We start from the raw sequence: 72089 nt of genomic DNA, 5'->3' as shown, positions 1-72089 counted from the left end.
CCCAGGAAATGTGCTTTATGAAAGATTTAACAAAGCTCATTTAGCTGTCATTGTGTTTTCAGGCAAACACAGAACAGAACTGAAGGGAAGAAAGCTTGATGCTGTTTAGCAAAGGATAACTGACAACCTTTGTCACTTAATTGCTTCCATTTTGAGCAAAGAACCATTTGCAAGCATAGCCTGGAGCCAGCCTGCTCTCTTCCTTTCCCCCCCCCCCCCCAAGAGCTACAGCAGCAGAGCCCCCATCTCCTTTCTTAGAGATCCATTTCCAGCACAGCTGGAAGCTCAGCTGCAGCATCAGGAACACACACAGAGCTCTGACCCTGTGCTGCAAACAATGCTGTACCTTGGAGCACAATATACATATTCAGGAGTCAAATATCCACGTATCAGAGGCTGGATAAAGGCAGTTATTCATCTGAAATGACATTTATTTCCAAAAACTCTGGGCATTTCTCCTAAAGTGCCTGTACAGCAATTGAAGTTTTCCATGGTAAAGCTGTGACCCTCAACACCCACCAAGGTATTTCCATTAAAATGTGGGAAATGCCAGGTCAATTGTCTCACAGAAACCCAATGGGGAGGTGACTCTTCTGCATCCTGCCTGGGTGCACTAACCAGGACACTATGAGCTTAGGGAAAAATGAAAAGAGAAAGGAAACATGAGTCTCTCCTGAACTTGTTCTTCTGCTTTATATAAATAATAGTATATTGTTTATACAATTTATATTTCTATAGATATAAATATATATTTATGTTCTTCTGCTTTATATAAATAACAGTCTATTCAGGGGGCAACCAGGAAAGGTCTCCCTGAACCATTGCACCCGCAGGCTCACTGCCCTCAGCTGGGCTGGGTCTGGGCACCAGCAGACAAACATGCTATCCAAATAGAACAAAACAGAACATAACAAGATCTCAGATCTCTGCCAACTGCATCCCTCAGGTGCTAGGCTGCCATGGCAGGGAATCATCCAGCCCTGGAAGCAGTATGCCAGCAGAGCATGTGAACAGGTAGCGAGGTGCAGAATGCGAAGCAAATGTACCCCAGAAGACTTTGATGGCCGGTGTCAGTGTTTTCTAGTTTCCTTTTAGGTCAGCAACTTCAAAACCAGTTTTCTTGCAAGAAAGGTACAACCATTGTTATTTTTTCCTGATGGCAATTCCCAAGTTGCTGGAGCTTTCCCTTTGCACTTTATTCCCTCTTGGGCTGGTTTCTAAGGGCACCTTCACTAGCGCAATTCTTTGCATTGATTTAACTGCAGGCTGTTCCCATAAAGCAGATCCATGGCTTGAGAAACCTTGACCCACCTGCCCATGTCTCTTTCTGCAGACTGACTGCAGCCTCTCTATCTCCAAAACCCAGTCCTAGTTTCCTTGGCAGAGCAGACATGACTGTTTGAAGACTGGAGCTACCTGGTCTCTCGTGTTTTAAAGGCTCCAACAGATTTACGATATTGCGATAAATTCAGCTTTGAATCTTGCCAGCAGTTGCCTGAATAACTCAGGACTGCAACGGTCCCTATAGACAAAGGTCAGAGCAGCTGAAGCTAGACCTTGTATTTATGTTAACTGTCCCGTTCTACTGCAATGACTGCAGCATCAAGTTCAATGACATTCATAGGTTTTATACCCTGATTCAAGTACACAGCAGGAATAAAATCCCCATTTTGGCTGACAGTGGGATAAAACTGCACTGCAACCAGCACTAGGGACAGGCCTACGGCTCCCCCGTGCTCCATCATCATCTTTGGAAAGAGCAAACCATTTTGTCCTCTAACTTGTGATGACAAATCCTTAGTGCCAACAGCAGAGCAGGGCACATTCCCACCAACAGCCATTTAACCAAATATTTGCCAAAAAGGCAGGCCACAGTGCATTCTGTATTTCTATTTAGAAATACACTTACTCTCTGCCAAAGGGTCATTTCAAACTATGCTGTGCAAATACAGCTGTATTTGAAACTACCAGACACAGGAATTTGCAAGGTATTTTTGGAAGCAATCTGGTGCACTGAAAGACAAGACATCTTGCCTCTTTTATTGCTACAGATCACATTACCTGATTGCTCCTGGTGAACCTGCTGTTATGGTTCCCATACTGGCTTTGGAGTGTCTCAGCAATCTTGCATTCAGCACAATTAGGAAATAGACATTTCTTCACTACAGTGTGATGATACAGAACTCTGTTCTTTTCCTCTAAATAAAAGGAATAATTTGACTACCACAATGCCCTACACAAAATTGATGTGATGGTGGAGTTGATGAATCAGTCCTAGGAGGCTGGTAGGGACCGCTGTAATTAGAACATCACTTCTGTCCTTCTATTTTCACCCAGATCTTCACTCCTTAATATGAAGTATCATAGTTCCAGGTATCAGCCTGATGACACAAAGACACAGCACTGATGCTCAGCAAGTCAGGAAAATTGAGAGTTAAAACCTTTTTGCCCTTTACAACAGAAAAGGCCTATTGACATTGATGGTTACGAACTCACATTAGCACTTTCCCTCCCTGATCAGATTCCACTGGCTGATTAAGGGTTGTGGCTGCTGCCCTGCCAGGCACAGGCACCACAGGGCTGCCACTGTGATGGGGCACAGCAGCAGCCCCAGCCAGGCATCCCTGCCTGCAAGGATGCTCCCATGGTGGAGCTTGAACCACAAAGGCCTGAATAAAAGACCTTATCACTCTCTACAACTACCTGGAAGAAGACTGTAGCAAGGTGGGTGCCAGTCTCTTCTCCCCAGTAACAAGTGACAGGACAAGAAGAAATGGCCTCAAGCTATGCCAGGGGAGGTTTAAAATGGATATTAGGAAAAAATTCATCACTGAAAGGTTGTCAAGCATTAGAACAGGCTGCTCAAGGAAGTGGTGGAGTCATCATCTGTAGAAGTATTTAAAAGACAGGGAGATATGGCACTTACGGACATGGCTTGGTGATGAACTTGGCAATGTTAAGGGTTGAGTTAAGGGTTGGACTTGATGATTTTAAAGTCTTTTCCAACCTAAACAATTCTAGCCTGGAGAAGAGAAGGCTGCGTGAAAACCTCATAGCAGCCTTCCAGTATCTGAAGGGAGCCTACAAGGGTGCTGGGGATGGACTCTTCATCAGGGACTGTAGTGACAGGACAAGGGGTAACGGGTTCAAACTTAAACAGGGGAAGTTTAGACTGGATATAAGGAAGAAATTCTTTACTGAGAGGGTGGTGAGGCACTGGAATGGGTTGCCCAGGGAAGCTGTGAATGCTCCATCCTTGGCGGTGTTCCAAGGCCAGGTTGGATGAGGCCTTGGGTGACATGGTTTAGTGTGAGGTGTCCCTGCCCATGGCAGGGGGGTTGGAACTAGATGATCTTAAGGTCCCTTCCAACCCTAACTATTCTATGATTCTAAGAGGAAACTTGCCCTACAAATTCAATGCAGATCCTCTTCCCTTAAAATGCAGCAACTTCTATAGATCCATGAAGGAACATATGTTAGCAGTCCTGGACCTGTCAGGAGTCTTCGATGGGGGACAGCCAGCACTGATCTCCATCAGACACTGAGGAACACACTGCAGCCTCACAACCGGCTCATGTTTAAGGCCAGGTTGGACAGAGCCTTGGGTGGCATAGTTTAGCATGAGGTGTCCCTGCCCACGGCAATGGGGTTGGAACGGGATGATCTTAAGGTCCTTTACAACCCTGACTATTCTATGATTCTATGTTCAGTTCTGCTGGTGAAGAACATAAACTTGATCAGTTTGGGATTTGATTCAATGCTTATGTTAGCATGACTTTATTTTTATTTACTTTCACTTTTCAAATTTAAATGCAGGCAAAATCTCTCCCGATTCAATATATGTAGATTAAACCAGCAAAAAGTTCAGCAAAAAAGACTGTTTCATTTGCATTTCTACAACAGGTGAACTATTTGTCAAAAACGTGTCATTCTGTTAGAATCAACTCTTAGAATCATAGACTAGTTAGGGTTGGAAAGGACCTTAAGATCATCTAGTTCCAACCCCCTTGCCCATGGGCAGGGCACCTTGCACTGAACCATGTCACCCAGATGTTCATGTAAAGCTGTTCTTCAGCTTTAACTGGCTTGTCTGCATCAGGAAGGAAATGGGGTGGCACTTCAGCCTGACTTATTTAAAAACATTGTGATGATTCTTTCAGGGATGACCATAAACCATCACGTAACCTGTAAATAAGTACTTGGCTGTTAGTGAGCTTTTTTCCTTTCTTATATAAAATTGTCTCAACAGTTCTCTTTAACTTTGTTTTATGCCTTGTGTTGATAAAGGTTAACTACATTTCTCTAGGAAAAAAAAAAAAAAAAAACATTTACCTGTATTCTTTGGAGTGATAAAAACAAATCAGAGCTTGGTGCAGGCATGAATCTTGCTGCCATCCCACTCCTTGCCCAGGACTGCAGAGCCACGTGCAAATGTTTTAATCAAGTGAGAGTGAATTCTCTAGATAAATCTGAGCAGCACAACACGGGCAACTCATTTCCTGTGGCTGTCTGCAGCTCGCCCCACGGCAGAGCTAACAAACGCAGAGCCCTCGTGCACACCTGTGAGAGGTACACAGCACAGCAGAGGATTCAGCCATCAAATCCCTCCTCCATAGCTGGCTATGCAGCTATAAACTCCTCCAGTTTTTTGGAGTTGGAGATGATGGGCAGATGAAATTCTGCCTGCTTTAGAATAACTTAAATATGATCAAAAGAAGACCTTCAAGTGATTTTTGTTTCCAAAGAAGGTCTCGCAGCACCCTGAGATGAAGCATCTGACAATCCAAGGTACTGTATTTCTCTTACAAAACCTTTTCAGCTGTAATTCCCACAGCAAGGAACTATGAAGGGAGGAAGAACAATTCAAACACAGACTAGAGAACACACATACGTAATGCTGCCTAATCCACAGCTTATGTGGGGACACTAAAAGGGCATCTAGCAAGAGGCCACACACATCTTGGCCAACAAAACATTTGGGTTTTTTGCTCCAAAACCCATCAGAGAAGTTGGTTTCTCCTTGGCTTTCCTCAAGGCAGGCAGCAGCCCGGGCTCACTGTGGGTTATGCTGTGGTTTATAGCACATGCAGGCTGGAACTGAGCTGAAAGCAAGAGCCAGGGAACAGCGCACAGCATGCCCCTGGGAAGGATGCAAACCACTATTATTTCCTAGAGGAGCACTCTCAGTACAAGGCAAATGGAAGAACAGCCCCATCCTCACTGGAAGCCCCGCCAGCTGCCATCTCCATCCCCTGGCAGACACCCTTCATCCTCACACCTCCCTTCAGGTTGCGCATGGAATTCAGAAAGCTGTGTGCTTTGGCACATGCCTCTATGGCCACAACAACATTGGACCTGAAATATCTTACATGAGACACCCAGCCATGTGTAGGGATGTTTTAATCATGATTTCCCAGGGCTCACATCCTGGAATCACTGCCACAGAATCACAGAATAGTCAGGGCTGGAAAGGACCTTAAGATCATCAAGTTCCAACCCCCTGCCATGGGCAGGGGCACCTCACACTAAACCTATCGCGCAAGGCTCTGTCCAGCCTGGCCTTGAACACTGCCAGGGATGGAGCATTCACAGCTTCACCACAGGAGCATTCCCTGGCAACCCATTCCAGTGCCTCACCACCCTCTCAGTAAAGAATTTCTTCCTTATTTCCAATCTAAACTTCCCCTGTTGAAGTTTGAACCCGTTACCCCTTGTCCTGTCACTACAGTCCCTGATGAGGAGTCCCTCCCCAGCATCCTTATAGGCCCCATAGCTCAGTCCATGCTGTGAGTTGGGCTTAACAGAGCTGCCACCTCGGCTTGTGTTTCTCACATCATTGCTCAAGCCATGATGCAGTTCAGAAAATGTCCATGCAGAAAATGACCTAATTTCAGCCCTCAGTGGAACCAAACAGAATAGTGTAACTATTGCAAACAGACCTTCAACAGCAGCTCAAGTTCCCAAATACATTTCTAGCTTTTCAGCACGAATACCTGCTTCAACCACATAAGAAAGCTGATGACACGATTTGCAATTGCAACTCAATACATTTCTAAAAGTTTAAAAGTTTTGTGTCTAACTTAAAAACAATATTTGGATTCTTTCAATTGTTCAGAATATAACAACCCCTTCATTATTCTTAAAGTTTTCAGCTTGGGTAGTTGCCTTCTTGGAAAAAGCGTCACGCTCAAGTGATCTGTAAAACCAAGAACAGCTCTTCCAGAGTCTAATTCAGTGACTTTTCAACCTCTTCAGAAATTCCAGCACCCTCTACAGCTCTGGAATACTTTGTACAGAACTATGGCACCAGCATCAGAGCCAAAGGCAGTAGGCAGAGTTTAAACCCCATGGGGAAGACAGTCACTTAAATATCGCTGTCTTTGCAGGCAAACACTAAACCCTTCAATCCTTTCTGCATCACATTCTCAGAAGTGCAACACTATCCAGAAGCTGCTGACACAGATAGTACAAGTTAACATTCCTGTAAGTAAATGAACATACAAGTCATACTAAATCCCTCTGTCTACAACAGTCTGAAAGGTTTTATAGCTATCAAATGTTATAGTATGACTGTGTATCACATATTTAGTTTGGGCTTTTATTCCCATTAGTCTGCCATCAGAGTACTCTGATGAAAGTATCAGCTTGAGTCCAGGGCAGCCAGTTCACAAAATCACACCGAAAGTTAAACACCTACAGTGAAAAACCAAGCAAATATTAAACATGACAGCAAAATGCCATGGAGCTCAGCTGCAGGAACTATGGTAAACTTCCAAATTACAATGACAAAATATTGTTCATGCGTCTGGTATCCTCAGTCCTATATCCAGATGAGTGTTTCAGATCCACTTTGTTCTTTGAGAACCCCAACTGCTGTTCAGCCTGAAGAAGCTCAGTTTTGGTACCTTTCTTGCTGCCTTCCTGAGCGCTTTCAGCCAAATCTATTCAAAACCTCAGAGACTGTCTCCCTGACCTGCCATTTTAAGAAGATCAAACACACATCTTTGAAGCTTTTCACTTGTTTCTTCCTTCATTCTCACCAAAACACAGACATCTCAACTCTGCCATTCAGGAACTTCAGTGGTCTGCCCTTCCTTACCACAGTGTAGATGAGGTTAAATTTGCCACCTGATCCTCATCAAGTTTACAGCAGGAAAACAAACATGAACATGAACCAGTTGCACAGAGAGAGTAACAAGATCCTATCCCCCGTCCTTCTCTCAGAGGTTCCTGGCTCTGCTTCAAAAGCCCAAACTTGGCCAACCTGCAACCAAAATTAACCTAAGAGATACTGTCATATATGGCAATGCTCATGGAATCAACAAGCTCATTACAACTGATGAATGTCATTTGTCTTACCAGTATTTGCCAAAGGCTTAGTCCTATTATTGAGCTTTATAAACAGCTATATGATATTCTCCAAGTAACATTTTAATCAAGTCTATTTGCTGAAGCATCTTTACCCAGTAAGGAGAGCTCTGCCTGTTTAATTACATTAGTGCTCACTAGCAAAGCACATCCACTTCAATACTACTTCTAATTTAAAAAAACCCAAATTGAATCCACTGCTTTTTCCTGATGCTGCCTGCGACTCGAAGTCAAGACAATAACAAGAGAAGTGCTGACACCTACAGGGCAAGATACTTGTTTAGAAACCTCAATCTGGTAAATCTCACTACCTCACTCACACTGTACAGTCGAGTCAAAACAAGTGTATGATTTCAGAGTATGACAGCTACTGCATCTGATTTGATTTAAAAAATTATTGCAGTAATCCTTCACACTCATTTTCAAAACGCATTTTGTTTTTCTACATGGGGTGCAAATACAACCCAGCCCAATTCACGTTGATTGTAAAGTTCAGAGAGCTGGAAAAACAAGCCATGAGAGTACTTGCCAGTCCTATTTCTATTCCTTGCTCACATCCCTGGCACCTCTAACCTCTTTCCCTTTTATTTTTTTTTTTGATAGGAATGGCCCCTAAGGATTTGCAACTAAGAGTTGTGTTTCCATTTCCCTATTTTGTATGAGAAAGCTCTACGACGTAATAGGTCAGACAGACACTTGCCTCCTTCTCCCAGCACTTTTCTACGCTATTATTCCTTTCCCTTTATCATCATTAGCTTCATTTCTGTTCCTCAGGTGAACATACACCTATCGTAATGGCTCTAGCCCCACTCTTCTTGTTGCCATAAAGTTCTTTTGTCACTGGTTCGTTTGCTTCCCTGCAGCGGGAACCGCACAAACACCATATTCATAAAGCTGGTCTAATGCTGGTAGTTTGGTAGCAATGAACTGGTTTTACAAAAGCGTGTACTGGCTGAATGTTCTACTATACCAGTGTTCTCCAACCTCACAATCTGAGTTTTGTTAAGCATTTGACCTCGCCCTACTTAAACACAAGTGTATAGAACCACTTCATGTATTTTATATAACCAGAAACAGAGTAATTGAGGTTGAAAAGGACCTCCGGTGGTCTGTAATCCAACCTCTTGCTCAGAGCAAGATCAGCCATGAGATCAAATTGCTCAGGGCTTTATCCAGTCTGGTTTTTAAAACCCCAATGGATGGAGGCTGCAGAGGTTCTCCCACAGTTCTGCTTGGACTTCGAACAATAGTTTCCTTTGAGTGGCTGGGAGTGTGGAGGGGAAAGCAAAGGGCGGAGAGCAGGAGCCTAGAGATACAGGACATAGATTTATAATGTAAAAAGGGAACAATTAAACAAATTAGATCACCATTAATTTGCAGGAATCCAACATCAGTATTCATTAAAGCTGTCATAAACTAATGCCTCCATCACCCTATTTGCATAGTGATACTGTCGATTCACTTGAGTGAAGCTGTGCCGAATCACCTAACAAAACACACAAGGATATAAGGAGTTACCAGTCGCACATGCTTTGGGCCTCCAGAAAGCAGCAATTCAAGTTTTTCACCACCTGAGCACATCGTGCAACGTCATTCAACTCCATGTGCAAGATGGAACTCTGAGCCAAGTACCTCATCACAACCCTGGATGTACTTTATGTTTCTGAGCTCAGCTCAATTCCTAAAGTCCCAGCTCATCAGAAGGCCCATTTCCAGAAAGCATCTTGTACCAAGTAGTCTCTAAGCAAGTGAACTTGACTATCAAAGCCACCGAAAGCCCTCTTCAAGAAGCATTAAAACAAACTTGACTTTGCTCCAGGAGATGAGAGGGAATATTAGCTTTAAGTGCTCAACAATAAAATCAGATACATTTCCTCAGTGGTCCAAAAGGAGCCTTGTATTCCATCACAATGACGAAGCTAGAGGCATTAACATAAGTTACAGCACATATTCTCAAGAAATCTAGAGAACTGCAAGCTAGAACAAAGGAAGGTTTAAACACAAGTGGTAAGTGATTAGGTTTCTTTCACCATCTAGGTCTGGATTTCTTTTTTACACTGTAATCAAGACACTCAAACTCTCCACAGTTATTTTGTCACGATGACTCCTCAGCCTGGATTGCTTTAAAGAAACCAACAAATAACAATTTTGGTCTCATTTCTTCAAAGTTCCTAGTCAAAAATATCTTTAGTCAAAGAAAATAGGTAAGAAACCATACATGCAAGTACCTTTAAATATCCAGTAACACCACAGGTTTAGATTGTGGCTGAAGGAGATACAGCATACACCATCCTCTTGGACTCTCCTCCTCAGAGGTTAAAGCATAAGAGATTTCCATTGATAAGACTGCATTTCTGCAGAATTGCACGTACCCAGGAAAGATCCTTTGATGACATTAAGTAGTCTTGAGCACTACAGTGACAGAGTGGCATTTTAAAGCTGTGCCCAAGAAGAAAAGTGCTGCTTGTGAAGGATTCTGCACATGGTTTAACCTACACCACAGTTTATTTGTAAACATTTGTTACATGTGCCAATAATTTAATTGAACACAGACTTTGTACAGTTCAATGTATAATATTAACAATATCACACTGGAAGAGCACAACTGTGTTCAGTTAGATGTACTTTAAAACCATCATACAAATACAAACCATCTGGAACACTGAACAAGGAAGCAAAGAAAGATTTGAGAACAATGAAAGAAAAAAGAACTGTGAAGTAAGGTCATGATCAAAAAACCTGAAAACAAACATAACACTTTCTAGTTGGCTTCTGAACATCTTTAGGTATATCCATCTAGACTGAACACTACTTCGGTTATGCCAGAGCACAAAGCCAACATCTCTTATGCAAGTTAAAAACCTCACTGAAGACAAACTTCAAACAGCTTTACAGTATGCAATGCATGTGATTTTCATGACCGCCAATAAAACTACCTGAAGAAAAGAAATTGATTTAATTTGTCTTTATTTGCAATACAATATAAAATAGATTCTTTTGGTATGAAGATCTTTGAGATCTTATTTTTTACACCATATTTAAAACAAAAGTCACATACTTTGAGTAAAGCCTCTGGACCATCCTAAGCACTGGCGCTGTAGTTGAGTTTCAGGTATTTTATGGACTTCTTTGGTTGCAATCTGTTCAGTAAACTTCAGATATACAGACTTGAACAAGATCCTAAACTAGTGTTGACACTTAAATTAGAGTGGCTTCAGTTCTAAGAAACTGTAAGATATCTGGAATTCTCACCAGTAACTGTAAAATGATGGGTATTTAACAACTCTGAAAAGCAAGTTATTTTTATTTAGAAACTTGACTTTAGACAACCTAATAACAAAGGGTATCCTTCACTTCATAACACTGAAGAATATGCAGTGAGAATGAGAAATTTTCATCTATTTTCAAACTTCCATACAAGTTGCACTGTCATCACTTTACATACCAGTACAGACAGTGTGTAGCAAAATTTGATACTATACAGCAAACTAGCTCATCTACTGCAGCTCACTGTAGCATTTAAAGTAACATCTACAGTACTTAAAGTTAAGACATCACCTACTGCTTAGTTCCTCTACTGTGCTTAGATATTAATCTCCACATAACAATTCTCATAGTAAATGTTTCCTCTGGCATTTCTAGCAGATTGACATCCAATTCCTCTTTAAATTTCTCTTGAAGGAAATAAGGCAGCTTAGAAAAAATGCCATGGAGAATACGCACATCCAGTACAAAAATCACTGTAGTGTAAATGATCGACTTTATATAGATAATCTAGCTTCATAATATATGCAGAATACCAAGTTCAGCTGCTGCTGGTAAAATACAAAAACAAACAGATGTAAGAAAGCAGCAGTGAGCAAACTGAAGTACTACAGATCCAGTTTCTTAAAGCCCAAGTCCTACACTTACGCCTTAGGAATGTATATAAAGCATAGGTAAAAAGGAATAATGGGATTTTCACAGTTGTAACCAAAGTCACTGCATTATCCTATGGTGGTATGTTTGTCCTTTGCAAACTTCTGTCATGTTTTTTCTTACAGTCACGCAGAAAAACATATAAATCAATACGTTGCCATTTTTCTCCTTGCTGTTGTCCACCATCATCTATGCCACAGATTCGTGGTCCATCACATATTGTAGGCGTGTGATGACACGATGGTTAAGTCTCATTTTTAATGATGACTACTTAAAACAAGGCAGTTCCAGTAAAGAAGAGTTGGCAGAGTTCTTTAGACAGCTGGGTTAAGAGTCTTAACACTTTACATCTCTTCTCTTTGTGTGCTAAATGGGACAGATTCTTTTTAAGCAGGCAAAACGTTTTTAATGCCTAATATAAACAAAGTGAAATCATGCTACATAAAATCACCCCATACACACAGAGCCAGAATGTGATTTTAAATGAAACAGCTCACTGTTAATGTTTGGCAGCAGCAGCAGCTCATGGTTCAAGGAAAACAGATTCAGAGAAGTCTCTCCCTACACATTCTCTGCTGTCATCTTCCTTTACTAATGACTAGAGTGAAAAATAAAGAGCTCTGTTCTTACGAACATTAATCAACAGAACAGATCTAGTTATCTACCTTAACTTACAACATCAGGAGTTTTCCCACAGCAATCATCACCAGCTTCAAATAACAATAAGGGACTAACCCTCAGTGTGATCAAATCTCAGTCACTCCTGGTTTTATACAAAGAACAAGATGAATCCCTAATCATGAAGTACCCCATGAGCACAGCCAGCCACTTCAGCCCTTCCATAATACTGTACCTCCATCAAATTCTGCCAGAGGCAAAAGCACACCACTCATCTTCAAAGTGGCCTTAAATCATCAGCAGGCCTTTGATTCTGCACTAAGCCTCCAGCAAGCATCAAATCTCTTTGCATTGTACTGATTTGCCAAGGCCCCAGTGTTAAGCTGAACTACAGAATTCAACAATTCTTAATGCCCCATATCACCATGATATTTTGTTTTAAACAGTTGGTATCACTGAGCTTTCAGAGGAAGAGCTGAATCTCTTACCTTTATACAGAAAGATATTCAGTAATACAGTACAAAACTAAACAGGATTTATGTCTGAGTAACGAACATAGAAAACTACTATTGCAATTTTGTGGTGACAGCATAGAAATTTAACAATCATCAGAAAGCCTAGAAAGGGCATGTTTAGTTATAAAAGAAAGATTGTCTCAAGATAAAAATAGTGCTGACAGCTAAAAAGCTCTCTGTTGCAGCAAGATATGCAGTAATGAGTAACAAGTTCTAGACAGTTTAAGCACGTCCCCAATACTGCAACACAACACATTTTTGTAACACTACTTTTACATGGGTTATGCTGCAGCAGCAGTACACTTCTTAGTGGTTGGCACTAGGAATTAATCATAATAGAAGAAAGGCATTTAGTGATCAATGCATGAGAATCCCTACTTGACCTGTTCCTTAGGCGTGGTTGAAAAAAACTGAGGAAGGGGACCATCCGTTCCATTCGGATAATACGCCTTCTTTGAACACGAGATTCTTGGCAGGAAGTGGAACACCCATATCTGCAGAAATAGGCTGCAAAAGAGAACTTGAAGAACCAGCGTCATGGAGCTGATCCAGTGCTGAAATACCTTCCTAAAAGCAAAAGGAAGGAAAAAAAAAAACAAACCAGTGTCTCAAAAGCAAGACAAACGATGAAGGATTTAACAGGTGGAATATAACAGGCTGATCTAATCCACAAATACACTTACTGTTTCTGAAGTGTGTTACTTTAATCCAATAAATACCAAATCATTATGGAAGTAAAAAGAGAATAAACAAAGGGAAGCATGAAATAAGCATACAGCTGCTTCACCTGCATCTTGTGCATACATTATTTGGCTTCCAAGAAACCTTCAGGGAAGCCTGAAGCTTAAAAGTGCAGGAAAGACCTAGCAAAACGAATGCAAAGATAAAATCTTCAGGACAACTATCGTACTGCTGTTTATCCCATACTGTGCTAAGAGGCATACATGTATTTGGAGGCACTGACTTGACCATATTTACAGTAGTTTTATTTCCCACAAGTTTGGTTTTCTCCCTTTAAAAATCACTTCAGCACCTTTTACTTCTTCCTATGACCATCAGCAATAAAAGTGTACCTCAGAGAAAAGATCTGAGAGATTAGAAAGGGAGCCACTTGAGACTGCTAGATGGTTTCAAGGCTTCAAACCTATTGGAAATCTCCAACATTCTCATAAGAAGGCAGTTTCAGGATGACCCCATCCATAATACTACCTGGTTAAGTAACTTGCAAGTTCCTTTCCTCACTGTAAAGACAGTTTCAGAGAAAAGTACTATACGACATAAGCAGGTAAGCAGATTCCATGCTACATGGGGACATGCTTTGCTAACTTAAACTTCCATGCAGAATTATAGCAGGCTGCAGACCTGGCATTTCTACTTACTTGCTACACAAAATCACTATTCCCTGGCTCTTAGAAATGTCTTCTCAGAATATGCAACTTTTCATATTTATACTTATTCAACACCAAGCTCTAGAAGATCTTACAGTAAGTGCAAAAAGTAACTTAAATGAAATACACATTAATGGATATTACTTTTTCCTACAGGAACAGCACTGACTTGAGATGCACATAAAAATCTCAAAAGATCAGAATATCCATGGTTTGCAGTAAGTCTCCCTAACATATCTAAGAAGCAACCAAGTAACCAGTATAGCAGGCTGTGTTACAACAGGAAGAGAGAAGAACAATTGTGTTGCGCAAGTCCCATAAAAAGCAATGGAAGTAATTACAGATAAGAAGCAACCACAGGAGAGACAAGGATTAAATAAGGCTAGAAAGAGGATAGGGAAGTACTCACTTCTCACTACCAGTAGCATTTGACATTGATAGTACTGTTACACAAGTACCATTTAAAGAAAAAGTGAAACCAAACCATGCATGTTTCCATACACCCAAGAATGGCAAGTAGGAGGGCAAAAAGGGATCACAGACTATATAGAATGATTTACATCTGGATTATTGTTCCTTACCTGGAATGAATGAACAAAATTAAGGACCTGCAGAGATAGTTTTCTACTGGAATGTAGGAGTTTCTGAAGGCTGTCAAAAACAAAAGAGAAGAGGTTATGTCTGAGGTGCACAAATTTTTATTAGTACCACTACAGTAACTTGCTGACAAGTAACTCTAGTAGTACCTAATATTACGTGACAAAGCTAAAAGCTTCACACAGAAAGCTTGATAATATTGTCATCACTGAAGAGGTGCTTAACTTATCTGCTCTTGAGTCTAGTCAACTAAATGCTATTTTCCTTACCATTTGCACCACACTAAAGTAAAACTATTGCAATTGAAAAATGCTATTTTACATAAGACATTAATATATTAGAATTTATCATGTCTCATGCTTATCTAGGAAACGATGGTAACATGGCATGAGCAACAGATTAGTGACACACTTAAAAAGCAGGTCAATTACTATATTAAAACCCTTAAACTATGTTTTCAAGCAACCTTATTTTTGTTCCCTAGAACTATGCCCCAGTGAAAGGAAAGAAAAACAACAACCCAAACAACAAATAAACCACAAAATCCCATTGTTGAAAGAGTAATCTTTCCTAAAGAAAAGCTACTGTAAAAAGCAGAAGATAGCACGACCATAAGCCATGACTAAACTGGGCATATAGGATACCAATAGTAAAGAAAATTTCCACAAGAGCTAAACGCATTTTACATCAAAGCATTACCAGTAAGCTTCCCTCTCACCCCCACCCCTGACAGTTAGGATGAATAAAGAAAGCTGGTGCTAGGAAGGGGAAATGAGCAGGAAGGCACCCAAATTTACTTTCATTTCCTGATCTTGGCTCAGTTCTGCTATTACAGTCATTGAGCTGTAGGTGCTATTTTTTTGCACAACCTCTGGACATAACACAGACAACCTGTTAAACCAATAGCTGATAAATCACAGCTCACCTTTCCTTTCTACATAATCCATGAGTGGCAATTTTTCTGCAGACCTTCTGATTCAACTCAGAGCTGAAAAGTGGAATGCCAAAGCATAATTCCAGAGGAACCCATTCCAGTTCTGTTGTGGGTACTACAGGAAGTAAACCAAAAGACAACCAAATTTGAAGAAAAGACAAAGGAAGAATATTGACCCCAGAATCAGTTAGATCAGAATCCACTGGATGGGGTTCATTCTTTTTAAGACAGTACATTTACAACTGCTCAAAGATTTAGGGAAAATTAATTTAAGGAGGAAGCATGGCAGTTGTCCCAGACAATAATCAAAAAAACATGTGTTCAGATCCTTAAAACCTATATATCTCAATGGACTGAAAATGTTTAGTACAAACCATCTGCCATCTTATTACCTTCAAGGCTTTGCCTGACTGCAGAATCCATTGAGGTTTCTTCTATTACCATCTCAAACGATTCTGTACTCCCATTTACATCAGATCCTGATGCTAGGTCAGCCTCTCCTACAGGTGAAGTAATTCTTACATTAACATGCAGATGAACAAGTTTAGTTACCAATGGATGTAAGGAATATGACACAAGCTTTGCCTAAAGACCAGATAGCTATAAAACTGGAGGAGGCAATATGGAGAAACATATGGCCTGACTCATTTTAGGACTTAGTCATTAGGCATCCCAAACACATTCATGAAAGATTAAGTTCTTGCCTGTAACAATGACACAACTTTGAAATTATTCTTTTTTTCTTCTTTTGACTGTTCTAGTCCAATGATTTCTTTAGTCAGTATCTGCTATTTCTTAGCTAGTCACAAAGAATAATAAACTTACTGCCAATAGATTTGCACTCAAAATGATTTCCTGTGTTGGATAGTATTTCGTAGAGTTCCAAATCAAGGAATTTAATCCTTTGCTAAAGTGACTGTAAGCAAAATTAAGGGAACACAATCAAAAAGTTTGCTGATGACACCAAGCTGCGTGGTTCAATTGATATGCTGAAGGGAAGGGATGCCATCCAGAGGGACCCCGACACGCCTGTGAGGTGGGCTGATGCCAACCTTATGAAGTTTAACCATGCCAAGTGCAAGGTCCTACACCTGGGTCAGAGCAACCCCAGGCACAGCTACAGGTTAAGCAGAGAAGAGATTCAGAGCAGCCCTGCAGAGAAGGACTTGGGGGTGTTGATCAATGAGAAAATGAACATGAATCGGCTTCAGTGTGCGCTCGCAGCCCAGAAAGCCAACCGTATCCTGGGCTGCATCAAAAGAAGCATGACCAGCAGGTCAAAGGAGGTGATCCTGCCCCTCTACTCTGCTCTCGTGAGACCTCACTTGGAGTATTGTGTGCAGTTCTGGTGTCCTCAACATAAAAAGGACATGGAACTGTTGGAACAAGTCCAGAGGAGGGCCACGAGGATGATCAGGGGACTGGAGCACCTCCCATATGAAGACAGGCTGAGAAAGTTGGGTCTGTTCAGCCTGGAGAAGAGAAGGCTGCGTGGAGACCTCATAGCAGCCTTCCAGTATCTGAAGGGGGCCTACAAGGATGCTGGGGATGGACTCTTCATCAGGGACTGTAGTGACAGGACAAGGGGTAACGGGTTCAAACTTAAACAGGGGACGTTTAGACTGGATATAAGGAAGAAATTCTTTACTGTAAGGGTGGTGAGGTACTGGAATGGGTTGCCCAGGGAGGTTGTGAATGCTCCATCCTTGGCGGTGTTCAAGGCCAGGTTGGATGAGGCCTTGGGTGAGATGGTTTAGTGTGAGGTGTCCCTGCCCACGGCAGGGGGGTTTGGAACTGGATGATCTTAAGGTCCTTTCCAACCCTAACTATTCTATGATTCTATGAAAAATGACCGTTATTGGTTTACCAACCTCTTCCATCAGAAGCATCGCTCAGCTTCCTGTTAGCATGCCGACTTGAAGGATTCAGCATAGTGACATAGCCACAAAAGTGCTGCAAGTCTACTTTGTTTCTCAGTATTTTTAAAGCCGTATGAATGCCCATGTTCACACGAGAGAAGTCTAGTAGAAAACAACACATATTCCAGCTTACTTTATGAGAAGCCTCCTCCATAACCATATAGTTCATCTCTAGGCCAGACTAAGTTTCTTATGTGGATTTTTCTCCCTTGTAGCATTCCATCTTAGCGATCACATTGGTAGGTCTGAGATAACAGATAATAACTGTCTTCCCACACCAAACACAAGCTAGTATTTTACAGTACAGTAAAAGAGCAAAGGAGAACAAAAAAATGCAAACAGAAGACTATCTCGCTCTCTCGCACACAGTCACATACGGACAGCAGAGATGGCAAGCTTCAGCTAGGAATCAGATTGCCATAAAATACTGGTACTGAAAGAGCTGGACAATTCAATACAAGATACATGTTCCACGTATCTGAAATTCCGAAGAATCACAATACAGTGTTAGAGGTTAACAAGGAGCTTCAACATTGAGTTGTTCATGCTAGAACTTAGATTCTGCTTTCGAGATTTTTCACTTAGCATCAAGTTGCAAGAAAACAGACATCCCAGGGAAAGTGAATATAAAAGTAACTCATTTTGAACCTAATAAAAACTAAATTAGGAAGTTAGCTTTATTCCTAGTTGGCCCAGGTTCTAGCTTAAATAACTTTAGATTTCACATCTGGAAATGCATACTTTTATGATAGCTCTCAGTTGGGAAGGCTATGGCCTCAACTATGCAAATCTTGTGTCCTACTCATCAACAGTATTTCAGAGTACATTAATTCCTGCCTTTCAAAAATCATTCGAGCTCGGCAGACTTTGGAGAAATAGATTTTGCTAGCTAAGCTCTTCCCAGGGAAAAAACCCTCCATAATAGTTCCTAGTGCTACTCATCAAGATTGATTGTTCAGTTTTGGTCTCATCAGTCTTTACAGTTAAAGAGATACTAAAATCTCCCATATATTCTATTATTTATTCAGTTAGTAAATATGCTAGTTAATAAGCAAGTATGCCCAAAGAAAGATTCAGAGGTGCTTGTGGGAGTTACTTCTTTACATCTGTGCTAGGAAAGAAGACAGGCCAGAAAACACATCCTAATTAGGACAGGTAAGATACAAACGAAGAGACTGTATGTCTAAGCTCAGAACAGACTTGTTAACAATTTAAATAGTCTTTCAATTTTCTTATCTAACTTGACTTGCAAGAAAATCTGTATTAAAATAAAAAATCTGTATTAAAAGGATTACTGCAACCTTACAGCACAAGGTAATGTGCAAGAAAGTTAAATATGGTGGCATGGGGATCACATTAAAGACAGTCAATTACCTGCCTGCTGCTCAGCTTCATCAAATGGGAAAGGTATGTGCATTGTTTCTCCCATTCCATGTATGCCATGCCCCTGAACATCAAGAAATTAAATTAGAAGCAAAACAAATATTCATCAGCTTAGTTTAGTCCTACTTATGCTCCTTTTAAAGGACTAACAGAGAACTTGAAGCAAATGAACAGATAGAGATATTACACATTAAAGTTCTGAGCAGTTTATACATTTCAGTTAGCTGAAATATGTAATTAAATAAAATACACAGGAGTAAACACAATGAAGTTAAACTTCAGTAAAGAGGAGCAATTTCTTCTCTCCAGTTACAAGTGGGCCTTTGAGAATGTGTAATTTTATGTTTCTTACAATATTAAACATCTATTTATTTGTATGATTAATTCTGAGACTTCAGCTGAATAGAAGAAACAGAAGACAAAGCTATTTTACTTCTTCCAAACAGACAAACCCTATCTATGAGGCATATTTTATTCATACTTTACCGTAAGAGCTAAATATTAAGCACTCTGAAGCGTTTCTTGAATAAACAGTTCATACTCCCAGTTACCTTACACCACTGCTGTCTAAAAAGCTTGTGAGCTCTTCACTTTTATTCCAGCTTCCTATATTCCCACTCTTATAAATCCACACCTCACTTTTAGCTAGCAAAACTCAATTCTATTTGCCTGTAATACAGTAATGCACACATAATACGCATTCAGCTCAAACCCCATGTCTTCACCACCACTGAATCATAGCAGCACTGGCTACAGAAGTTAAACCTATTTTTCAGCTCTTGGCAAAAGTGTAGCTCTCCTACGTTGTCCTACATCTCCTACACCATATAACAGGTTAACTGAAAAAATTATGCATGTTTTCTTCACTTATACAGAGCACACTGTACCTGAATTAGAACAGCAGAATGTGTTAAAGCATCATTCAACATTGTGAGCACGTTTGAAGTAGGAACTACTCCTGGGTCATGACCCCAAGATGTTATTAGTAAGCGATCATAAGCCTAGAAGAGAGAAATTAAGAGTACTTACAGTAGTAATGGACTATCCAAGCACATAAAGTAAAATACTAAGAAGTTAGGCATTATCCTATGTAATCAGTTACTACAAGTAAGTACAACTCCACAGTGTAATACTTTGTACCAAGGATCACTCGTGTGCATATTCCTGGTAAGGACAGAAGTTTGCCAACCTCAAAGTTAAGATGCTATTTTGAACAGGAGACGTCTCCCGCCCATTCCTGTAGAGCTGTATGGCCGTTATGGCAGCCTCCTAGCAGATAAGAGATGAGAATCATCCCACAAATTTAAAAGCAAAATATAGACTAGATAAAGTAACAGTATCTACAAAGAACAATGATGTATCAATCCCCACTTGGCGGTGTTCAAGGCCAGGTTGGATGAGGCCTTGGGTGGCATGGTTTAGTGTGGGGTGTCCCTGCCCATGGCAGGGGGGTTGGAACTAGATGATCTCAAGGTCCTTTCCAACCCTAACTATTCTATGATTCTATGACAGTTCCTTAAGAGGACACTGCAAAACAGCAACAGGAGAGAAGCACTCACATATGCACACAGAGGAAAATAGCCCCAGTAAGTCTGTGATAGTGCAGAATGTGAGATTATCTAGTAAAAGAAAATCTCAGCTATCAGCACACAGATTCAAGCAGTACTGAAGTTTTCCAAGGCTACCACACTAAATGATTTTTATGAGTAAAACTGCACCCTCCATATATTTACTGGTAGTTTAAGCTAATGACAGACTAAAGTTTGAATCAAGCTCATCGTCAATGGTCTTACTGCTTAGAAGCCTTGATTCACGTAATCCTATTTTATTTTAAAGTGAATCTTAGAATTAGAGGTATCTACAAAATGTTTGAAATTGGAAAGGGAATGGCCACATGAAAGGTCTGAGGAATAGAAAATATATCTACAGATCCTAGAGCCAGAGATGACTGCTGAAGGTCTCCATACCATTTTAATGTATTTAGCTCCTCAAGTCTTTACTTAGAATCATGAGGTGAAAACTGTGGAGGCCTCTCTGCAACTATATATTTGAACAACATTATTTTACCAATTCCAGACCAAACCCAAACACTGCCCAGTGTCTCCAGCCTTTCAAATCAAAGTCAATAGATACAATGATTTCTGGTTCAGGCAAGTTTGCAAGTTGCCCTAGCCACTTCCACCTAGGTTTAACTAGCATACACAATACCCAGCAGTACTTCTTTGTGGCAAATTTGTCCTTATTAGCATCTCAGAGAGAGAACAGGACAAGGTAGCATCTGGAGTCTTTCAGGCATGAGGCAATCACCTGCATTGATTAAATTCACAGTGACTGCAGTACCACATTTTACACTAAAATTGAAATGGGTGGCATCAAATACACTGGAGTCACATTTTGATAAAGGAGCATTCCTTTTTCAAAACCTAGAAAGAAAACAAAATACTACATAGAACTTGCCTCTAGAAAAGGTACATCACCTACAATGAATTGTACCTCTGACTTCATTTGTTATCCCTAAATAGGGTACAGCCTATCTTTGAAGTGTCAGGAAAAGGGAGGAAGAATAAATCCACACATACACTACCTGAAAGATGTCTGGAAGCTTTCGAAGACGTGTTCCTTTAGAGAGCAACAGAGAGGGTGGCCCTTGTCCAGTTATGTGGTAAATATACAGCTTGAACCAAACTGAACTAACTTCCGGTATTGCAGGTCCAATATGCTAAAGAGATTGTTCAAGAAATTAGAACTCAATATTGCAACTGTTATATGCACAGATATAATTTCAGAATCAAAAGGTTTAAATAAATATAAATCTAGCTTGTCAACAGAGGAGTTCAAATGCATTAACTCTGCTATTGATGATATTCTAGGTGGTTAGCTCAGTACTGCAAGACTCTACAAAAAGGTGCAAGTAAGCTATTTCGATGAATATAAATTCAAGAACAAAATACCTGTCCTTAACAATTTATCAAATAAAGTCAATAAATTACATTTAATTTACTAAATAATCCAATTTTCCCCCAACTAAACACTTTTTTTTAGTGAACTGCAATACTATTCTACTTGCCAATGACTGTGTCACTTTAAAAGGTGTATCTGTTAGATATATCCAAAACAAAGCTATGAAGACAGTGAATTTCCAGACACTGGGGGGGGGAAACCCCAGTATTTTTTCACCTGAGGTGTACAGCTGCTGATAGGTCGAATTTCATTGGTGAGTGGTGCCATGGAAACCAGCAGAGTATAGTTTTTGTTGAGAACCCTGCTGCAAGTAGCTGGATCCAAGCCGAGCAAACTCTCACATCGTAAGAGGTCCAAGGGAAAACCTATATGAAAATGTAAAGATTCTTAAATCATCACTTAAAGTGGAGCATACAACCCAAACAGTGATTTCAGATTTTCCATTCTCCTCTAAGCCATGAAAACAATATTTTCTACAAGTAAGTTTTAAATGATTGGAATGAATTTTAATAAATCTGTACATCAGTTTAGCAACTTAAGTCATACAGGATTGTCTGGCACAGAATTACAGTTTGCTTCTCAGGAATGAACTGATGCCAGGAAATAAGCACAGAGATACTGAGGAAGCAGGGTAAGATCTGAAAAAGAAAAGAAATCAATGCTCATTAGAAGACTACCTCCTCTTTCATGACTTGAAAAATGTTTCTGTGACAGAACAACCCTGAATAAACAATGACTCCTTTATATGGCCTTCAGAAGCACATGATTTGAAACCAATCTCTTCCCCAAGTTCAGCTTCTCTTGCCATCATTATGCTTTAATCTGTTGCATTAGACCTTAAGTCCAAGCTTTGCCAACCACATCTGTCATTCAACAGGCAAACCCAAGAATAAAAGTTCAAAGAATTATGAAAAAGTGATGTTTTGGCTCTAAAATAGTCTTAAACTTGTAGGATACAGATTGCTTTCTGAAATAGCAGCTTAATCAGAAAGCTGAGTCCACAGCAGATAAGCAAACAAACTTAAAAGGATTTCCTCAGGCGTTCACTGTACCGTTATTGGGCTGATCAGGCTGTACAGCTTGTGCCACTAGGTCTTTATTATGCCTCAAAAACAGGATTGTGTTTCTCAGCGTTAGTGCATGATCGAAGTACCGCTGTGCTTCCCCTTCACCTGTGCTTTGAACCTAAACAAGAAATGAAAACAAATGCGTAAAAACGGCAGGTTGTTTCCACAAGCATCAATTACACAAAAGGGAAGACTAACAAATGATAACTGTAAAGCTTTGTAATTGAGTATGAGAGTTATTTATTCGTAATAAATTTGTAATTACAAATAAATAATTATTTATTTGTAATAATTATTTATAAATTTGTATAATTATTTGTAATAATTATTTATTTGTAATAAATCTGTAATTGTATTACAATTTATTTGTAATAAATTTGTAATAAATTGAGTACAATTTATTTGTAATCATACAAATAAATACTTCTTCAACTCTGAAGCTTAAATGCAAAGGTGATCTACAGCAACTATTAAATGAAAAATGAGTCTTGACCATGGTAGTCAAAAAGTACAAAAAGACAGTATCTATAGATCAGAACTACAACTCAAGAGTTTAGGTAAAAGGATTTAAATGTCCAGTCATCCTGACTGGTATAAAATGATACAGCAATTAACAGCATCCCTCCTACATAATTCTCTAGTTGTCCTTCTGGAACTATCTTTAAAAGGTAGATAGCTTAAACATTCCAGGACATAATGGCCAAATTTTCCTACAGAAATGATGTGCAGGCTTTCGGAAATATTAACACCTTACTAGAAAAAAAAAAGTGATTTCCACTGAGCAAACCCTAATGCAGGTGTGTATAGATACAATGAACAAATGTAGATCGTGAACTCAACTTTGCCTATCAGACTCACCATATTTATGCACATGCATGAAGTGTCCCTGTATAGCCACTAGAGGTATAAATGCTGTGAATCAGAAACACTTCAACTGAATCACTTAGGCTTAATATGATAAGGTGCTTGTTTTTACCATTGTATTGCTAAATAAGCAGGTTTAAACAATGAAGACACTGGGGTTTTGAGGGCCCTTTAACACCTCAACTGCTGAAAAAGCATTTGGTCAAACATGCAACAGATTACCTTTTCCAGCTCCACCAAGAAGCTGTCAAGACTCTCATCTGACAGTTTCCCAACTTCAAACATCGTGACTGCATGACTTTTCAAGTTCTGGAACAACAAAACTGTCTCATTTCTTTGAGAATGGAATGTGCAAGTAAAAGTTTTATTAAGCAAAAAACATTTCTTAACAACAAAAAACACAGAAGGTTTTTTTAAGTAATTACAGCTGTATTACATTGAAGTAAAAGTATTTTAGAGCTTTATATATTTACTCTTGGCATAAAACATTGAAGAACTTTGACATACTGGTGAAAGATTTCCCATCATTAAAAAGGCAGTGAGAGTAGAATCAAACAGGAAGGCAATACGCTTTGTGTGTCCACTAGACAGATTCAGGCTGCTCACGCTGGCTGTTTCAGCTAATAGAGAACAAAAAGAAAATATATGATCACATTTGTTCTACTTTAAATACAATCATCAAGTTTAATTAACTTAAAGAAACAAGGGGGAAAAGTTATTGCCATACTGAGTAGAACACAGAATTTGCTTATCACTGCTAAGCTACTGATTTACTTAGTTCAGAAGTTGGTATCTTTGCATCAATTGATATCCATAATACAGATCAGCCTCATCGTCACAAAAAAAAAAAACACCTATCTGGCTTAAGGATTTTAAACATGTAGTAGACACCACCGCCCCCACTGTATATTCCATATGAAAAAAGGATCTATACGATCTATTTTACTTATTTCTAGAACACTTTACCGCCTATGGCACTCTAAATCTCAAAATAATTGATTCTAATGTATTAAAATTTACTGGTAGTGCTAACCTGGATCATCTTGACTGTTGGTATCTGTATCTGTGGCTGATGACCCAGCTTCCTGTATAGGACTTCTGTTTTCCCCACTGTCCCATGAAAGCAGCATCTTTTGAGGGTCCAAAGTACTCCTATTAATGTGAATTAAAATCCACATCTATCGGTCACTGTAGCACCAGAGAAGTATCTCTGCCTTCTGTGCTAGTCGTCCATGCATAGGCATACCTCATCCATGCCTTTCAATACTTTTAAGCCCTAAATCAGTCAAGCTCGATGTCCCTCAGAGCCCTGCTTTAGCTTCAGCAGAAAAGTTTATTTGGGGGTTTGAAAATACCAGATTTTGAAAAAGAGAGATTTAAAAAAAAAAAATCAAAACACTATAGGTGAAGAAAAATCCAATGGGAAAAAAAAATAAAAATTAATTCACTTTGATCTCATGGTCTGAATTAGCATTAAAGAAAACCCAGGCACAGATGTAATTTTAAATGGCTTAATAGGTATAAAACTAGAAGTGCCTGACAATTCTTAATTAATGCAGCTTGGCACTTCAACTTGGAGAACCCTTTGTTGATTGGTATTAACATCACTTTCCCAGGATTTGATATAGATAAACATATGTATGAGTGTCAGTGACAGAACTGCAATGGAACTTGACAGCAAGCAAGCAAACTTCAGGTACATATTCACTGACAGCAGCGCCAAGAGACACCATCTCTGTAGTAATAGCTGCTATTTCTGGCCCCAGGAGTTTAAAGCAAACATACACTTGTCTGCTTGAAACGTAAGCAACTAGGCATTAAAAAAATCAAAAAGCCAGCACTAAGTGACAGCCACAAAAATAGCCCATTGAATATGTAGGATAAATTATTATCCCTTATCATCAGATTAATAAAAAGAGGATCAAGCATTCTTGCAATTGTACACTTACTTCAGTCTGTTTACTGAAGGAACATTCTTCCATGATGGATGAAGATTATCCAGATTTATTACTTGGCCTTTCTTATGAGCAAACCCCAACCGACAATACATGGAGACAGCATTCTGCAGAAACACATGTACACATAATCAGCAACTGCTGGATGAAACCAGGTTGCACAACACTGAACTTTCCATATTGAGTTCAACAGATGCATTATACACACATACCTTTACTAAAGATAAGTCAATCTCCAACACATTTGCAAGCTAAAAAGGAAATAAAATAGAAAGATGAATTAACAATAGAGTATTAACAATGCATGGCAATTCACCACTTGGGGGAGCTTTGGCATCTGTTTGTTGGTCTTCCTTATTTTTAAACTCAGCCTATACTGGTAGGAGCAATTTTGTCTTCATTGAAAGCCGTGAAAAAAGGGAAGAAAAGGCAGTCCTGGGGTAATGGTCCAACTTGATGATCTTAAAGGTATTTTCCAGTCTAGTTGATTCTATGATGCTATTCCATTGATTCTATGATTGTGCCACTTGAAAGCATGCAAAAGAAATATGAGGTTATCTTCCACTGTATGATTTCTGGTTGAACTATGTACACCAGAGGACAGTTAAAGAAGAAAAAACTGGGATATATTCAATGGGTATTTTTCAGGTATTCATCAAGTTTTGAGAAAAGTACTTATATGATTTTAGTATGGGAAATGTTTTCAGAAGTACTTATGCAAAAGTTACATTCCTACTTTAAGCCATCACCCTGCATGTTTTCAGTGCCAAAGAAAAAAATTATTTATCTCCTTTAGTGCACACTATTAAAACAGATTCTGTTCCAGTTCTAGGCTATATAAAATACTCTACATTGGTGACCACTGTATGAGTTCATTCCAGCTAATGAATTGATTCATTGAATTGAAGGTATCACTTCAAGCCTGAAGCACTGTTACATTCAAAATAAAAGAAACAGGTAGGATCTTAAGCCTAGCAACACCTCTAGATAAAAATCACTTGACATTGATCCATCTGTCTCTATTTTCAGCAATATGCTTTGAGCCCTTCCAAATACTCCTTATCTCCCCAACACAGGGTTTTACTTACCTCTGCCACATTAGTGTGTTCATCTATTGAAACAAATATCTTGTACAGGAGCGTTTCAAAGTAGTCACCTTGTACTCTGTTCATCACAAAACCTTCAAGTGGTGGCACTAAAAAGAATTACTTGCAAAATTACGATCTGGTAACTTTCCTTATTAAACTGAAACCACATGAAACCAGAAAATAAGTTTACACTTACTTGGTTTTCATAGTACTCACAATTTTGAGGATTTACCAGTCAGAAAGAATAAAAGCCTGAAGATAGTATACATGGTGTTTAAAGTTCTCCCAATCCCTCAGTAATAATTTCAACACGTTTTCCTGAATAGCCACTCTACCTCACATCATAGTCTTGCAGTCTCCAGCTCATCCACTATAGATCATTTCCAGCCATCCAGCCCATGAAATGATTTTGTAATGTGAATGGAGATTAAATCATGGCTCTGATTGAAGCTGGACACAAAATAACTCACCTTTACCACACACTCCTGAGCTGAGACTCCCAAAGCTATTATCTAAGCAGTAAGTCTCTTGTATTTAGAGGACTTTCACTTAACTGATCCCCACTACAGCAATGACAGGTGCTTCTGCATGACCAGGTTCTAAATGATTTATGCCTTTGCAGATTATACTGAATTCAGAAGCCCTTGAGACCTAGCATAGCATAATGAGTTGTTTAAAGGGCAGCCACATGCTGTGCTAGCTTAAGCTCCTACATAGTCCCCAGACACAGCACATGACAATAACTGAGGTCACAAGACCACGAAGGATGGAACTGATACCTGCAGAAACGTTGCAACTGTCCAGAAAATAGGAGTCAAAACCCCACGTCCTTTTGATAAAACAACTATTTTTTCTATGCCATTTTTCCTTTTCATTACAGACACATAGGAGGATACTTCATTCTTCTCTTTAAAAGAATCTCATCTTACCTAAACATGTGTACCAAATAACCTAAGAATTCAAGTTGAAACAAATCCTACATATAATAAAAGCAATGTTTTAATAGGGTTGAAAACATTTAGTCAGGAAAAAATTTCATAGTTCTAATGTTTTGTTTAAGCAAACATCCACACATAAGAGAACTACAGGATAACTGACACGAAACCAAGAAAACATTGGTATAATACCATTAAATATTTACTTACCTGCTATACAGCTGTCATCAGATATTGGTACATCAAGGTAAATAAATCCTTTGTTATACAAACCTTTATAAAAAAAAAAAAAAAAGGCACAACATTTTAGAAAACAACATTTTCCAGAGTACCAATGATACAAAGGAGACTTTCCCATCAGCCAATTCACAATTTGAAGTAACTTTTCCTAATTTCCTCCAGAGTGGACTATTACTTTGCAAGGCATGGATCAAGAAACCACATCTAATATTAATCAGGTGTCACCCTAAACCACGGTTCTTTATTTGCAGTCCTATGCAGTAGACTTGGAGCTCTACAAGTACTTCAGGTCAGCACAGTAGAAACACAAAGCAGCAAAACACTTGACAAAGATGAATGCAGCACTAAATTTTCATCACCACCACTATACTGGCAAGTGGGGGTTTTTTATCCTCAATTAGTTTTGTCAGCTGAGGATGCTGGCTACGTTTTGGTTCTTCTCTAACTTAGGCTGGAACTCGCACACTTCGTTGCATGGACACAAACTAAATCACATCAGTACTGATGGTCCTCACATGTGCTTCCCCCATATTTTCACCAGGCAGCTTGTTTATGTTACTCCAAAATCAGTTCTGGTGCACTTCAGCACAAGGCATCAGCAAAGCTGCAGCAGATACAGATGAACTTTGCATAGAAAAAGGACAATAATATGGCAGATTTTAAGATTACACTTTCCCCATGAGATTGATTTGAGCACAAAGGACCACAATCGAGTTCTGCTGTGTAGGTAAGCCAGTGAGAAGCTTTTAAGAAAGCACAAAACATTTCAGCATGGTTTTCTTTAGAGCCTAAGGTCTGTAAAAGCTTTAATAATAAACCAGAAAGCTAAATTACACAGTATAAAAAAAGCCGAACTTCTCATCAGTGGTTTATTTGGCATTACCCCAGATCACTCCATCTATGACATGTTCATTACAGCAGGCAGGAAGTGCACCAAGAACCCTCAGGTGAAATGCCACTAAATACCTGAAGTAGAATTGTCAGGATTATTAATATACACACACAGCTCACCCCAGCTATAGCATGTGTGTATATACCTATAATTTATCTAGTAAAATTACTACCCCCAATCAAATCTTAAATAAAATACCTGCATTAAACCTACACTAACTTGGATTCTGATACAGCTGCTGCTCAGCACAGGCAGCGACATATACTCAGCTATGCAAACTGAGGTGTATCAACAAACCAGCTGTAATGGATCAGGATGACACTACAAGCCATCAGCATGCTGAGGGTGCTTTTCACTGCCTCTCCTTCAGGTTCAGCTCTTATAGCTCATACATCCTTACTCACTATACACAAAACGTATTGACGGCATCATAGTTGGCACTAAGCAGTCCTCTTTTCCCATCAAATCTCAACCTACTGGCAGTCCTTTACATTAATCTTCTATACATTGCTTTTCTATCCAAGAATTAGGGTAGACAGGTATGTTAGATCCTTCTAAACCTACTAAATCCAAGCTGCAACCCTCTCCACAAGTAACACCAGGTCATGTAGAGAGAACACACTTCATGATCTTTCAGGATCTGAATTTTCTGAAGCCCTATACTATTTCAGATGCACCCCAGAGCTAGAATTTCACATACCTTCTCTTTTGTTTGGGGTTTTTGTTTTGTTTTGTTCTACTTCAGTTAACAGTGAGTGGAATTCTCCCTCAATTTCTTCCGCAAACTTCAGTGCATAGGTTTGATTGCTTATAGTTAAGCCAAGCATTTACCAACAGACTTCTCAAGAAGTTTGTCAGTGAATTTATACCCCCTTGCCTAAAGATTTGTAGGTATCTAATACCTGTTACACTGAAATGAGCAGACATATGCAAATCATTCTTCAGTAGCAGCTGCAGTCCACTGAGAAACAAGACAGTCTCTCAGATTTAAACCCCATTTTTATGGTGTTCAAACAGTACAAAAGTCACAAAAACTCTCCTTAGAAAAGGAAGAAGTGAAGTTTTACCACCCAGGATTACCAACTCTGACATTTTTAATTTAGTTTCTCTTGTCCTCATCTACATCCTTCTCCCCCACAGTCTTTACTGACAGTTTCTAATGAAAGAATTTGTTGAATCAAACAATAACAGAGCAACAGCTGCTAATGGCTCACTGTTAAATCATTCACAAGATCTAGACTGCAATACACATAAGCTTTTATTTTCCTCTACCTCCTGTTATGCTTCAGCTGTCTACACCTCCTTTTATTCCTACTTTTCAGACACTTCTCTCAGAATTTACTGAGCAAGCAAGATCTCCAAACAGAAAAGGGATGTTCATTAAAAACTTACTGTGAACTACATTGAAGTCTAATGCACCAGCAAGCTGAGGACCTGAATCAATTATCTTATCAATAGCAGACTTCTCTGACGTAGTACAAATCTAAGTAAAAGAAATCATGTTAGTCTTTGGTAGAAATGAGTCTATGCAACTTAATTAATACAGCTCATAAAAACCCTCAAACATGTCAGCCTCAGATCAGTCATAAGTAATATAAGAATATAGCAAGTAACCCATATTGTTAATAAAAATATTTGCACTGAAAAATTCACTGCGGTTCCTGTTAAAGTCTTCACTTATTTTACTCTTGTCCCCATACACAATTATGCATGTTCAAGGACCTGTATTTAATTGAACAGGTATTTGGCAAGTGAAGTCCACAGTATAATAGGTTTGCTCTTTAAAACTTCCAAACTGAGTCTTCAGTCACACAACTGGAACCATTCTAGGAAAAGGTCCATTACACTATCTAAGTAATGTGCTTCAGGTTAACTACTCTGGGTTGGCCAGATGTCAGAATGCAAGTAGCCACTGGCTAAGATATTCCAAATAATAGCCAAAAAATACTTCCATCATTGCTTTAAATGTTCCAATCTAAACAAAAGACTTGCAGAAAAGGAATTAAATCCAGATCAAATGACTAGCTAACCATAAAAAGCAGCTGTGAGAATGGAAGTCAAGTGAGGATGAAACATTAAGTCAGCTCACAAGTTTTTCATGTGCAAACAATGAAAAGAGACACAAGAAGCAGAAACAATGAAAACATATGAAGTGCACTAACTCAGATTCTAATTATACGAGATTCAGTCAAAACTGAGCTATTGGGGCTTAAATATTAATTTAAGAAAACACATTTTGTTGCTTGTTCCCTACAAAGCACATTATCACATATATTAGTTACTGCAGATTGGTTGACACAAAACCACCTCAGCACTGTACACAGCGCAGAAAGTACAAAGGAGGGAAAGGCAGAATACGTCAACAAAGAAAACATCACAATTTCCATGAGCTCTAATCTCTGTTTCCATAAAAGAGTTGTTATAACCTGCAATGTAATCTTTGTGTATTCTACACATAAGAAAGCCCCTGTTTTCAGGGGCTATCAGTATTGAATCGAAATCAGAGATGCTATCCATACTGAAATACCTTGATGTCATCCTCAGTGATGTAGCCGGACTGCACAACCCACCACGCTTCTATAGTGATCTCCACAGGTTTCACAGGTAACAGATCATGAGCAGTTTTCCTTCTGAAAAATTTCTGCAGTGGTACAGTCCATTTGAGATAGTAATAAAGAGCACTTCATGTGTGCAGACAGACATTCACCTTTATATAAGCTTATTTTTATAAATATCCTTTTTTAAGTACCTTATATTCACAGACTGGACTCATACAAACACCATTAGCTTTGTCATTTAGTCAAAGTTTCCCTCCTCTCTCAAATCACATGAAAGTGGGAATGAAAAAAATCATCTACATCTGATACTGTTAAGTCTTCCCATAAACCCATATTTTCATCCCTACTGTATACATCACTATTTAAAAGCCCCGATATCCAAACACATTAGGATCAAGTCCAAATTCAAACTGTTTATGACATTTTCTAATGTGAACAGGTCAGAGAGCACAGCAAACAAAGTATACAAATGAGGGATCTTAAAGACGTTCAAGGATCTTAAAAAGAAATACCCAAGAATTTTAGGAACATATTTTATTTACTTGTAAGGACAAAGTACCACACATTCTCAATAAGCACGGTGCTAAAAAAAGGTAGAGTAAATGCCACTCTAAGGAAAACAAAAATGGAGAATATTGTTTATTTATAGACCTAAACAGCTTCTCTCCATTGTACAGCCATTACTTTTTGGTTCACCCTATCAACTTCATATTTTTCATGTTTTTGTTTGAAGGAGCACCATGAAGTAACTAAAAGAGCAAGAGCTTCCTGAAGGAGGAAACTGTTGTGAACTGAAGGGTCTATTTCTATCAACAGTCATTGCAGTGGTTTTCACATGTGCTACTCACATGCAGCAATGCCTGTTCAGACTCATTACTGTTGTCTTAGAGAAAAACATACATGCTATAGAAATTTACAGAGGACTATCCCAGAATAAACTCTGATCTCAATCGTACCCATAGAAACATGGAGTATTTCTTCCACAAGCAGTATCATTTACCATGTTTGTACTGGAGAGAGTTTATACAGCAGATATTAGTTATCTGGTGCCATAGAGTAAATACAGCTTTAAAAATATAAGCTTAAAAAAACAAACAAATAAACCCCAAACAAACACTTAGCAGTGAGCATCTTTTTCTTTAGTATACTTTGACTTTAAATTAAAAAGCTCTTTTTTAACAGGAAACACAATATAATTAACAACACAGTATGCCACATTTAGCCACACTACTAAACTAACCAGGCCCATGAAATTATTCCATTCTTCACTTCCTATGAAATAATATGGGAGGGGAAAAAGGGTGAAGGAAAGGGAGGGGAAATTAAAGACAAACTTACTTTTGAAGACCTGCATTGGTTCATTAGATCTATATACTGATTTCTTCCTATACCAAGAAGTCTTAGACCTGAAAAATAAGGTTTTATTTCTTTTAAGACAGGTTTAAGGTACATAAAACATTCTTCAAAAAATCAGTATAATAATATTTTTATTTACTTTTTCTTCACAAACTAAAAGGATATTTACAGTAGCTCAATTCAGTTCTAACTGAATTTGACAGAGAACCATGTGCATCTAAAACAAGAATCCATCCCCATTCATTTACTCTGTACAAATTAAAAAAGACAATCCTGTATCACTCAAGTGACAGGGTAGCAGGGAATAATCCAACCCTTTTCTCTCCTACACTCACAACAGGTAATAACTATGCTTCAAATTAACAGGACTAAAGTTGCACCAGATTTTGGTCAGTAAATTTTTCTTCCCCCTTACAAAGCTCATACCATACACTGGATTAGAACTCTAAACTAAGAATTAGCGCACAAAAGGCCACATAAGCTTCTAAGGAAGACGATTAAGATATAGTTGAGTTAAGTTCAATCAAAACTTAATTCCATAATCTCTAGATTTCAACCTTTAAGGAACTATGAACAGATACTAGAAAGTTACTCCTTAGTTTTAACCTATATTCTTAGTTTTAACTCCAGCCTTCTAGCTTGACACTAGTTTTTATGACGAAATGTTAATAAAGATGATTAACTTAATTACACCATAGCTACTAACATACAGCTGCTGCTAAAATAACAGAATTGTGGGCAGGAGGAGGGTGGGGACAACCACAAACAAAAACCAGGGAAGCCTTTCCCTTCTCCATACTCCTGACTAAGACTAGATTTCGAACAAGTTAGGTGGCACTGATGTAAAATTTTCCCTTATCTGTTTCCCCAGTATGAACATTACATAGAGGCAAATTAGAACAGTCAACTGACAAGATCCTTTAAAAATAAAAACAAACAAAAAACCCAACAAAACTACAAACAAAACTATTCTCAGAAGCTGCAGGCTACTCTTCATCTGACTGTACACTGTCCTTAAAGAGAACTTTATAAATTCATACCAAAGGTGAGGAATTAAGTCTTTAGCTACAAATAACTTCTAAGAGACAGATTTGATTAACACCGTCCCTAAGCCGGCAGTTTGCATTTTGCTCAGACTTAGCAGTAGTCTACTGCTCTTACTCTGTTCTCCTCCACCAGGTTCTATTTTTTTTTCTTTCCTAATCTCCCTAACCCATACCCACAAAACACAATAAAATATCTGGGACACCCAGGAGTGTCACAAAATACCAAATTCTCCTCTTTCTCTTTCCTGGTACATCATCCTTCAATCCTCACTGACCCTAATTCACAGCAGCATCAACAGCCTTTCAGTGGCTTGATAAAGCTTTCTGCCCAACATATGCCAGAAAACACACTAGGGAATGACCAGCAGCTCAGCTTGCTGACACACAAGAGCCAGTAAGACTTTCATCCCAGAAGTACAACCAAACAGGAATGCAATACAAGCAAGGCCAGAAGCTGCACACAGTTTTGCCTGTCTGCACTCACAGTACTCCAATTCCAGCACTGACCATATGGACGGAACTCAGTATGGAGAGCACATGCTCCTTAATATCCTTAGTTAAATGCTTCTACACCTTTGTTAACATGCCTATGTTCAAGCAAACAGATGCCAACAAATCTGCTCCTTATTTCCAACTCAGTGAAGCACTAATGCAATTAGAGAATACTTACAGTCAGCAGCAGTGAAGTTGGGTAATGAATCATAGCTTTTTTCACTGTTCATTATATCCTAAAAAAAAAAAATAAAAATCCAAGAAAAATTAGCTGTAGCATCAAGAAAGTTACCATCTCAGAAAAGCAGGTCCAGCAGTCTGCCTGTCTTTTAAGAACAAAATGAAATTACACCAAATCTATTAAAGTCAGTTACCTTATCAAATTTGCCAATTACTTAAGTAATCATTAACTTACCGTGTAAATGTCTCACAAAAAAATGAGACTTCTGTTTAAGCTTTTAAAAAATGCTGCCTGAAAGAATAAACATAATACTGCATCTGTGTTTACACAAAAAAACAGCACGTGGAATCACTAACAGTAAGAACAGAACAAACTAACAACTAACCCATTATGCCTGCAATCACTGTACACAAGATACAAAAAAGCACTTCTGATACCCAATGACAATAGAAGAAGGCTGCCAGAGTGCTGACAGAAAACAGAACCATCTTTGTTCTCTTAAGAAAAGGATGTGCTTCCAGCTTTTGAAAAAGCTTCTAATATGGTTAAGTGTCTTTTTGAAAAAGGACACAAAAGAAAATAACCATTCAAATGTGCTGAGTTTTAAAAATGGTAATTCTCTTTGTTTCATTAATCTAATAGAATGAGGTATTTCTTTTACAGTTTGAAGTGAAGAGCCACAAATCTCAAGCACCAAAAGAGAAAGACAGGCCTCAGAGTAAGCCCCAGCCCAGCCCCACATGACAAAGTCCAGCTCTTGAAAGGCTCATGGGGGCAGAAAGGGAAATAAAACTGCAGTCACAAGCAGTTCTCCAAAAGCCTTCCTTACTCTTTCCTTACTTACTAGCAGACCCGACCTAAAACCAACCAAACTACATGACACTGCCTCATATGCATTACAAGGCCACTACCAACCTCTCTAAGAAAAGAACATAGTTCTGTACTCACCTCCATTATGCTCGTGTAATAGGAAAATGGTGTTACCCTCAGACCTTTTACCATGATGTCAGACAAATGATAAGGGTACAACATGAGATGATCTCGACTGTATTTTAACAGATCCTCATAATATTTGCGTTCATCTTTCTTGACATGCTTAACTACAAGGGGAGGCAAAAAAAAGAGAGTTACACTGTTCTATAATGTTAAATCAAAAAAAAACCCAAACAAAACCAGTGTTACAATGAAAGGATTACAAATAGTATAATGGCAATTGACAGAAAGTTAAGAACAAAATAAAGGACTGGTGGAGGGCATTCAGTATCCAAGGATTTCTACACACAAGTACCCCCAGAGCCTTTCAGGATGACATTAGAACAGAGCAGATTTATCTTACAGGTTACCACGAAGCAGCCCATTGAGACACAACTCATGCAGGCTGTAGAAAATTATCTTTTAATTAGTGAAACCATTATCTATCTTTGGGAAGACAAAAGGATGCAGCCAATAAAAACTGAACTGAACGTCTGCAAACAACTCATAGCCAATAGCTCATGTGAGTCAGGTCCAGTGTCCGCATCTCATCTACTGACAGCCTTTATTTTGTTAGTCAAATCCTCTCTTAAAATCTCTTAATTCCTTGGAAAAGGGCAGCATAACTACAGCAGGACTTCAGTTCACCTGTCAACTCAGCAAACTTACAGACTGCATTGCTAGAAAAGCTGCCAAATGTACTCAAAAGTCAAGACTCTTCTAGATGTTTTATCATTTAAAAGTATTTATTTTCAGGGAAGGAAGGAAGGAACTTTGGTTAGAGCTAGTTCTTGCAGTTTGACAGTAAAGAGGCTTCCACACATAAGAACTGAGTAGCAATTAGAAGTTACTTAGCTTCTTTACTCACCTAAGTTATTCCTGTATCGTAACTGATTGCGGATGCTGTAGAGTACGACCTGCCTTTCATATTCCCTCTGAGAGTTCCCAAGACCCTTGAAAACATAAAGGCATTTTAGCTGACACACACAAAATCACTTTTAGTCAAACCACTGCAGAGTGTCTCACGAGCAAACATAAGCAGGCAGCTGTCATTACTCAAGGCAGGACCCCAGTTCAGCAGTTACAGTATCTTTAGTCTCTGTATGAGGTCAAAAGTATATTTAAACAGCTCTCTCTACACAGGATGCAGCTTTAAGCAACAATCTTTAGATTTATTTTTATTTACTAATACCACTCTAGTAGCAAAAGGAAGCATCTAAATCTCAAATAAAATGGTTTATAAAGCATCAAGCATTTCACCAAGCATTCAGCATCTTGCAGCCTTGAAGAATTACCCAGAAGTAGTGTAGAATAAACCAAGCACGGTGAATGACAGGTAAAGCTTCAACTGCTGCACCTAAGCAGCCTATAATGTAAAAACCAAATAATGAAACAGCACAAGTTATAGCTTAACGCAAGTAAGGCCATCAAGTGATCTTAGGTCACAAGATCAAGGCGTAAGCACAGCGTATTACCCGACTATCATGACAGAAGATAAAAAAGAGAACTTTGGCTCATGCTTTGAATGCCTTATTTAAAAAACTGCTCCCTTAAAATTCTTCATGTTACTCTTCTACTCTGCATCTGTAGCAAGTGATCTGGGTTCCGTGGCGGGGGGGTCCTCTTTCCTGGTTCCCTCATGATACTCATGTTAAAAAAGAACCTTGTATAAAAAGGTACTTTATGTATGTGATAAACAAGTTGCACGCATACTGAAGAATCAGGTATTTGAAAAGAAACAGCCAATACCACAGGCAGGGTCCAATTGATTAAATATCCAAACAGGGATGCAAATATTTGCTTGAAGTACAAATATATTACAGACTATTCTGACACGAAATTAAGCAGCATTCCAGAACTTACATTAAGGCAGATAACACATTAAATACTGGTATATTTTCTATCCTGAATCACACAGCCAACAGTATGGCACTCAGCTGGGCAGGTAATGAGAAATCATCATTCATGCCCCTCTTACAGCACCTGAAATCTGAAACTCAAGGAATTCAGCTACTCCGGGCCTGCAGCCACTACTCACCCTTTGTGCACAAGAGAAGTTGTTTAACAACATCTGCTTTCAAGCAGCGTAAGACTTTGTAGATGAGCACCTCCTCTCAACTTGACACAATACCTCCCCTCTGCTATCAGAGGCCCATTAAACCCAGCAAATCAACATTTCATGAAGTTTCCTCTTCCTCAAGCCACTCACTGCAACAGTTCCCAGGCTATGAAACACAGTAAAGGCTGCACAAGCCAACACTGACACCTGTCCTGGGCCAGCTTTCATCACTGGGGCTGCTGAGGAACACCGGCTTCAGCGGGCCTTGGGTCTGCACAGGTTGAGAGAACCCACCCCCATCTCCCTCTGTCCACAGAACCTCCAAAGCACCCCTACGACTCCTCACAGAGCCCCCGAATACACGCGTTTATCCCCACATACACACCCCACACCACTCCCATACCCCGTTCTCCCCACATACACCACACACACACGAACACCCTCTCCCCAGAAGGGCTGCGCACCCCAGTGCCCCCCTCCACACGTACGTCCCGCACCCTCCTCACACTCCCCTCTCCCCACAGCCACACAAGTCCCCGCCACGCCGGCACTCCGCGGCACGCAGGGCTGAGTCCCCGCCTCTCCCTGCACCGCGCCCGGCACCCTCCCGCCCTCCTCTTCCCCATGCGGGGCACTCGGCAGCTCGGACCCTGCCCGCCCGCCCGCACCTGCTTGACGCTGGCCGGCAGCCGACCCCAGGGGTAGTTGTGCCGAATGTGGAACTCCACGTCGATGTTCATGGCGAGCAGGCCCAGGCCCGGCCCCGCCGCCGGGAGGCGCTCCGGCCCAGGGCCGTACTGCCCGCAGCCCGCTGCCTCCCGCCCGCCGCCGCTTCCGCGTTACGCCCCCCGGAACCGCCTGCATACATCAGTTCCGGGGGGGCGGGGACCGGCGGGGCGGTCGTTAGGGGGTACGGCCGGTGGCGGAAGCTGCGCATGCTCTCGCCTGCAGCCTGGCGGGCTCTAGTGGGGTATAACGCCTCTTCGCGGCGCTTCGTCCGGTGGCTGTAACAGGCTGCTGTTCTAACATCATAGAATCAGGTAGGTTGGAAAAGACCTTTGAGATTATCAAGGCCAACCATTACCTCAGGACTGCCAAGACCACCACTAAACCACATCACTGAGGGCCTGATCCGCAGGTTTTTGAACACTTGATCTGAGCACAGTCTCATAATGCAGTTCACGGTATGCCTGAACCGTGACTGGTGGACAAACTGGTGACTGCTCAGAGCAAGGAACACCAACGAGCGTTTCACAAGGGAAGAACGAGATCATTCATCTAACGGTGGCCCTGGGCTATGTCTGTAGCATGCTCCGCACGTACGGTCTGCATAGTGTGGGGATGGAAAGCTTGCAGCCCTGAACACCCCCAGCAGCCCACTCTGTTCACATGGGTTTTTGAGCAAGTGGTTCATATCGTTAAGAAAGCTGCTTCAAATAAAATAGGAGCAGATGGCCCTGCTTATCTTAGGATCTAGGTTCTTGTGAGTCATTTAGTCTTGCCTGTGTCAAAATCAGTGCCAACTTCTTGTGCAGAAGCATTTTCCTTTTGTTCAAATGTGAGGGGATTACAGACACAGGAAGGGCTGTATTTTGTTAACATTACGTATTTAGTGCATGATTTGAGGTATAAGAACAAAGTGAGGCCCTGATCACTTGTGCCATTTATTTTTTAAGGCCATTTCCTGCATGCTCAGTAATAACCTTGGAGCAGTGGAGACAGAGCTGAAAGAGGACCAAGCAATAAAAACAACTCAGTGCACTGTTATCTTCGAGTAGGTACCAGAGAACTACGGCCCCAGTTCTGCTTTGACATCACTAGTATTTTCAGGATCCCGTTTATGAGTAACTGCAGAGACACAAAGTCTCAGCTAGTGAATGTACCCCGTGATGCTGACATACAGCTGAGAAGATGGTGAGCAGCTCACAGGATCTCCAGGGTCTCAGATAAGGACTCACTGTCAGGATTCAGTCCAAAACCAGTCACAGCCTGTAAATCTGATCTCATCCTTCAATTCTTTTAACCCCAGTTGTCAGGTTTCTTAGGAGCCTTCCTTTATCACACCCTACAATGGTTTATAAATTAACTATGAAAAGACATTAATAAGAAACCCTTTTACCTTGACCATTGCCACATAAACCAGATGGTACGGGTCGTTGGGTAGTACTGCCTGTTTGCTTTTGGTATCAGTAATTAGACACACCTCTCGGTAAGGCCAGGCAATCATTTTCTTGTATGGTTCTCAGGTAAATTATATTGTTAGTGGCACCTGCACATGAATGATACTTTTAGTAAGACATAGATGTGAGAATCCACAAGCTAAAACATTAGGTGCTCAGAGTAACTGTAATGTATGCAGTATTCGTATTCCATTATATTCTTATCAGTTGCCTCAGACTTCTCAGTGATAGCACTGGCAAAAGTGAAGAAAACCCAAAACAATTAGACGGAAATACTGATATGGGGTAGATCTTCAGGAAGGTAGGATAATTGAGCAGAGCTGTGATTAGAGAAAGTGGAAGTACTTGATTTTGAACAGGATTTTCATTTATTACCAGGAAGGGTACCATACAACAGAATTGTTCTGTGTTTATTAATGAGTTTGAGAATTTGCAGACAACTGATTCAAATTCACTTTGTAAGCCACTGGCCATCATATGTGAAAAATCATGGCAGTCAGGTGAAGTTCCCGACGACTGGAAAAAGGGAAATATAACGCCCATTTTCAAGAAGGGGAAAATGGATGACCCGGGGAATTACAGACCAGTCAGTCTCACCTCTGTGCCTGGCAAACTCTTGGAGCAGATTCTCCTGGAAGGCATGCTAAGGCACATGAAAAACAAGGAGGTGGTTGGTGACAGCCAGCATGGCTTCACTAAGGGGAAATCCTGCCTGACCAATTTGCTGGCCTTCTATGATAGGACTACAGACCTGATGGACAGGGGCAGAGCAGTTGACGTCATCTGCCTGGACTTGTGCAAAGCATTTGATGCTGTCCCGCATGACATCCTTGTCTCTGAATTGGAGAGACATCAATTTGATGGGTGGACCAATCGGTGGATAAAGAACTGTCTGGATGGCCGCACGCAAAGGGTTGTGGTCAATGGCTCGATGTCCGACTGGAGACCTGTAACGAGTGGTGTCCCTCAGGGATCAGTGTTGGGACCGGTCTTGTTCAACATCTTTGTCGGTGACATGGACAGTGGGATTGAGTGCGCCCTCAGCAAGTTTGCCGATGACAACAAGCTGTGTGGTTCGGTTGATACGCTGGAGGGAAGGGATGCCATCCAGAGGGACCTTGACACGCTTGTGAGGTGGGCTGATGCCAGCCTGATGAAGTTTAACCATGCCAAGTGCAAGGTCCTACACCTGGGTCGGAGCAATCTGAGGCACAGCTACAGGTTGGGCAAAGAAGAGATTCAGAGCAGCCCTGCGGAGAAGGACTTGGGGGTGTTGGTCGATGAGAACCTGAACATGAGCCGGCTTCAGTGTGCGCTCACAGCCCAGAAAGCCAACCGTGTCCTGGGCTGCATCAAAAGGAGCGTGACCAGCAGGTCGAAGGAGAAGCCTGGAGAAGAGGAGGCTGTGTGGAGATCTCATAGCAGTCTTCCAGTATCTGAAGGGGGCCTACAAGGATGCCAGAGAGGGATTCCTCATCAGGGACTGTAGCAATAGGACAAGGGGTAATGTATTTAAACTTAAAACCAGGGGAAGTTCAGATTAGATATAAGAAAGAAGTTCTTCACTGTGAGGGTGGTGAGGCACTGGAAGAGGTTGCCCAAAGAAGTGGTGAATGCTCCATCCCTGGCAGTGTTCAAGGCCAGGTTGGACAGAACCTTGGGTGACACAGTCTAGTGTGAGGTGTCCCTGCCTGTGGCAGAGGGGTTGGAACTTGATGATCTTAAGGTCCTTTACAACCCTAACCAGTCTCTGAATCTATAATTCCATGTTTTTATGAAGGTCATAGATAAAGCTCTCTGAACTCCTGCACCTTCAACTGAGGTCACTGAACTCTGAAGTTATAATCACATTGGTTTAAATAATCTATGTAAAATACAGAGAACGGTGAGGATTAGGCTACCGATCATTTTTCCAAACCTTTGGATATCATTGAAACCCCATTCATTCCCTCCTAGCTCTGCTCCTCAGAATGGATATGTGTGTGTGTAGGATGTTGCACAGTTTACAGTTTCTTCAGCTGACTCTTCAGGCAATTGCAGCAATGAACAGATTTATCCTGTAACACTCCATGTAACCTTCTCCAGTCTTTTTGACTTTCTCTGACGCACGTTAGTGATCACAGTTAATCAGCCCTGGTTCAGAGGTTGCTGCCTCTAGTTTGATGCTCAGTGGACCTGTGCCACTGACTATATATAATGTATAGTCATTAATTTATTTTTTTTCGTGGTTGGTACACAACTACTCACTTAAATGCATTCATTTCTGGCATGAGTAATCTTACTTTGTGAGGACAAGCAAAACAAAGATTGAACACTTTAACCTGGTGTGTATCATCCATTAGCTGCTCTCCTGTAATAAATCTCCATTTACCTTTGTTTATCCCTTTTTTTCTGAGATATTTTTAGACCAACTTCTTTTTTGCCTTTGATGTCTCTTGCTGTTCATAACTCATTCTGTCCATTTGCTTTTCTAAATTGATTCCTGTGTTCTTGTTTTCTGTATCTACTTGCAGACTCAGTTACGGTTAATCGACTTGCAGAGTTTCATTTTCTTAAAAAGAACTTGTTGCAGACTTACTGCTACACAGTTTTCTTACTGTTTTTCCTTGCTACAGAGAAAATTTGCTTCTTGGGTTTTAATGGTTTTAATGTATTTGCTTTCAGTTATTCTCAGCAGACTTTATTCTTGAGAGACATTCTCAAGAGGCATTACCTTTTGGTTCATTGACCTTCCAAAAGTCGTCTTTCTTCCTTATTCCAAGTCTTTTGTGCTTTTGTGCTTTAGCAACAAGTTACCTCCATTTGTCATTACCACTTTCAAACAAACTACCTTCCCTTTCTGGATTTTCAGCCAGTTCATCCTTGTTTAAAATCAGAAATAGCAGCCTGGCTTCCTCTAGTGACTTCCTCTATTTCCTGAGACAGAAGTTGATTTCATTGTGCTCAGCAAGCTCGATGGACTGTTGGGGGCCTACCAGTTTGCTTTTCCTACTGATAGGTAGCTGAGGTGTATCTGCACAGTAAAATATAGTGTTCTGAAAGAGCAAGCTGAGCTCAATCAGTGCAGCTGTCCTCTGAACTGAGCACGGAGAAGTTGCAATGAGATCTCTTGTTCACATTCCTTCTACTCCTGGCTGGCCTGATCAGCTGCATGCCACCTTCACCAGCATGTAAAGAATATCTGCTGTCCAAGATGACTCTTGTCTCTTTCTTGGGATTGATTTGTGCAGCTGCTTATTCAATTGACAACTGTTGATTAGATCTTAAGACCAAATAGTACCTAGGGAACTCTTTCCTCTGAAATAATGGGCTTTTTGCATGTCCAGGAATGGGACAGTGACTTCCTTCAAGGACACTGACTTCCAACTGGAAGCAAATTCATTGTAAATGCATGGGTTTAGCAACATTTGTTCACAGGCTGAGTCATTTATTTAGGACTTCCACTCCACTTTTCAGCCCCTTAAATTCCTCTCCAAAGTGAACATTTGAAACCTTTTGTCCTTCCTGCACCTCATCCTTGTTAGTATCTTGGTAACCCTCTGAAAATCTTTTGGTCCCTGAGAGTCCCTGCTCAGTCTCTGGTCAACCCACTGCCATTTTTGGCTGTCCTGGATAATCTCCAAACACTGTTCAGGATTCTCGTGATTGTCTTTACCTTCTGCAGTCTCCCAGTCTCACACAGGTTCACCAGAGGTCAGTAGAGTTGAACAGAAATGTCAGGGACCGCTGCCACTGTAGGAGCTGTTTCACAGTTCATACCAATGCTGCAGTGGACGTTGAAGGCATTAATTCTGCGGACTCCACAAGCCATGTTTCCTCTGTCCCAGAGAAATCCAGGTGCCTGCCTCTCTAGGGAAAGTTCTACCTCTTCTTGCAGACAGACAAAGCGTCATCCCACTGCCCAGCTGTGTGGGCAGGCTGCTACCACAAATATTGTCTGCAAAAAGTGCAAAGCTCAGCTTCATGTAGTTCTGACCTGTTAACCACCTTGGTCCCTTATTTCACTTACTTCACTAGGCTGAAGATTTTCATTGCCTTTTCCATTTAACCGCAGCTAAGGTCCATCAGCTGTAACCAATTCTATGATTACCTATAGAGCAAAGACTTGCTGGGTGGTTACCAGCAATAATCTCCAGAACAGCAGTGTTATCAGTCAGCAGTTATGCATTGCAGTGTGGGGTGTTTCTTTCCTAGGATAATATTTTATCTCCTTTTCACCATTTGAATTCTCCCCACTCCACCTTTCAGAGGAGAATGTTTATAGGGACCTTTCTGGCAAGCCATTAGTACCTTCTTGTCTTCTGCATCCAGCCTACTTGATCTTTTCATGGCATAATACCTGTCCCTCAGTTTTCCATCCTGCTGGCAAAAGAAAGGAGAAATAGGTGGAGGTGAACTCCATTCACCAGATACCAAGAGATGCCCCTATCTCATTGCCTGGGGTATGTCACCCACAGAAATCCTCAGTTCTCCTGCAGGGACTCAGTCCTGTTATTTACAAAGCTGGAAAGTACCATACAATCCTTAATTTTTGTTAATTGTACAAACTTTTAAATACCCAATACATATAAGCTAAGTCAACCAAATTGTTCAGTGGGAGTAGTACATAGTTTTCCTACTGATAACCCATTTGCACATCTAGATCGACTATTTGCATGCACAGCACAATATAGTATGACTCAATCTGCTGTTTGGTTTAAATCCTTAGTGACTTGTGCCTTCATTCACAACCAGTAAAAGCAGTAGGATTGCCAGTCTGTAGCATATCAAAACTGATCATTTAAGTGTGTTTGAATGGGAGCAAAGTCTTTGCAGGGAAGTACTGTCTATCACAGCATTTAAAACCTAGAATTACTACCACACTTTCAGTAACACAGTGATTTTCTTTTGCTTATTGTTTGGATAATCTCACAGATTTTGTTTTTCCTCCTGAACTGCTATGAATTCAAGTGTACTTACATTCTTCTCTTATGTTTTCTCTGGCTGTTCTACCTGAGGTCTAAAGCAGGACCTTAGCTGGCTGCCAGATGCCCACTAAGCTGATTTCTTACTCCCCCTCCTGAAATGGGCAGGGGTCTTCCTGATAAATAAGATGAAAATAAGATGAAAAAGGTCATGGGTTGAGATAAAGACAGGGAAACTGTTCATCAGTTACTGTCATGGGCAAACCAGGCTTGACTTAAGGAAATTAATTTATTGCTAGTTAAAGATAGAGTAGGATAGAGAGAAACAAAGATAAAACTAAAACCACCTTCCTCCCCACGTTCTTCCCAGGCTCAACTTCACTCCTTCATTCACAGCTTTTCCATCTCCTTCCCCTAAGCAGTGCAGGGGGACAGGGAATTGTGGTTGCAGTCAGTCCATAATATTTTGCCTCTGCAACTCCTTCGTTTTCATATTCTTACCCTGCTCTGGTGTGGGTCCCCCACAGGGTCACAGGTCCTAACAGAAAACCGGCTCCTGCATGTGGGCTCCTCTCCACAGGCCATTGCTCCTGCCAGGAGCCTGTTCCAGCACAGGCTCTCCACAGGCTGCAGCTTCCCACAGGGCACATCCCACTGCTCCAGTGTGGGGTCCTCTCCATGCTTCATGTAGATATCTGCTCCACCATGGACCTTCATGGGCTGCAGGAGCACAGCCTGCCTCACCATGGTCTTCTCTACAGGCTGCAGGAGAATCTTTGCTGTAGTGCCTGGAGCACCTCCTGCCTCCTTCTTCACTGACCTTGGTGTCTGCAGGGCACTTCCTCTCATGTTTTTCTCATTCCTCTCTCACAGCTGCTGTGCAGTATTTTTTACCCTTTTTTCAATATGTTATCATAAAGTCCCCATGAGCATAGCTGATGGGGCTCAGCTTTGCCCAGCAGTGAGTCCATTTTGGAGTCAGCTGGCACTGGCTTGAGAACAACCCTGGTCTCTTCTCACAGAGATCATTTGTGCAATGCCCCCGCTACCAAAACCTTGCTACCTAAACCCAATAAAAGCAGTGAGATTATGTTTGAAATATTCTGTAAGAGTTGAGGGTCCCCAATTACATATTATATACTACTAAATGCTATAAGATCGGATAGAAACTCTCCAGTGGAGGCATCCTTCCTTCTGCAATGTTTGAAAGCTCGTGTTGCGCACTACCATAGCTATCAGTTGTAAATCATTGTAATAACAATTAGATAAGTGAGTATATATAATCTGGAGGCTTATATTGTGAAATCCTGATTTCCTTGGAGAAAGCAGCCAGCTCCATGACCCAGCCGGATGTGGTGTTAGATAATAAAGCCACCATGAATACACCCCACCTTGAAATGACTAGAATTTAAATAATGTCAGAGGTTATTGATTAACCTGGGGTTGGGTAGGATTTAGCTGCTCTAGTAAAAGTTGAGTGCTCCATCTGTATGCTTCGTTTATTGAAGAGCAGAAGAATTGTATCTTCCATACTCAGGCTAAGCAAAAATGGGCAGTTCACATGTAAGTAGTTATTTAATTTGGATTGTCAAGAATGCAACAATTTGCTGGTTTTATTTTTGTTAATTTTCATTTTAGATGACATTAATACAGCTGCAAATGAAGATTTAAGCTCAAAATCTACTTTAAGTGTGGTTTGGAAACTTGTATGTAGCTGTTAGCATTGCTTAGTTGCAGTACACAAATAATGAAACTGTTATTGTAACAAGTGTTTTAGTGCTTATTGTGGCTTAGTTAAAAAGGGCAGCACTTTAATTTTGAGGTAAAGAGACAATGTGTAGGATGTCATGGGAAAACTAATCTTAGTTTAGCAAATTTATGTTGGAACATTCTGAACACTAAAATAATTCCCTGAAGATGTAGGAAACACTTTCTGTCCCAAAGGCAGACACTTTCAAAATGTGGCTGTTTATCACTGAGTAGCAGGGACAGGGTTAATCTCAAAGTGCAGTGCTCACAGAAGGGCCAGATTGAAATCTATGTGTCACAATTTACTACATCAAATTAACTTGAGTTTCAACTGAGTCAATTTTGGCTAATGTTTGGGTGTTTAATAATAACTATCTAAATCTTCATAAAGATATTTAACCTCAAAACAACCTGATTGTCAAAAGTTTGTGTGTGGTAGCTGTGAATGATAAGTCCTTCTGAAAGTTAAGGAGCTTGTGCTGAAGAAGTTGGGGGGTTTTAGCTCCAATTTAAAAACTAATTAAAGGCAGTATTTATTCAGCAGCACATTTTCTCCTTCAATGCTGACAACCTGCAGTTTTACAGCGTGTATCAATAGAAGGCAGCCTGTTTGCTAATGCAGGCTAATGTTAAATTAGTTTCTCTAAGATTTGTATTATTTTATTACACGACTGTTTTTTTAATTCAAATTCAGCAAGGCCTTGAGAGATGCCAAGCATCTGCTGTTTTTGGACCACCTCTCCAAGACATTTTCTTGGGCACACTGAGCAAGAGACCCTGTGCCATTTGCATAAAGCTCTGGCTACTAAGCCAAGGAGCTTTCTGTCTCCCTATGAAAGGGTGGGTGGTTCCATCCTTTTGTAGACTGTTTGCTTGCATAAGGGGAGAGAAGCGAGCAGTTCAGCAACCTATCTTTTTATAGGAAACAAGGCCAAGGCAGCTTCTGCTGCTCAGCCCCGTGTGTCAACATAAGCACACATTTAGGGTTGTCAGCCGGCATCTCCTCTGACCTTGGAGAGCTTTTCACTGGATAGTACACTGAATGTGGTGTAGAGCAAGCATACTCAATTCAGGTTTAAACTAGCCAGTTGAGGTCTCTCAACTGCATCTCAGGCAGGTTTAGCAGTTGTATGAGCTCCAAGCTGGACTAGGTGGCCTGGATATAGGTGCAGTACAGCAGAGTTGTGCCGTAGGCTTCAGTGCAAAGAGGTGTGAGCCCATGTTGATGAAAATGCCATAATTCAGCCCATGACTCATCTGGGAATTGCATCATTCTGCTTTTGTCCCTAGGAAATTCAAGGTAACCTTGGAGAAATGTTTGCATCTATATCAGAGAACTGCTTCTGAACACCCTGGAAATACTAAGTTCTTAACAGAGCTTTTCAGCTGAAGTTTTTTCTTTCTCCTAATGGTGTGCTTTGCAACCACAGGTTCACAAATGTCTTGTGTATTGTGTTCTTTAAACCTCCAGAGCAAGTCTTACAATCTCTCAGAGGATATACGGAAAACAACCGTAGGGACTACCAGTTTGTCAGCAGATGAGCCAGTAAGCACTTCTCTCGTGAAGGATGAAAGGGGCACAGTGGTGTTGCAGCATCTGTTGCTGTGGTTGATGGTGGCTTTGGGACACACTGCAGTGCGCATAGGCAGCTCCTCTTTCATGGTCAATACTGGCACTAGAAAGCTGGGTAAAACTGGGTGGTTTCATTCGGTTGAATATTGCATCTTTTCCAAAATTTTGTCTGCTTTCAAATTTCGGAAATGAGATTTTTTTGAATAGCCCAAATTCTGCTGTGAGAAATGTAAAACGAAGCAAGCAAGTATTTTATTTGGTTAAATGGATTTAGGCTTTAAACTTTCTTTTATTTTAAAACGTCATTATTAAACGAAGTTTTCACTGAAAGCTAAGCATTTTTCAAAGAAAAGTTTCCATTATGGGGATGTTAAAATGGAACTTTTCACTTTTTGATATGTCATTGAGACATATCAAAACATCTCGTTTTAAAATGGAGCTTTCACCAAAATTAATATCTCTGTGAACATGGTAATTTGAACCAAAATATAAAATTTTACTGAAAAAAAATGTTTTCAACAGAAGATTTCCAACCAGCTCCAAACTGTACCTTTCTCTTAGAAACTGAGCTCTCAATTAAGAGGTGTAACTGATGCAACATTACCACTCCTGCATATTTCCACATGCTTTTTGCTCTCTGAACTCGATCCGGTGGCTTTTTTCCACAATCAATGTTTTTGACTGCACATCCTTAGAGATTTAAAGTCTGTAGTTACTTCTCTGTTTGCAGCCTTGCATCAAGCTTACCTGTACTTCTGCTGTCTTCAAATTACCACAAGGAGAATCAATTCACCTGAAAATCTGGGTAGCTGCTCTGCTGTAACTAAGGTGCTCTGGGGACATTTTGGGAATAACAAAAGTGGTTTTGATGATATGGTGGTTTGAAAAGTTTGATGGATTTTGACTTTTTGTGGATTTGTGTAATTGTTTTTTAATCTTCTGTCTCTAAAGAATACAAGAAGATTCTTCATGCAGTATTCTGTTGTCCTCTGTGATGTTTGTGACTTGAATTAAGCTGGGGGGTGGGTGAGTTCTTTGTTTTTAATTTAAACCACTCTTTCAGATTCTCTGGGATTCTCATTTTAAAGCAGCCCAAACCTTCTGCCAGGGAGGACTCTATAATGTGAGAAGGGGGTGGCAGGTTATTGTGAGCCAGGGTTTGAGAACTTAAAGGTAAAAAAGTAAGTATAACATAGACTAATAGAATCACAGAATGGTTTGGGTTGGAAATGAGCGTAACGATCATCTAGTTCCCCCCCTCTGCCACGGGCAGGGACACCTTCCACTAGACCTGGTTGCTCCAAGACCTGTCCAACCTGGCCTTGAACATTGCCAGGGATGGGGCAGCCACAACTTCCTTGGGCAACCTGTGCCAGTGTCTCACCACTCTCACAGTAAAGAACTGCTTCCTTATATCTAAGCTAAATCTCCCCTGTTTAAACCCATTACCCCTTGTTCTGTTGCTACCATCCCTGATGAAGTGTCTCTCTCCAGCATCCTTGAAGGCCTCCTTCAGATGCTGGAAGGATGCTATGAGATATAACCTGTAAGCATAGGCTTACAAACACCACAACGACCTCTGTGTTGCCTATGGACATTTCTATCCTTGTAGTAGTGTGATAAATATTACTTACCACAGTGTGATTTTATTATCTCATCTCAAAGTTCAACAATTGCTATTTGTTACTTCACTGGGCAAAGCAGTTATTCAGTGACAGTGGATTCTTGTTCAAGTCCCTGGCCATAAGCCCACAGTCTGCAGAAGACAGAAATACCTTCTTGTTCAAAGCACTGGGGAAGAGCTGAACAAGTCAGAATATGCCAGTTTCCAACCATTTTAGTTATCATTATTCCTAATGGCCCAGGATACCAAATGTTTTCCAATCAGGCATTATAGTCAATAAAATAAAAGTAGACAAGTCCACCCCCAGTGTAACAGAGAATTATTCCAGACTTGAAATTCGTGATTTGTCCTAGGTGAATAAAGCCATTTTTTGCCACTTTTGTTTTTCTGATTCTATTTGCAAGACAAGTACTAAAAGGACTTGACTCATGTTTAAACACAGGCATGGTATCTCTGGAGATTTCTAGCATCCTTTTGTGCCTTGGCTTCAGCTGCCACACCAGGGGAGTCAGGTCCCTGTTAGCCCTGTGTCGCATCTGCCAGCCCCATGCAGATGCCAGGTGCTCTGGCACATCCCAAACGTGTCTGTATTTAAGCATCTGGATTGAGCCCCCGGAAGTAAAAGCTGCAGTTTTGCAACTTCAGCATTCCCACTGCATGGTACCTTGGTGGCTAACTCTGATTTTGAAAGTAATCTGTGTTAAGGAGTTCCACCAGCCACAGGAAGGTTTGAACACATTAAAACTGGCCAGTGTAAAATTCAGCTGTGAGAGAACTGCCTCCCCAGCTTACTTTTTTCTCTTAATTGTGGACTTCTCTACATGTTGATTAGTGTGAATAAATGGAATGCATAAAAAATTAGCCGTAAGGTATTATGAGATGGTATTTTACCAGGTACTTGGAAACAGGAGGAGCATTGTTGAAGAGAGGTGGGTTTAATTTTGCCATTTGAGTAACTGTCAGAGCAATTACCTTCACTGTTGCCAGTTGGTTGTAATAGGAAAACGTAAATGCTACTAATTCTATTAGGATCTTGTTGTCACTGTAGTTTAATCTCAGATGTAGAAAATAAGGTTAGTTGCACACCTCCATTTGGAAAGAGTCACTGAGTCATTGCAAAGGCTGTTGAATAATGAAGTCTGATCTACATGACATGCATATATTCTATTATCCATTATTGACTTCATATAGAAATCGGTTTATTCCTCATAGCAACAAACTCACCCAACAGTACATGTTGCTGTTGTACAGCTGTTAGACCTAAAACAGCAGTAAGGATTTGGAAAAGTGACAGCCTGCCTGGTAGATGGCGGGTGGCATTCGGAGACACTGATACCATTCTCTGAGCGGTCCAAGAGGCAGATGGCAATTTTCCAGTTACATATTGTGTTTGACTGGGACAATTACTTGATCAGACAAAAATGACAGGTATGTTCTACGAAACAACAAAGGAAGAAACCTTGTGGTCAGAAGGACACACACAGTCCTTAAGGTAGCATTTGCCAATTGACATACGTCAAATAGGTGTTTAGCAACCCCACCTTTTTATCACCATGGAACAAACCCTGGTGCTTGCTGATACTGCCCCATTGCCAACATGCCACAGCTGTTTGCTTCTGTTTGATTTTAAATCTTAGTGCCCGTCTACCCTGACCTGTGTGCTAAAAGCCTTTACATTTCACATAGATTCCTACCTGAATAATTGAGCCCAGCTGTTTGAATTTCACTGAAGAACTTGTAGAAGAGCGTCTTTTCTCTGATGCAAGGATGATAGGAGACAGTGAACCCACCATTATCTAATGACAGATATCCTCACCCCTGAGCAGCCTTTCCCAGTTAGATGACACCTGACCTTGTGTACTAGTAATTGTTCTTTGTTTCTTTTAGTTCTCCACTGTATTAAAGAGCTCTGATATTTGGAAGCTTTTCTCATGAAATTACCTATACACCAAAATGAAATGGCCTTTGTCTGCTTTTCCACCCTTTCTGATTGAGCTTTCTGAGCAAGTCACCCTCGTATCTCCAAGGAATATTTGCAGCCCTGTGCCAGCCTGGCTAACACAGCCAAGAACAGGGCCTTGCTGCATGGAAAGCAGCCACAGGTCACAGGGCCCATTGCCAGCTTGTGTCAGGGCCCTTGTCCATCCCATGGCAAAGCCAGAAGCTCCCAGTTGAGGGGCAATCCTCTGCCTCCAGGAGTTCTTCCACCCTCAGCTCTGAGGTGAGACATGTCTCCAGGCTCTTTGCCATGGGTGTCAGGCAGGTTGGGTCATACAGCTCAAGATGTTTTTCCTTCTCTCTGTTGATGTTCATTCCAGTCTCAACTGCATTTTTTAACTGACACAAGCAGGAACATGTATTTTCTATTAGGAATGCATAGGTTTAGAATAGGGTGATGTTATTATCTAAGAATAATATACCTTATATAGGGGTTGGAGGCTGTGACTATGCTTGTTAAACTCATACTTTCTGCTATGATCCAAAAATTGACCCAGTTCAAAGGGGCCTAAGGTGTAAAAAAATCTTTATGACTGGCGATGTCTGATTTAGTAAATCAGACTATTGAAGTACAAACATAGCCCCATGCTTTCAGTCCATCTTTGAAGGTAGGTCAGAATCAAAATACAGCAGCCTACTCCCATGTTTGTTCTTACATTTTATTCTTAACACACGGAAAGGCTTAAAAATGAGTGATGAGATTTGGGCTGTGATTAGGACTATCCCTTTGGGTGAAAGTTCAGAGTTTGTTCTGCTAACAGGATGTTACCCTGACAATGTGTGATATACTAGAAGACTAAAACCACAAGATCTAAGACAATATTCCTCCCTTTTCTTTTCGTGCCCAGTACTGTTAGCCTAGTTAACCTTGGATTCCAGTTGCATTATGCTTCATTAAAGGCTTCTGCCAAGATAAATAATTCATTCTGAGTGTACTGATAAAAAATTAATCGTGGGTGCTGATTTGCCAAAAGCTGTCTTCTGTGATCCTAGTATATTAGATACAATTTAACTAATGAGATGAGCACTCCAGTTCCATAATTTATTATGCTAACAAGGTGACTACCTGGTTTGGTACCTTTCTTGGTAGACAGAGAGAATAAATCTTCTTCACACAAAAGAGAAATAGAGAAAATCCTAGAATTGGAAGGCACCTTGAGATGTCAGCTCACTTGTTCATTGCCTACAGCCAGATCAGCTCTGCCCAAACCAGTCCTGACAGCGCTAGCAGTGCTGAGAGGGAGGAGAACTGGTTCATTACTTGGAGAGGAGGTTCCCCGAAGGTTGTTGAGCTGGTGACTCAGTGACTGTGTATGGTGAGAACTGAGAAGTCTCCACGGGCTCCACAGCTTCCTGTCTGTGATGGGTTTTCAGTTTGTTTTTTCTGGCACTCCTGTCCTCACCTTTGGGACATTATGGATCGTTTGGGCCTTGGCTTCTTAAAGAAACAGGATGCAGGACACTGCAGTATGTATATATGTTACCTTCGCTAAAAATATTTGAAACCATTGGGCAATTTTCAGATCAATTTATCAGCAGGATGTTACAATATACAAAAGTATTAGTGTCTGTTACGTTTCTTGAAAATCTTGAGAAGAGGCTGTATTAGAAATCCCTGAACAGAAGACTGAGGCATGAGCTCAACCCTTATAAGACACTAGAGAATCCACACAGTATTGGGCCATTATGCCTGTGCCTGTAACAGGAATTCTGTCTTCAGCTGCAGTAGGCAGTAGAGGCACCAAAGTCAGCCAGGCAGGAGATGTAAATCTATGGGAGACCAGGCAAAGGGGTTTCTGGTGCTCACCTGCTTGGTAGAAAGGACAGCTCAGATTGCCGCACATGGAACTGGCTTATGTCATTCTTTTGAAAACCTCAGTTTCCTCCAGTACATTTTTATAACTTAATTAAACATGTGTGAAGAATAAGAAAACTGGTGAAATACCTGTGGCGTGAGTCTGTTGCTCACCACCAGTAACCACTGGTGATGCCCTCAGGTATGTGAGACATCCACACCAAGTTGACAGATGAGGGTCCAACAGGAGACCACTCATTTCTGACCAGCAGCAGGCAGCTTACCCAGCAGCATCTCTAACCCAAGGGCTATCTAATGGCACGAGATACCTATCTCTGAACAACTGAATACTGCCCTACATTTCATTCCAGACCCTGCTCATGTGCAGGAGTCAGTGCTGTGAAGAGCACGGCTGTGTCAGTCTGCACTTTCCATGTGCTGCCATTGAGACATTGAATATTTATTTCTGTTAAGCCAAAGAAAAATTAATAACAGCAACCAAAGAGAAGCTTGAAATTAGTGATACACTAAGTAAAGCATATAAAATGTACCTGTCAAAAATGAAGACTAGGGTAGGCACTTAACATCCTTGGATCAATCCAGCCTTTTTTAGAGCTCTGCCCACAGCTATCAGACCTGCATCTCAAGTGCTCTGGTCAGCAGCTACACTCCTGCTGACTCTTCCTAGTGATTTGCTTGTAAGGACCTGTGTCTGCATTTATCCATGTGCATTGTCAGCATCGATCTGTGTTAGAACTGCAGTGGGTGAGCACTGTAAGCATCATCCCGAGCAGCTGCCCTTTCTGTTGTTTTCATAGAATCATAGGACACGGAATGGTTTGGATTGGAAGGGCCCTTACAGATCATCTAGTTCCAAACCCCCTGAAGAGACACCTTCTACTAGAGCAGGTGGAAAAGGAAGCCCTGTCCAGTCCCGCCTTCAACACTGCCAAGGGCACATAGCTTAACAAGGGGCAACTTGTGCCAGTGCCTCACTGCCCTCACAGGGAAGAACTTCTTCCTAATATCTAATCTATATCTCCCCTCTGTCAGTTTAAAGCCTTTCCCCCTTGTCCTGTCCCTACCTGCCCTTGTAAAAAGTCCCTCTCCAGATTTCTCTTAGGCCCCCTTCAGCTACTGAAAGACTGCTCTAAGGTCTCCCTTCTCCAGGCTGAACAGCCCCAACTGTCTCAGCCTGTCTTCATGTGGCAGGTGCTCCAGTCCCCTGATCATCAAAGAACAGTCTCCAAATCTTCCTCTAAGCATTGCAGACCATCTTCAACTATAAACTCATCCTACATCTCCTTAAAGTCAAATGTAATTTACAATAGGAAAAACTACTTTACAACAAGGTAGAAGTGTTAATTTTAATTAGTTACACTCTATCCAGTTTAATAGAAATAAGTCCTTGGCAATTCTAGCCAAAGCTGCAAGGGAAAATGATTGCTGTATAGAATATGCTTGAGTGAGGCAAAAACTGTTCAAGCTAAGGAATACTGTTGGCATTAAAAATAAGTGGACGCAGGCCATGAATACAGCTGGGCTGGAAGTGACATTTCTTACCACCAGAACTCTGGTTGCACTGATTAATACAGAAGTATTGGAGAGAAATGTAGAAGAAAACAAAGTGACTGAGTAGAGGGAGCTGGACCATTTTAGGAAAGGAAGTTCCCTTACATCCTATGTTCACCTGCAATATTTATATTCAATCTGTCCTGATATTTCAGACTCCACACCATGCTGTCACCAAAATTGCTACAACACTTGCAAGTCATTAGCCACTCAAATCGAAGATCCAAACTCTAAACCAAGAACTATATTGAAGTGATTCTGCCCATAATTTTAAAAGAAAAAGCCTTACAAGTTAGAAATTGCATTGAACATCAAATTCTTTTATCATTTATCCCTTGCAGGAAAACCCACTTGTCAAAATCTGCAGGGCAGGAAGCAATTCAGTTCTGAGGCAGCTCTCCCTCTCCTGCATGGGAAAGCTGTATCAGTGGAAAACACCAAGGCTGGGACCCAGCAGGTGGTGAATTTTAACCAGGGCTTTCCAGATGACTCAGAAGCTGGCCTTGACAGTCACCCAGAGTATCAGCTTTCCTATCTTAAAGCTGATGCTAGTATTACACACAGTACTATGATATCCCCCAGGCACACCTTTTAATGTTTTACACTGATTTATTTGAAGACGGAGGCTTCAGCAGAGCTGACCCTATAGATTCCTTCGGTGCTTTAAAACAAACATGCCCTGAACATCGTTAAGAAACAGGTGTTCCTTCCCTTCCACGTGATTTTCCCCTGAATTGTGTTTTGTTATTTATGTCTTTATGAATCCTCATAAATCCACAATGTCATTTCAGTTGCTGGTGCTACCATCTTCCTGCCTGTTGCAACTGTGTTACAGACAAACACAACAGCTACACCTAGGAGTTAGAGACTCACTAAAATCTGAGCATAACTGACCAGCCATCAAGGCGTAAGAGAGCAAACCACTCCTCCAAAGTCCTATAATGACATTACAAGGACGAGGTGTGTCTGTGCAGGGCTGGGACAGCAGGAGCTGCATTAGCAGCATTAGTATGATAAAGTGCCACAGCCCAGCACTGCTAGTGTATAAGACAAAGCACAGACCAGCTCCTTAGTTTTCAGTGTTTGCATGGGTGTTTCTGTCCAGGCTGAATGACTGAAAAGTAGGATGAAGCCTTTTTCCTCTCATTTCTCACCAGTGCATCATCTGTCCCTGGTTAGGCGGAAATGACTGTGGAGCAACAGTTCTCAATTCGTATTATTGGAGTGATCTAGAAATAGTGGAGATCTATAAATTAGAATAGTACTTGGATGCTATGAAGTAGTCAAATCTATGTATTTGATATGTTAGCACTTTTCTCTGTATTATATGCTCCAGAACTGATTTTCCAGCTGTTTCCCTGGTCCTTACCCTCACAAAGAAATGCCTTGCAAACAACTCTAGAATAACTTCAGTGCTGGCTGCCTAACAAAGACAGCTGCATCAACTGTGTGAGTGGCCTGAACATAATCTGAAAAGCATGCTAACACAATAAATAACAATATTTTAATGTCACCATCATTTACTTTATTCAGGTATGGTACCCTGTTCCTGCAAATAGCTTTCCACATTGCTCAGGGGAAGGCAGGGATACTGTCTCTCCAGCTTACAGTGTCCTTTGGGATTGCTCCAGAGGGCATGACACAGATGCAAGTAGTGATTAGGAGCACATTAGCCAACATAGTGGTAACTCCGACAATACTACCAAGTATATGTTAAAGTATGGACTGAAGTGTTGCAAAATAATTTGCATGTTAAACTTAGTATTACAGAGAGGGGAAAACCATGCTGGCACCACTGCTGTCTGCAGGACATGCTCAATTGAACAGCAGTACAGCATCCTCCTGAATGCTACTCCATGATGCTCATTGAATCCACCACATGTTGAGGAGCACCTGGACCACACTCCTTTTGTCAACACCAGCCTGTGCAGCTCTCCAGCACAGAGGCCCATTGTGCATTCAGTATTTGCATCCTAGGTGTATATCCAGAGTAAACTTCTGTTGTATTGTGGGATCCCATTATTGTCTTCCCCCCAGATTCGTCACCCACTGAGTCTGGTTAGCTGTCATTGTTTGTTTTGGCATTACAGAGAACAAAGGTGGGGTTTATTCTCATTAGAATGATAATGAGGGTGTAGTAATCAGAAAAGGAGGAAATTAGAGCTGCTTAATTTTCAAGCATGTTGTGCAAAAAATGATCTTTTGTACATGATTCTATCAAAGGAGAAGCATGGACAGCCTATCATAATAGAAAAATGGGAATGCAGTTCATTCTGGATAACGGCAGTGATCAGTGCATCCATTTTCTAACTTCGTTCTTTTCCCCTTCCTGTTTGACAAAATTCCTGAGAAATTTGAAGACTATTTTTTTTTTATTTTAATTTTTATTTTTTAAGACTTTTTTTTTTATTTTAAATAAAATCTTCCCTTATAAAATATTATTTATATGCATCTATTTCCACCTTGTTTGAAAGGTGTAGAGAAGTGTGTGTGTTGAGCATACAGTAGGGTACACGTTTATAAGCAACATTTGTGGTAATGATGTGACAATGAAAGTGTGACCTTGTATGCTAGAGGCGAAGAGGAATTATTGCATTGTTGTTGTACCTTACTAGTTGCTATTGCTGTAAAAGTAACTTCCAATTTCAGTGGATGGCTGCAGTACAGCAGCTGCCACTAGCAGTAAGTTGTATCCTCGCTGCTAACCGCATTAGAAAAGCCGGGTACCTAAATGGTCTTTATCACAAAGGTACATTGGTAAAGCAGTGTAGGGACTAGATTTGCGTCTTCTCCTTCAGAAAAGACCCTTTGTCTTTTGACAGGGGATTCCTTTATTCAGAGCTGTAGTTCTTCCACCAGAGCTAGTAGATCAGCATGAAACTTTTGATGAATACTTTTGATGAAATAGCAGACTTCCAGGCTATAGCTATACTTGTAAATAAAACAGTCCTCTGGCCAGATGGGTACATGGCAGAGGTCGGCCCACAGCCATATGATGAAATTCTCTTTATCCCACAAGCAGAATGATCTTATGCCTAATGTCTTTCAGGAATTGCCTCTGCCCTGTCAGGTCCCCAAAGACAAGGAGGTTAATCAGCCATTTAACCTTTTCTTTTCTTCAGAAGGCTGGTGGCATTTTCAGAAGGGCATTTAAGCTCTTTTGAAGGAGGATATCAGAAGGACTTCCATGCCCTAGGGTATCATAATCCTTAATTAACAGTGGTGATGTCAGCACCTGGCAGCCCTGCAAAGCATGTAGCCTGACCCACATGTTGCTATTTGAATGGAAATGCCAAAGCACTTGCAGTGCCTACTTAGACCCCACAAGTCTGTGGTGTGCATATAGTTAGTTCTACTTGATTTAAGAGCCTAGGACCTATTTTCAGTATTATTTTAGAGTTTAGGCATTTAAAAGATCTGATTCATCATATTACAGGTGTTGAGAATGCTGCTGAGATATTGAGAAATATCTGAGATATTTCTACCCTTGTCTGAGAAACAGCAGAATAGAGAGTATGACAGCATTTCAGCTCTTGTGATTCACAGTTTGTCAGATTAGTAGGAGCAGGCATGGTTTTCTGTTTACATTGATATGTCAGGCTGTAAACTGCCACTGCCCTGTGGACTCTGAGTTATTGTCCTGGATAGATTTAGCGCAAGGTAACCACGTATTTTGCCAAAATAAAAACTCAACAACTTTATCACCCTATATATCTCCAATTATCTTGTTTGCATGAATGCATCAATGCAAGATGGGTTTGCAGGACCAGTTTTTATTCAGCTGATTTGGGACTGTAAGCTCCTAATACTTAGAAATTACTGCAGAGACCGGGCCTGGTTCTGTACACATCTGATAAGGCATTTATATTGGCCTATTGTTAAAGTAGTACAAACAAATAATATTTGATTTGGCATTAAGATGCTTAGTATGAAGATATTACCTTTAAATTGTTTGAACAAGCCTGAACTGGCAGAACAAAGTTATATAGGATCAGCACAGTGTGTCATGTGGTGACAACTATTTGTGGACCCATTTTAGGAGCCCTAGTTACAGACACAGTATTTCATCAAGCCCAGTGTGAACTTCATGGTTTAGATAATGGGAACAAAGATCAAGCAAGAACCAGGCCCAAACTGCTGTCATTCAGACTAATGCAAAATTGTTTCCCATGTGTCTGTTGTGCCTCTGTTTTCCTAGTCAACCAATAAACACCATCACCATGGTTTTGATGCAGACCGAGATGCCAAGAAAATACATAGTGCCTGCAAAGGAGCAGGTAAGAAAGCTCTTGTTCTGTATACAAAGGTCAATTCAATATTATAAAAAGCATATACATAATCTTAGGGCAAACCAACTGTTCCAGTTTCTGTATGCTTTCTGTCACCTAGTTACTCAAAGAACATGCACACCCATGAAGTTTTATATGATTAAGATATATGGGAAGGGAAACCAGTTTGTTCTTCAGATACTGGTAAGATCTAGTCTGTTCATTGCTTGGCTGCAGGGGATTAGGGTAAACATGATATTTGCTCCCTGCAATAGGAACATCAAGCTAAGACTCTTAAGACAGTCATGGGGTCTAGCCAGTCAGATCAGATTAAGGTCATGGCTATATGTCCTTTCCCAGGCCTTCAAGGACCCATAGAAATACCACCACTTCCATATGTTCGTCAGAGCTTACTGCAACTCCATCAGCTCAAAGGAACATATGGTGTGAGAATCTACACCAATGATTTTTAACCAAGAATACTGGCTTCCACCATCTTCTAAAGTAGTTTGAAGTTGGCTGACAGTGCACTGATGTGAATGAGGAATGCATAGTGTTCATGGAATCCTCAGGTGCACAGAGGTGACAATGTCCAGCAGAGGAAGAACAGCCAGGCAGCACTCGAGAGCAGAAAGTTACTAATTCACTTCAGGCATTTGCACAGTAAACATGTATTTAAGCCTTTCTTCCTGGTATAGCACTGACATTCAATCAGCTAATTAAGTGCTGAACTGTTCCTGTCCTATCAACTGAGCCCTCTCCAGACAGTTCCCCAGAGGACTATCCTACTGAGGGTTTCACCCCACATTGTCAGGTACGAGTGCTTTTCCTTCTAAAATTGAACCATGCCTTCTCCCTTGGTTCCAAGCAGGGAGAACTGGGCAAGATGCCCTAAGCTTGTCCTGTAAATACCTGGTGGTGACATGCAGGAATGGAAACATATCGGCTGTTGCTGAATGCCAATATCATTTGTATTTTTATTGTCTGTAGTTCCTTGGAAACTCTTGTTAGTCCCTGCTCCTGAGAGCCTGAGGTGAGGCATGGCATAAAGCCCAGTAGGTGGATGCACAGCATAGATGGAAGAGCACATAGAGAGCATGGGGCAGTGTCCACCAATGTGACATGCATGGATCAGCTGACCTCGCATAGGGCTTGATGCCTTTCATCTGCCATCTAAATCCTTTATACGTTATGGGCACTTTGGTGATGCTTATCACATACACATTCTGCATTTCAATACTTGTCTTGAAGAAATAATGTGTGAGACAAGCTTCTGGCCATTAGACACAAGTGCACCAGGATACGTGTGTTAGTGCAATAGCTACTGTATTGTATGTTTCAGGCATCCAGGTAACATCACTGCCATCCTGTCCCTTTAGCCACAAACATAACAAATGCCTTCAGGCAGCTTTGTTTAGTGCAAACATCTGTTTATATGGCTGAGGGCAAGAAAAGTGCAACAGCAAGGTCATTGCCTTTAGTAAGCTGTCTCCATCCATTGCTTAAGTTACAACTCAGCGCTGCCTGAGGGCTTTCTCCTGGAGAGTTCAGCTCCCCTGTGTGTTCCCAGGAGATGTAGCAGCTGTGGTGCCCATAACCAGGGCACCCAGTGCTCCTACTTCACTCTCACTTTTGCCAAGCAGAACAGCAGCAGCAGAGTCTCAGACCATGAAAGCTGGTTCCTGCTCCACTTCCTGACTCCATTTAGCACAAAGCACAACCCATTTTGTACAGGCTGTGCATCCAGGCTGTGGGTTAATGAAGCTGATTTAAACCTACCTCAGCCTCTCACCCCACACTGTTCATCCTGCTGTGCCAGCATAGGTGTTCGCACACTTAATGAACGGGATCTGGTTGGTGGCTGATCCCTCGGAACTACTCAAACAAGCTTTGCCACCAAAAATGTATATGTCAGCCCATGGACACTGATTTTAGGAGCAGGTTCTGACCTTCTCAAACAGAAGACTCAATTGCTCTGATGAAATATAAGTGGCATGAAAGGGTGAATTTTATTTTATGGTCTGAACATTGTAGCTGACTACAGTTAAATATATCCTCAAAAGAATCTTAGATGCTGCAAATCGTGACGTTTACACCAGCGGGGATATATGTATAGCGATAGACCTCTCTATAGAGGTCATGTTTCCTCTTCCTCCTGATTCAATAACTCCTGTGCACAACTTCTTTTTCAGGAACTGATGAGAAGAAAATCATTGAAATCTTGTCGAGTCGAACATCAGGGCAGAGACAACAAATAAAAGAGAAATACAAGTCTCTCTATAGCAAGGTATTGTGGAATAAATGGCCTCTCTGTTTCAAACTGTGTACCTGCTAGAAATACAGCCTCCAGGCCTCTGCTTTTGAAAATATCAAGGGCACAGTAGCTTTAAGGAGGACACCATTTACTGTCTGATTCAGCAATGTATTTTATCTCCTAAAATACCAATTGTATTTCTAATCTTAAGCCTCATGTCTTCTTGAAATCAGCTTTAACCAGAGCAGAGCATTTTAATCAAAGCTGACAGAGCTAGAAAATAAATCATAGCTAAAATAAAATATAGTCCAGTTTGGGTTCATCTTCAGCACACTCAGATGAAAGAATTAATGTAAAAGGGAAATTTTAAGTCAGAATTCTTCTCAGACCAAATGCAAATTCAGAGGAACTATTTGATCTCACATCATTGTATTTTTGTTGAGTTTAGTAGATGTGGAGTTGATGTCTTCCAGTGATGAAGTAGAATACGGATTGTGAAACTGAGAAGTCTCATTGGACACTTGATTTCTGGAGGAGGAAATGTAGACTGCCTTAATGATTTTGCATGGAAGAAAAATAAAGCTTCCAATGTATCATTTAGGAAAACAGCTGAATCCTGAAGAGTTTATTATTAAATTGGTATTTTCTTAAGGTCTGCTTGCTCATTAGTCATTAATGTCATCAGTCATTAATAGTTGAGAAGACAGGCAGCACTGAACCTGAAAGCCTTCTATGTATAAAACAGCAAGCATGATAAAAGATGTTGACTACATAAATGGTAGTTCAGTAATGAGGATTAATAAAAATAGGCATTAGAAATGAATAAATGCCATGAGACTTCTCAGTTACACCAGCACGTAGCACCCCTTCTTGCTTGCCTGGGCAGCCTGAATCTCTTGGGAAGGAGCCACAGGTTGTGTACCATTTCACTTTCCTTCTGCCTCATGCAGCAAGATTCACGGTGGGTGTTGAAACTACTGCAACACCAATGTCAGCCTCTGACTTGAGCAGACTGAGTGTTCACTCACAATTGTGTAAGAGGGTATTTGAGAACAATAGATTTAGAGCTGGGCTTCTCGTTTATTGTTCTGAACTTGTCAAGTACTTCCCATACTACAGGAAATGTTAACTGCAGATAAGACTTCAAATAAATCATCAGTAGGCATCCCTCTCAGCATACATACACCAGTGAGCTCTTCTCTGGGTCTTACTAGATTTTGAATTAAGTAGATCATAGCATGGAAGGTTGAGTTACCTATCTATCTGTCTGTCTGTCTATCTATCTATCTATCTATCTATCTATCTACCTTTCTATCTTTTTATCTATCTATTTATTTTGGTGGAAAAAATGCTGATCATGTGGCACCAAAGCATTTCCAGAATCTGATGTTTTTTCCAGTAAGTCAATTTTATCCAAAACTGGAAGAGAAGTTGGGTAGGTTTGATCCATTCTGTTGCAGCTCTTTCAAAGCAGGAACTTGCTGTGTTGTGTTTCAGACTGTTAAGCTTTTAAAAACACTGGGTTGCACCTATTTAAGCAAGTAAGAGAAAACTGGACTGATATCAGTTGGTATTTAAAGGTAGGGCAATCATTTAATCCGAAACAAGAAATCTTAGGGAATTTATTAAAAAAAAAATATATTTAAAAGCTTTTTTATGTTTTTGTCCTTTTTTAATACAGAAGCAGCTTTGGAATCATTAAATTCCAACCCCCCCCCCAAAAAAAAAATAAGAAAACCTTCGATCCCACCTCAGCTTTTGCAGTAACCCTTCTGACTATCCCCACAGGATTTGGAAGAGGTCCTGAAGGGAGAGCTGAGTGGGAATTTTGAGAAGGCTGTGCTGGCTCTGCTGGACCTGCCCTGCGAGTACGAGGCCCGAGAGCTCCGGAAGGCAGTGAAGGGTGCTGGGACGGATGAGTCGCTGCTGATTGAGATTCTCTGCACACGAAGCAATAAGGTTGGGACACCACACATGACCTTCCTTAGGTAGCAGGGCAAAGAGTTCACCAAGAGCATCCCCCTGGGAGGAGGAGAAGGGAATCAGACCAGCTCCTGTGGCTGAAACACTTGTCAGTGGTTGCAGCAGGAAGGTTGCCATACCAGGAGTTAAGAGCAATATTGGATCGTAGAATCATAGAATAGTTTGGGTTGGAAAGGACCTTAAGATCATCAAGTTCCAGCCCCCCTGCCATGAGCAGGGACACCTCACACTAAACCATGTCACCCAAGGCTCTGTCCAGCCTGGCCTTGAACACTGCCAGGGATGGAGCATTCACAACTTCCCTGGGCAACGCATTCCTGCCTCACCATCCTAACAGTAAAGAACTTCCTCCTTACATCCAATCTAAACTTCCACTGTTTAAGTTTGAACCCGTTACCCCCTGTCCATCACTGCAGTCCCTGATGAAGAGTCCCTCCCCAGCATCCTTATAATTCTCATTCCTTCCTTGGTCCTTATTACATCTCCTGTGGATGGCACAGAGGCAACACCGGTGATAGAGAAATCCCCAGGTGCCTGTAAAAGGCTGCTTTGACACTGTTCTAACCATTCAGGTGGCTCCTGCCAGGCATGGGAACGTGATTTTCTTCAAAAAGCCCTTTAGTTTATGCCTAAACACAAATGAAACCAGGGGGACACCTGCATGAGTCAGGCATCCCTCGAAATGCTGTCCTGAACCGGGCTGGGTTTGACCCGTGTCTCTGCACTGCAGTGAGTCCCAGCATGAGAAGGGAATGGGACTTTGGCTTCTCTTGCCTCTATGCCTGCTACACCTCACACAACATGGGAATGGTACTGACTTCCTTAAAGAGGGGGTGTGTTTATTTATTTATTAATGTATGTCTTTATTAAATTCATTCATTTAGTTGTTTATGGTTTTCCCTTATTTGTTTGGTTTATTTACCTAGGAAATTGTAAACGTAAAGGAGGCATACAAGCGGCGTAAGTAGACTTGTCTTTCAAACACCTTCATTTAAAGCCTTTATCACTGGGTGAACACTCACAAAATCTTTTATTCTCCACAGTCTTTGATAGGGATCTAGAATCTGATGTTAAAAGTGACACAAGTGGCTCCCTACGGAAGATATTAGTCACTGTGCTAGAGGTAAGGCTGGAAGCTTTCCTCTTATGCTGGTGCCTGAGAGAGAAGTTTCCTTTATCCTGCCTACCCTGAGTAATCATAATAAGTATTAGCTGGTATTTATAATAATGTAAGTATGATATGGAATATAATAATAAGATAATCATAGTAAGCAAACTGCATTCTTAAGTATAAGAGCCTTCTATCTCTATAGCTTTTAATATATAAAATTTTAAATTATAAAATCATAAGTAATTATATAAATCTGATACTTTGTAGACAACAACATTATTTTATTATTATTTATAGCATGGTAATGGCTAGAATACCCATTCAAGTTCATGGCTTCCTTATGCTGAAGTCTGTCCAAGCCCAGTAAAATCTGATTTTCGTCTCAGCTGAGGATTTTACAATTCTGATAGATACAGAACAAGTAAAAAAGGTTGCTGTTGTGTAGTTTTCTATTCACCAAAAAAAAGCAGATTTCCCATTAGAACACACTTTATTTTAAACCACCTACCTGAAACAAACAAATAGGTTCTTAAAGACACAGTATAACTGGGTAGGATCACACCTAGAAATGCAGCATGGTGGTCAGTCTGATCAGACAGCCCTGAGAATTAAAAGATTCAGTAAGTAGAAACTTTAAAGATCTAACAGACACATCACTGAATACATCAGGGTTAGATTCCCATTCTGGAAAGCACTGATCCAGCTTTCTTCAGGCTCTTGGGGTATACTTTTCAGAGTGACAAATATGTATTATTCATAGCTTATTTTTCTCTCATAGATTAGTCCTTCATATTTGCTACCAGGAATCCCAGTGTAAGTGAATTCTCAGAGTATACAGGTCAGTCAGGAAAACATTTTGCAGTTATCAGGGTATATCCAGCACCATGAAAACCATCAGCACTTCACTGCAGGTACTGGAAACCTTCTGCAGTAGCTGGATGTGATGCACCGGCTGCTTTCCTGAGAAACATCATGGTTTGAGCCCAAGGTGCTGAACATACCCAGTAGCTCAGCCCTTTTGGGGCTGTGTTGGACCATCCTGCCCAGCTCTGTCTGCACATCTCAGCCCCGTTCCCACCCCAGCATCTGGCCACGCATGCTGCCACTTCCCACCAGTGTAGAAATAGCTGAAACAAATGACAGAAAGCAGAAACAAAGAACAAGCTGGGTGAGAAGGGACCTCTAGAGCTCCTCTAGTCCATGCCTCCTCAAATCAAGCCTAGCTCTGAACTCAGATCAGGTTTTCTTCTGACTTTGTGTTCTGCTGTGGACACATGGTGGCTGAAGGGGCAGCAGGAACACCCATGGGATGGCAAGGAACCTTGGGACAAGGGGAATGGACCAGCAGGCCTCGCTGCCACAGGGGAGCATCCACAGGGTATGGTCCATGCCACCCCTGGTAGTCCCTTCCTGCACCAGAGGCATCAGAGTTGCAACCTCATTAGCATCCCAGCATACAGCAAATGAAGCTGGGAGATAAACCTTACCATACAGGCTCCACCTCTAAAGCCAGGAAAGCCACGAGCTGCAGTAAACATGAACACACCATTCAGAGCTGTACCACCAAGCCCCACTGAGCGCCAGTACAAGGCAGTTGTCAGCAGATGGCAGCAAAGCTATAACCAACATACCCGTGAGGCCATCAGCTCACAATCTTCCTTTCCACTGCGAAACGTAACCAGGGCTTGGTCTGTTTTTTTTACGGTCATGTCCTTTCCTGTAGGCAACCCGAGATGAGACCCAAGAGGTCAATGAAGAGCTCGCCGTGCAAGATGCCACAGATCTCTATAAAGTAGGTGCAATTGTGGAAAAGTCCCTGTTTGCCCCAGCCTGTGCAGCAAGAGCAGTCTCGGGGTGACTATATGCACCATGCACAGGGTGATGGCAGTGTAAGAAATGGGCAAGGGGGGCACAGGCTGGAGCTTGGTGGATCAAGGGCTCTGGCTGACTTTTTGTCTCTACTGTGTGTAAACAAGTGCTTCAAAGAAATAACGTGGAATCTTTAAGGCAGGAGAAGGCCGCTGGGGAACAGACGAGCTGGCTTTCAATGTGGTCTTAGCAAAGAGAAGCTATAGCCAGCTGAGAGCTACTTTTCAAGCCTACGAGAAGGTGAGTTATTCTCTTCCGCAAGGGGGGTTGCACAGAGCCTGACATGTAGTTTGCAGACCCTACAATGAGATGTAATGATCTTAAGGGTCTTTGCCAACCCAAATGATTCTATGTAGAGCAGGTGATCCTTCCTTTGCCATTTTAAAACTTCCTGAATGCTTTAAGGATCTTGGAAAACATTTTTATATGAGTGGATCTTGATCTTACGGAAGTAGGGGATAAAAGCTGTGTTTTCTGCCAGTGAAGAGCCTTCACAACCTACACAATATCCAGCCAAAGAAATGTCACCATGTTGTTCCCTTCCCACAGCAGCTTGATACTGGTTGTCCCCACTCCTGCAGGAGGACCAGCAAAGGTCAGGTTCACAAACTCCTGCCCTGAAGCAGGGTTTTGCTTTTCTGGTCTTTTGCTCTCCATCTCCAAAGCAGAGCCTGTCAAGGTCTCTCCTCCTGATTCCCCTGCTTCACACAGTCATATTGGCTGGGCAGAGGCACATCTCCTGCCTCTTTCTCACTGCCTGTGCTGGGCAGACAACCTATGCAGGTATTTTGCTGTCTTCAAACAAAAGGCAATGTAGGCAGCAGGATCCTGTTTGGTTCTTTTCCCTGTGTTACCCACCAGGGGCATCTTACTCTTGCCTGGGCCTCCAGTGAGACCTTCACTGAGACCTCTCGCGTGGAAATGACCCCAGAAATTCAAAGGGGAGATCCAACGACTTCTCCTGCAGTGAGATGGAAGTTCAGCAGTGACATTTATTCCCAGGAGAGTGTGCCCCCTCCAGCCTCTGGCTCACAGTCCTGAACTTCCCAAGGATGACTTGGAGATTCATCAGAAAACTGTAACCCTTGGCACCAAAGATGAAAATCCCCAGTCAAGGCCATATTTAAGTGTCAGCATAATAAGGAACCCATAGTTGGAAAAATATTTGCCGCTTAATCCAAGTTTTGGTTTGTTTCTGGCAGGAGAACAAACCCAGTCACTAACTGATACTCCCTTGGAGTGGCCCAAGCCATGGGGGTTCAGCTAAATGCTCCGATAGCCAAACTACCTTGGCTTTTTGATTCCTAAAACCAAGCAGATCAGGTTGCCCAAACTGATCCACCACATCCTGCCTGGCTGTACTTGAAGTAGAAGTGGGCCAAGATTAGAGCCATGCAAACATCAGTCCTCCTCTGCAGCTGGAAAGATAAATAAGGAAGATGTAAACCAGGTTGGGGGCTCGCAGAACTTAAGCCTCAGTTCTCAGAAGGTACCTTGAACATATACTTCCCAGTTTTGACCTAAAACCATGCAGGGCCAACCCAGTAGGCAAATCAGAGCAAAGTAAAAGCCTTTGAGGCTCATGAATTTCAGGATAAACTGTTTTGAAGTCTGTTTTTCCCCTTTCCTACAGAATAACACAAAAGCTTGGGGACAACTGCAGTGTTTGCAAACTTTCCCTGGGAAGCCAAAGACAATAAGCAACAAAACTTCATAGAGCTGGTAAAGCTCCAAAAATTATCTTCTTTGTATGGGAGCCATCCAGAGCCTTTGATAGAGGTCTTAGAGGAAGCTTGATAACTAAGGGGGTCACTCAAGAAGAAGCTGCAGCTTCTTTGTCCTAGAAGCCCCCAGATACAATGTGACTGATTGATGTAGGTTATCCATCTCTTAACCACTGTGCTTTACTTGGATGCATAGACCTTCTCTTGGTGCCACTGGATCTGTGAGCGCTTATAACAGAGGAGAACTTCCTTTGCCCTTGAATTACTCCCTTAGAAAGGTTCTAAAGGATCTGAATTGGCTTTTTGCCATTGGATCCTAAATTAGATACCGGTTTTATGGCACTAGGATGGCATGTATGGACAGCAGCTCTCATGGCTCCTTTTTGTTGTCCTTGTAGGTGTGTGGGAAGGATATAGAAGAATCCATTAAAAGTGAAACTTCTGGAGATCTTGAGAAGGCTTATCTCACTCTTGGTAAGAAAAACAGTGTCAAGAGCTTTCTTTTCTAGTTCTTGCCATCATCTGACATTGGTTGTGAGGAATCTCTGTATAGCCTGGTGACAGCCATTGAGATAGACCTAAACTGAGCTGTCATATCTGCCAGGAAGAGAAGAGACAGTTTCCAGTAGTGATTTGGACCTCCTGGTTTTAGAATAAAACCTGCTAGACACAACTCTCCATGCAGCTGAATTATTTGCACTCTAACACATGGAGGCCATCTCCAAGCTGCCCCTGAGGCCATGGCTACTCATAACTTCCAGTAGATGCCTGGGCATCGTCAGAAGCATGCTAGCCAGCCACCACAAAATGTACAGGGTCTTCAACAGCAATTTAGCACTGGGAATGACTGTGACAGGCATTTAAGCTTGTGCCCTGGCTCTGGTTATCTTACTGGTATTGCTGTTATCCATCTGGATCGGGGCTCTCCCAGATCTTGCTCCTGTGAGTGAGAAGCTACCACAAGAATAGATGTTCAAGAGGAACTCCAGAAGGGAAGATGCTCATTCTCATTCATTTCATTTTCACTGTGGAATGGCAGAGTACGTGGTGCTGATAATGCCACTGTGTAACACGCTTTCCCCATGGAGAAATGTATGTCCTGTTCAGACTCCAAGACTTCTTGCATACTGATAGGGGACCAGTCAAGATGAAAGCCCTACCAGCTTATATGTCTGAGCATAAACCCTAGATAGTTTCCTGTATTTATTCCTTATTTATTTCCTTCTTGTTGAAGATATATCACAAAGTGTAAATACACAAGTATAATGAAGCCTCTTTCTGTTTTCTATAGTCAGCTGTGCCAAAGACTGCCCAGGTTACTTTGCTACTCTTCTGCACAAGTCAATGAAAGGAGCTGGGACTGATGAAGACACCTTGATTCGCATCCTTGTGACCAGGGCTGAGGTAGGGTACTCTGAGACCTGTCATACCTCACATAAGCTCCGGAAGAAATACAAATGTAGAGGATATGGAGTGGGTCCTGTAGATCATGTGTACAGTCAAGCCATCTCAGCCCAAAGACATCAATGGTCACACTTTTGTACCTAGGCAACTCTAATTTTGATATTACATATATTTCTGTTCTCAAAAGAACTGAAGCAGAAAGCAATTTCAAGTGGAGTCAACCATACCTGGTTAAGACTAACCCACAGGGAAATCTGGCCCCAATAGGATGCGAAAAAGGAAATTCCTAGTTAAGTAATGATAAAGCAGCAGTTCCCAAATTGAGAATTGCCTATGAACATATGTTACCAATTCTCTTTGACTCCAGATGGGAAAACACAGATAGAGAGTAGGGAAGAAAAATAAAGAGCCAAAGGAGATAATTGTCATTTGAAAAAGCACAAAACTGCACAAGACATCTGAGATCTCAAAAACAGTCTTTAAGTCTTCCTTCCTCATAACTTGTGTAGGTTGTCACCCCAGGGCTGTGTCAGTCTTGACACAGAGAAGGAGTTGTTCACAGGGATGAGGAAAGCATATTTCTCAATGATGATAGTGTGAGAAATTAGGCTCCAGGGTAGTCTTTCTGTTGAGGCACGGTCCGATCGTGATAACATTTAATACCCCACAGAGATAAAGATCAGGCCTGTGCTGTGGGTGCCTTTTCACAACAAAGCTCAAGACAAGGCATTTAATTCCCTCCCCATAGTAACCAGAAAATTACTGCTGTGGGTGGAACAAAACTGTCTTTTAGCCACACTGTTGGAAGTGCCTCTTTCCCTGCTTGCCACAATGGAATTGCACTAAGGCTGTGCCTGCACAGCATTGCTGAGCCCAGGGCAGAGGTGCTCCTGGCCACGGGTCTCCAAAATGGGCCCATACCCCTCCTTGTAGCTAGTGTCCCCTCACCACACATCTGACAGAGGCTTACCTCAAACCTGAATGGTAAGCTGAAAGACCTCCAAGATACTTAGAGCTGCTGCTTTGTCCTCTCCTCCTCCCACTGGGTGCAGTGGACCTTGGATCGGACCCCAAGGGTCCTGGTAGAGGCAGCACATATTGCTCAAAGCACATCCCACTCTTCTAAAGAGGCTCTTGATGTCTTCTCAGAGCGACCTGCCAGCAATACAGGAGAAGTTCCAGCAAATGTACAAGAAGTCGTTAGCTGAAGCTGTCCGATCTGATACCTCTGGGGACTTCAGGAAGCTGCTGTTGGCTATTTTGCACTGAAAAGCCATCAGGAATGAAGAGGCATGCTGAGCAGCCACCTCTTGATTAGCTTCCAAAACAGCATTCAAAAAATATGGCATTAGCACAAAGGAAAAAAATCCAATTTATTTTCTTTCCAGCTGGGAAATGTGTTGCCAAGTAATGCTGGACGTGGGGTTTATGTTATGGCTATCTCGCCAAATGTACTTAAGCAATAAAGACGTGTTAAAAAAACCCAGTGTAAATTGACCTCTTTGTGTTTGCATATGTGGAAGAATCCTCTGACATTGTTCCTTCTGGGTGGATTTTTCTGTTTTTCTCTCATTCTGGAGATTATCCCTGTTCTGTCTCCAATCTGATAGGTGCCATGTCATGGCGTTACAATCCTGCCAAGAGAAAATGGATAGCGATTTCCTCTCAGCCCATTATCACAGCTCTTTAAACAACCTGAGGGCTGTGAATTAATGATTTTATTTAGGCCCTGATTAAAGTCCTGCTATCAGTGGGGAAGGTCAGAGTCATTTCCCTGTCTGTGAGTTGCCCTCTCAGCATCATCACCTCCTAAGTTATTCCACGAAGGAGATAAGGACTTGCAGTCCCTGTTGACACCATCCCCTGGGATATGGTGCAGGAGCACAGCTGAGGAAGAGATGGGGCTTCATGAGGTGGATTTGTCAGGCAAGGAAATGTTGTTTCCAGAGAGGCTGACATGGGCCTCAGGACCACTTCATGGTTTCCAAGATCTGTCTGGATAAAAGCCTCAGCAACCTGGTCACACCTCATGGGTCACCCTGCTTTGAGCAGGAGGCAGAACTTGAGACCACCGGAGGTCCTTTCCTCACTGAATTACCCTAAAATCCTATATTGTAGGTGAAAAATAATACAACCCAGCCTGACAAATAAGAGAGATAGAAAAGTCTGTCAAGGAGATGGGCTTGTGAGCATTTCTGTGTGTCTGGCCTCTTCCTCCTTTTGAGTATACCACTCTGCATTGGCGAAGGGTCTTTCAGGCTTAGACCCCCAGAGGTATGGTTGATGGCATCTAATTCCCATTGAAAATAGTATTTCTGAAGCATTGGACCTGTTTCTCCCCATTTGTATCAATGTCACAGCAGCAGCCCCTGGCCATTTAGTTATAATCCATAAAGACGGGGAAGAACAAATGGGAGATGGGAAAGATGGATGGCTTTTAAGGATAATGAACTGTGTGTCACACAGGTATAACAGAATGTTCTGGCATTTTAGATGCCTGACCCTCCTTTGGCACTATTTCTAAACATAAGTAAATAAAAATACGAGGGGCAGATCCTGGACCTGAAATGAACCATCTGATTCTGGATTTGCCTCTATCAAAGGCACTTTAATATTCAGACTCAGAAAGAGCAGAGCAGTGCAGGATCTGCATATCTTCTTGTTGCTGTTGCCGTGGGGCTCATGTAACCAGAGACTATAGAAAGGATAGACAAATAATCTACTTAGGTGTCCAGTGTTCCTGGTGATATTTTATCCTCCAGAGGTCACACCGTG

At 41.2% G+C, this 72089-nt stretch overlaps 2 protein-coding genes across 3 annotated transcripts; one reads left to right on the top strand and one right to left on the bottom strand.

Moving 5' to 3' along the window:
* Positions 1-9971: 9971 nt before the first annotated feature.
* On the bottom strand, positions 9972-38126 carry FAM91A1 (family with sequence similarity 91 member A1). 2 transcript variants are annotated; one of them, XM_080610422.1, is made up of 24 exons: positions 37975-38126; positions 36116-36200; positions 35224-35375; positions 34273-34330; positions 32539-32606; positions 31170-31283; positions 30035-30125; positions 27721-27783; positions 26576-26682; positions 25700-25738; positions 25482-25594; positions 24566-24684; positions 24040-24152; positions 23755-23841; positions 22654-22786; positions 21818-21966; positions 21225-21359; positions 19528-19641; positions 18632-18704; positions 17210-17359; positions 15731-15838; positions 15330-15453; positions 14389-14458; positions 9972-12986 (listed from the first exon to the last, which is right to left on the bottom strand). In XM_080610422.1, exons 1-24 carry the CDS (start codon positions 38044-38046, stop codon positions 12810-12812), a joined length of 2514 nt encoding a protein of 837 aa, XP_080466548.1. In that variant the 5' UTR covers positions 38047-38126; the 3' UTR covers positions 9972-12809. The 2 variants fall into 2 exon arrangements, with proteins under 2 accessions (XP_080466548.1, XP_080466547.1); XM_080610421.1 differs by having other exon boundaries at positions 9972-12939.
* A 7812-nt stretch (positions 38127-45938) lies between these two features.
* On the top strand, positions 45939-70583 carry ANXA13 (annexin A13; the record flags this gene model as incomplete). The annotated part of the gene is made up of 12 exons (XM_080610267.1): positions 45939-45953; positions 47611-47685; positions 58900-58978; positions 61162-61256; positions 63012-63182; positions 64133-64166; positions 64250-64329; positions 66041-66109; positions 66325-66426; positions 68309-68384; positions 69202-69314; positions 70464-70583. 12 exons carry the CDS (start codon positions 45939-45941, stop codon positions 70581-70583), a joined length of 1029 nt encoding a protein of 342 aa, XP_080466393.1.
* Between the last annotated feature and the right edge of the window lie 1506 nt (positions 70584-72089).

Source organism: Psittacula echo (assembly GCF_963264785.1).
Source record: "Psittacula echo genome assembly, chromosome: 2".
In the NCBI taxonomy this organism is placed as follows: Eukaryota; Metazoa; Chordata; class Aves; order Psittaciformes; family Psittacidae; genus Psittacula; species Psittacula echo.
This window is presented reverse-complemented; position numbering and strand designations above follow the sequence as displayed.

What these genes read in the sequence shown, in the direction of transcription:
- FAM91A1 (XM_080610421.1), bottom strand. Translation starts at nt 38,046, where the DNA reads ATGAACATCGACGTGGAGTTCCACATTCGGCACAACTACCCCTGGGGT. An exon ending in TGAAGCTGAGCAGCAGGCAG is followed by an intron (nt 17,360 to 18,631) that starts GTAATTGACTGT and finishes GTTTTCTACTAG; the next exon opens with ACTTCTCTCGTGTGAACATG. An exon ending in AGTCAGGCAAAGCCTTGAAG is followed by an intron (nt 15,454 to 15,730) that starts GTAATAAGATGG and finishes TACTTCCTGTAG; the next exon opens with TACCCACAACAGAACTGGAA.